This window comes from Antechinus flavipes, chromosome 3 (assembly GCF_016432865.1).
Source record: "Antechinus flavipes isolate AdamAnt ecotype Samford, QLD, Australia chromosome 3, AdamAnt_v2, whole genome shotgun sequence".
NCBI lineage: Eukaryota > Metazoa > Chordata > Mammalia > Dasyuromorphia > Dasyuridae > Antechinus > Antechinus flavipes.
Genome location: NC_067400.1, coordinates 133488349 through 133560437, shown reverse-complemented (window position 1 = coordinate 133560437; position 72089 = coordinate 133488349).

The following is a 72089-nucleotide window of genomic DNA, read 5'->3' as shown; positions in this document are numbered from 1 at the left end:
TCTGTAGAAAAGAAAATTCAAATTTGATGTCAAAAGAAAAAAAAAAAGAACTTCCAGACAATTATATCTTTCTCAAAGTGGAATTGGCTGCATCCAGACTAGTGAATTCTCTGTCACTAAAAGTATTCAAACAAAGCTTGAATTAAGAACTTGTCATGTGTGTTGTATCTGGAACTCATTCATCTGGAGATTGAATTAGATGATCTCTGAGATCTCTTCCAACTATAATATTCCCTGATTCTGTGATCTTGTGAAGACTAGTTTACATTTCATTTACTTCAAATATTTTGTAGGAAAACTATGATATTAAATCTGGTTAAGTCTATATAACATGCATAATCATAACAATATATAGGGCAGAGGAATGAAGCAGAACAATGAAACAATCTACATTTTTAGGTAGTTTCATTGATCCCATTGTGTTTTTGGTGTGTTTTTAAGGAATTTGTTATATAAAGCCATGTATGATTATAGTCAAGGATTCTTAATTGACTATACAGTATACTATTAAATTTTAGAAAATACATAATCAGTTGCACACATTATTTTGGCATCAGGATAAAGCCTGATTTCCAAAACAAACAATCAGGGTGATCTTAGAAATTAAATCCCTATGAAGAATACACTAAGCTACTTGTATACCATCCAATGATTTTGTGAAAATGTAGTGGGATTCCGTGGTGTGCCATCTTTTTCAATACAACATGTATGATAAATAACAGACTTGTCCCAACACAAGAATGCCAAATAAAATAGCTTAGGGAACTGAATTAATTTGAATATTGAATTCACTTACAACAACAAAAATAACTAAAACAATCAGCTCATTTTTTTTTACATTCAGAAAATGATTATGAAGTATCCTCACAAAGGGAAAAATGTAGAAACATCTTAATTGTGTGATTCCCCTTCCTATACAATCTCCTATGACTAAAATTATGTTTGATGAAAGAGTAGAGTTGTAATGGGAGGACCCGAAATTAAATAGTGATCTGTCAGTATATGTTCTAAGGCAAGTTACTCAACTTTTCTGATCTTTAACTTTTTCATTTACAAAGTGGAAGCAAAAATACCTAACATAAAGATCAACTGAAGGAATCTAAGTGAACTGTTTAATAAACACTAAGACAATATAAATATGATAAATGGAAGTCTGCCATCATTCTATGCAGCTGACAACATCTCTGCTTTGATTTCATAGTTTAAGAAATGTGAGAGAACAGCCTTTCCCTGGGAATGCAATAATAAGTTCTTTTCTAGGGGAGAATTTATTCCTATGGAAGAGTGATTGGCATCCACTCCAAAATAATTTCCCAGATAGAATGAGATGCCAGTAAGAAATATTTCAAGAAATTAGTCATATCTCTGCATTTTAGAGATAGTCGATCTCAGATATAGAAAATATAAATAAGTGTGCTAACATAAGTGAGGATATAAATTTCAGGAAACTTAATTTGGTATTCCTTCTGGGAAGAGAGACAGAGAGACAGAGACAGAGATGGAGACAAAGACACAGAGAGAAAGAAGGGGGATAGGGAAGAAGGGAAAGAGGGAGGGAGTGAGAGAGAAATGGAGAAAAAGAGTGAGAAGAATTAAGGATAAGAATTAATCAGCAAACATCTACAAATATTAAGATGTTAATTAAATATTATTTTTCTATTTGCATACTCAGAACCTAGCCTCTTGCTTAGGACATAAAAGATTTTTAATGTGTTTGTTTATTGTCTTATTAATTAACAAAAACAATGGTCTTGGTCTATAATGCAGGCAATGTCTTTTAACAGAAAGAATGTAATATGGTAGACAAGAAAATTATGCAACTTCAGAAAGACAATTCTCTATGATTGATGCTTTCCAAATGACTAGGATGAAAGTAACACTATTTTACTTACCTCTGATCTGATCATATCTGCATGTCACATTTTATGAAGAACATTAATAAGGTAGAAAATGTTCAGAAGAAGGTTTTTGCAATAATTACATAAGCTGCAAAGACATGGATGAGGCTGCATGATGCCCTAATGGATGTAACATCCACAATAGTGAGATCAAAGATTTACTGAAATACTGAAATCTGTTTTTAAAAGTAAACAAAGCTCAAATTTCTGTCCAAAGAAATTTGATCATCAATATATTTAATTTACAAAATTAAACTACACATGCCAAGAAAAACAAGAAACAGAACAAACAATTGAAATGTCATTATATTCATCACCTGTGTGGTGTAAGCTGCGAGTATAAATGGGTTTCCTTCACTCTCAGTTCCCACATAACTCATTTTGTAAATATTCCATCTAATCAGTGAGATTCTAGAATCTCTTCTTCATCATGTTCAAGAATAAAATGATTCTGCTTATTCTGGTAGAGTTGATGTCCCTTACTTGAACTTCCAAATTTTCATTGTATATTAAAAGAAGCAAAAATGTTCTGACGCTAGTTCAGACTAGGTCAAAAAAGCAAATTGTTAATTTTTTAGGATGAACATTTACACCTTTGAAAGTGGGAAGTGTAAAAGTTAAGGTTTAATTTACTGTTTCATTAGATGTTTTTTGTTGCCAAAAATGTTAGTAATGATGTTAAACATTAAAATGTGTTATGCATTTTTAGGGAGCTGATTAGTAAATATAAATATATTTTATTTATATAAAATTTATAGATTTTATATAATTCATATATTAAATTTATATTTCATATAAATATAAACAGCACGCCACTAATTAGGAGGCTCTTGTATTCCTTTATGACAATTTTTAAATATATCTATTACATGAAACAAGTATAGTAGGAAAAGGAAGGACAATCCAAAATCTGATTCTGTCATTATCACTGAAGCTACTGCAGTACTCTAATACTCACTTTCATCACTTGTAATATAAATTATTTATAGGATTATAATGAGGATAGTGCTTTATAACCCTTAACTTAAACCCTTAACTAAATGGGATGGTGTACTATTTTACAATGGATTAATTTATAAAAATTAAATACCTATGCAATGAAAATTATATATATTAAGGTCTTGATGGCATCCAATAAAACCAAGTTATACATTTATATTATTTGAACTACACACAGTGCATTAAAAAACTTTAAACCATTTGAATCTGACAACAACCATGAAAATTGATTATTAAATATTCCCACTATAAAGATATAAAGATTGAGGTTAAGAAAGATAAAGTGACTTGCTTGCTTATAGTTTTATTACTAATAAATATCAAAGCATGACTAATGCATAGGTGGCTACAACTCTACACATACTGTTTACACTATATTATACAAGATTTCAACAGCAAAAATGTTTACTTGTGACAAACAGAAATGCAATAATTGATTATAAATAGTATTGTAACCAGCCAAAATTTTGTCTGGGAAAAAAATCAGCTGGTGTCAGTGATGGTAAGGATTTTGATGGTGTTTTAGTGTTATAGTACTTAGGGGAGGGGATGACAAATATGGCAAATCTAGGATAGTAAGGACAATGCCACAGAAAATATGGTCAGTTCCCTACAGGTCTAATCTTAGGCCCTGAAGATTTCAGAGCAGACTGACCTATACTTTCTGAAAACAATAAAGGCAACTACAGGATCTGGAACACTGGTGATTATACCACAAAGAGGGAATGTGTTCCCTGAAAAACAGGTGTGCTCCTTAGATGTGTTAAGGGGATCCTAGTGCAAATTTGAAGTGGTTCGCAATCAGTAATTGTCAATTATTCAATGTGAGAATTTAGAATTTAGAAATATTTAATAACTACAAATCAGGATTTGAATTATTGTTTCACTGAATGTCTAGTCTTAAGAAAGTTTAAAAAATTTAATAATTTTAAACTGGATATACATACATATATCTATATCTATATCTATATATATATAGAGAGAGATACATACACACATTATATACATATGTGTATATACATACATACATACATACTTTCTCCCCACTGAGGAAAGCCATAGTTGTTAACCATTTACAACCACATACTCCTATGGAAATATAATCATATCTTGAACTCAGGAGGAGTGCAGTAGAAAGCTGAAGGAACCAAGTCATCACTAGACTAGAGTCCCATTGACTTAAAATAACAAAAAAAATTATAATAAAAACAGAGAGCAATAAGTGACAATAACTAACAATTATATAATTGTGTAAATTTTGCAAAATTCTTTATCTCCATTATCTTATTTGAGCTCCTGTACGATTGTCATGGAACAAAATCAATACATTAGCTTTGGTGATAATTCTATTTTTTTTCTCATTGGATAACAGATATTTTAGATTGAAATAACTATAAATAAATATTGTCCATTAAAATCTTAGCAAATGATGGGGGACAAAATTTTGAAGATTATTTCTGTGAAGATATATTTTAATCTCAAAGACATTAGAGTTGCCACATATTAGTAAAGTTGTAGGGAAAAAATGGAAGAAAGATCAAGAATGATGGAAGAAAAAGCAAATGTAGATTTATAAAGTATATTTTATGAGATTTTAATATAGGAAATGCAATAAAGAATGAGATTACAAATAAATTGGAAGAGCATAGGATAGTTTACCTCTCAGACCTGTGGAAGAGGAAGGAATTTATGACCAAAGAAGAACTAGAGATCACTATTGACCACAAAATAGAAAATTTTGATTATATCAAATTGAAAAGTTTTTTTTTTTTATTGGAACTTCTTTTTTTTTAAATAACTTTTTATTGATAGAACCCATAACGGTAATTTTTTATATCATTATCCCTTGCATTCACTTCTGTTCCAATTTTTCCCCTCCCTCCCTCTACCCCCTTCCCCAGATGGCAAGCAGTCCTTTACATGTTTACAGGTTACAGTATATCCTAGATACAATATATGTATGCAGAACCGAACAGTTTTCTTGTTGCACAGGAGAATTGAATTCAGAAGGTATAAATAACCAAGGAAGAAAAACAAAAATGCAAGCAGTTTATATTCATTTCCCAGTGTTCTTTCTTTGGGTGTAGCTGTTTCTGTCCATCTTTGATCTATTGAAACTGAATTAGCTCTCTTTATCGAGGAGATCCACTTCCATCAGAATACATCCTCAAACAGTATCATTGTTGAGGTACATAATGATCTCCTGGTTCTACTCATTTCACTTAGCATCAGTTCATGTAGGTCTCGCCAGTCCTCTCTGTATTCATCCTGCTGGTCATTCCTTACAGAACAATAATATTCCATAACATTCATATACCACAATTTACTCAACCATTCTCCAATTGATGGGCATCCATTCATTTTCCAGCTTCTAGCCACTACAAACAGGGCTGCCACAAACATTTTGGCACATACAGGTCCCTTTCCCTTCTTTAGTATCTCTTTGTGGTATAAGCCCAGTAGAAACATTGCTGGATCAACGGGTATGCACAGTTTGATAACTTTTTGAGCATAGTTCCAAATTGCTCTCCAGAATGGCTGGATGTGATCACAATTCCACCAACAATGTATCAGTGTCCCTGTTTTCCCACATCCCCTCCAACATTCCACCTTATCTTTCCCTGTCACTCTAGCCAATCTCACAGAATTGTCTGTTCATGAAAAGTTTTTGTACAAACAAAACAAATTCAGACAAGATTAGAAGGGAAACAATAAACTGGGAAAACATTTTTACAATCAAAGGTTCTGATAAAGGCCTCATTTCCAAAATATATAGAGAATTGACTCTAATTTATAATTTATAAGAAATCAAACCATTCTCCAATTGATAAATGGTCAAAGGATATGAACAGATAATTCTCAGACGAAGAAATTGAAAATATTTATAGACATATGAAAATATGCTCCAAATCATTATTAATCAGAGATGCAAATTAAGACAACTCTGAGATACCACTACACACCTGTCAGATTGGCTAGAGAGACAGGGAAAGATAATGGGGAGTGTTGGAGGGGATGTGGGAAAACAGGGACACTGATACATTGTTGATGGAATTGTGAACACATCCAGCCATTCTGGAGAGCAATTTGGAATTATGCTCAAAAAGTTATCAAACTGTGCATACTCTTTGATCCAGCAGTGTTTCTACTGGGTTTATACCCCAAAGAGATACTAAAGAAGGGAAAGGGACCTGTATGTACCAAAATGTTTGTGGCAGCCCTGTTTGTAGTGGCTAGAAGCTGGAAAATGAATGGATGGCCATCAATTGGAGAATGGTTAAGTAAATTGTGGTATATGAATGTTATGGAATATTATTGTTCTATAAGGAATGACCAGCGGGATGAATACAGAGAGGACTGGCGAGACTTACATGAACTGATGCTAAGTGAAATGAGCAGAACCAGAAGATCATTATATACCTTAACAACGATACTGTTTGAGGATGTATTCTGATGGAGGTGGATCTCGTAGATAAAGAGAGCTAATTCACTTTCAATTGATCAAGGATGGACAGAAGCAGCTACACCCAAAGAAAGAACACTGGGAAATGAATATAAACTACTTATATTTTTGTTTTTCTTCCTGGGTTATTTATACATTCTGAATCCAATTCTCCCTGTGCAACAAGAAAACTGTTAGGTTCTGGAAACATATCTTGTATCTAGGATATACTGTATCCTATTCAACATGTAAAGGGCTGCTTGCCATCTGGGGGAGGAGGTGGAGGGAGGGAGGGGAAAAATTGGAACAGAAGTGAGTGCAAGGGATAATGATGTAAAAAATTACTCTGGCATGGGTTCTATCAATAAAAAGTAATTTAAAAAAAATAAGGGAAATGCAAGACAGTTTTTGATATTTTTTTGGTTTTGCTTTAGCTAAGATAATTACAAAATTAGATTCTCTACCCACACATTTAAAACAAAGACAACAACAATCATGATATCATATAGTAAAAGTCAAAAAGAGTCTTTGATATCTTGTGCACTACATTTAATGTGTGTGTATCAGGAGTGGTCACTAGAATTAGATATCCTCATCAGATTCTTGCTGAGAGATCTCTTATCATGCTTTCAATTTTTCAATTCCCCATAACTGAGATTTGCATCAGAAAAAATTGACCCTTGAACATCATAAGAAGTAGACTCTTATGAAGGAACCATCCCCCACAGTAGATTAGAAATTGTGCTTTTAAAGTTCCCAACACTCTTTTTAACATGCCATCTTTCACATTGAATAACAGTGAAGGACTAATTTTCTCCTTCTCTCTTAGGCAAAAGTCTCCTAAAATATGAGCATATCAAAGTGAGAACACATGTAAAATTAAGTTGAGATTAGACTTCATTTCTCTTGCTGCCCTCTGCCATTATGTTTTCCCCCTCAAATATAGGTCTATAGTTATCAATTTATAATTCTATGAAATGGATGTTACCATAGTTTTGGGAGTTATGAGTTGGAGAAGTTGGGAATCCCTGAGTTGGTACCAGTTTCCTAGCAGGAGGTCATTGTAAAATCTGTATTTTTGATTGATTTTGAACATCAGAATTATCCTAAAATCAACAGAAATAGTGAGAAATAGAACTACTTTATTCTGGAATAGAGTAGTCACAAAATAAAGACTTGCTGATTGACAAATTATGTCTTTCTAGCTAGTGCATCTGGATTTCTGAAGTATTGAAGGTAGAGTCTATAGTAAATGTGAAATGCTTTTTCAGTTATCCCATAAAGTACCTTTTCTTTTGAGGAAATTATAAAGATGGCAATGTGCTATTGTTTTATTTTTTATTTTAGGTACTTGTTAAAATGAAGTGATTAAGGTCAGTTTCAATAGATCTGATGAGGAAAGCCATCTGAATCCAGAAAGAGGACCACATGGACTGAATGTGAATCACAATACAATATTTTCACCTTTTGTGTTGTTGTCTGCTTGCTTTTTTTCTTTCTCAATTTTTTTTTTTTTTTTACTTTTTGATCAGAATTCTCTTGTGCAGCATGATAATTGTGGAAATATGTGTAGAATTGCACATACTTTATATATTGGATTACTTGCTGTCTAGGGGAAGGGTTTGGGGGGGAAAGGAGGAAAAAAGTTTAGAATACAAGATTTTGCACATATTTTGAAAATAAAAAGCTATTGTTAAAAAGAAAAGTATAACAACTGAATACAGAGGGATGGCATATCTCTATGATAAAGAGACCATTGTGGTATAAAGAAGTATATGATTTCAACAGCTTTTCTATTTATTTATTTAATTCAAATTTGTCATAGTTGAATGCTACAAAATTGTCTTTTGGGTTGTGAGTTTATGTGTTAAAGTAAAATCATATAAAATGAAAAACTTTAAGTATTTATTAACATGAACTTATGATCTTTCAATGTATTAGATATTTCTTTTGTGATAGAGATCATAAGTAGTTGTCCTATATTTGAATGCCTTGTTTGTAAATTGAGCACTTTTCCCAGAAGAGTTCTTGTTAATCATTTCTGAGGAAATCTTATATGTGAATTCTAAGCTTTATTTTCTTTTATTCCGTATGAAAAGAATATAGTAAGCCATGTAGTTCAAGAAAATACTAACTTAAGACCAGACTATCCAAAAAATTAATGTGAATTCCCTAAGATACTAGAACAGAATTCCTGCAAATCACTGAAAACCAAAAATTAGATTTGCAAAAATTCTGTAGTCACATATCATTGCGATTAAACTTCAAACAAACAAATAAACTACAAATGAATTGTTTTGTTTGGCCTAATAGCCTAGTCCAATTACTTGTTTTTAGATTTCTTTGGCCACATACTCTGATCTATGTACAGCATATTAAATTTTGTAATGATAAAATAAAGAGATAATTATTGTATATGTTAAGCCTAGTTACCATTTGACTAATTGGAGTTTTCTTAGACACTGCCATTGTTTAAATAAAAATTATCATAGTGATTAAAGAGAAGATAAGAAACCAACCATAATAAAATGATTACCTGATATATCATAATCCAATTATATTTTGCTTTATACCTATTAAATATATTTTGTAAAGAGATTTTATCATCATAAGTTTGTTTTGCATTGTTAATTTCACTTCAGAATAATTGCATATTCATTCATTGCATTCCTTGTTCGTCCTTTTATGCTGCATTGCCTTTTTTTTTAACTGCTTCTTTTCCCTTAACTACTTTTCTTTTCCACATCCAATAATAATTGCTTCATAATAATAATGAGTGGATTCCTAGCACTTTTGTAGTTTAGACTAATTTGTATCCCTAAATTAATATAGTAAATCCTGATGTTTAGATGCTAAACTTGGGACTAAGTTCAAATCTCATTTTACACACAGAAATAGACTTAAGTAGTTATCAAACCAAATTTTTCAAAAAAACTTTTCCAAATGATCTTTGATTTTATGGAGTATTCTAATACATTTCATATTTTTTTCCTCTAAAACTCTGTGATAACAGAAATAGAGACATAACTTCCTTTCTTAATAAATACAAAGGCACCTATTGAAATATTTGACTCCATGTTATACATAAATTCTCATTATATTTTAATAAAATTTTGTTTATATAGATGTTTCTACTAAATGTATCTTACATGAATTGGCTAATTTATTATTATTATTGTTATTATTATTATTATTATTATTATTATTATTAGGTTTATCATTTGTTCTATTGTTAGAATTACTTTTCACAATTACAGATGTAGAATATGTCCTCCATAAAATCATTTTTAATAAGTTCTCCATTCAAAATGTCTTTATCCTAAATGAATGGATTTTTGTTGTGTTAATCATGTTTTTCTCTTAACTTTTAGTGAGTAATTATAAAGGCATTTGTGGTTTTGCTTGAGAAAGCAAAGAAAATTAAAAGAGAATATTTGAGATTGGATTCCCCAAAATAGATTGTGAATACATAGCAGAACAATTTTCTTTCATCATTCAGATCATTTTCCCCTATTCTTTATATCCAGAGATTGAGGAAAAAAAATCAACAAGAATTGAAAGTAATCAGGTATTAGACATAAAGTATAAAAGCAGTTTAAAATTAGATATATCACATTCTTACTGTTACTGAATCTTAATAGAATTGTCAATAATAAATATCAATAAAATTAACTTATTTTATTAGAATTATGATTTATATCATTAAATAATTAATTTCTAGTACACACATGTATAATGAATGTCACTTCTTCCAAATAAAATTTACTTTCAGACTTGAAAAACAGGCAAATGTCAGTACCACATAATAGAAAAAGTATTGATTTTGGAGGTAGCTTGTGTTCAAATTTAATGTCTGTGTAGCTGTAGGACACATTGTTTAAAATATATTTTAATAACTCAAAATTATGGATAAATATGTTGGCTATATTGTACATCTTAAAGGATTTGTATGATAGGAAAATACTGGCACCTTAATTTCTATATAAATGTCAATTCTAATTTACTGCAGTTTCAGCATTTTCTTTATCTTCCAGTATATATGTAACTATATTTACTAAAAAAGTAAATCGTTTTCCTGTCTGCTTTTAGATTAGTAATACAGATCTTCCATACATATTTTTGCATACACACATACACATACACACACACACATACACACACATGATATATTTATGTACTGGAAATTCATGATTTAATAATAGCAATAATAAGTTTACCTTATACTGTGACAGTAACATGGCAATATTTGGCTATTTAAATTAGCTTTAGCTTTGTTTATCAATGACATATTCTTCCTACTATTAATAGTCTTATAGTTTTTCATATTCCTTTGTGTGTTTTTTTTTATCCTGGAACTTTATATTTATCATTACTAAATTGATTCTAATTAATTTACCCAATTATGCTTGCTTGTTGAAATATTTGCTTGCAAATTCTGTCACTAAATGCATCATAACTCTTACTGTATCACTTTTAACAAGGATGTCATCCATATTATTATTTAAGCTATTGATAAAAATATTTACCAGAAAAATGAAGGCAAAATTCTGAAGCTCTCAACACTCTCAACCACAAAACTGTATGTTGATACTGACCCACTCAAATGATTAATTTGAGGATCTGGCCATTTAAAAACTTCTGTACTACTTAACAGTATTTTAATATAGCTAATATTGCTTCATTTTATTCAAAAGGATGTGTTACATAAGGTAGTTTCAAATGATTTACAAAAATTTAAATATATTACTTTGTAGTGTGCTTTCTGGAACACCCAAGTTGGGGTGCTGAAATGTACTATGCTTTCTAGAGCCCCCATGCTGGGATGCCAAAATATACCATCTGGACTAGTTCTCTGGAGGATCTTGGCACCAGCCCAAGTCCTTGGTCTTAGTGGAGGAGTGAAGAAGGCAGGAGACCCACGAGGATGGTCAAAAAAAGGGATCCATTTATTTCAAGTCCTCTCAACCCCTACTTATGTTAATATGATTACATCACTACAGCACACTGAGCATATGCCAGCTATAGAACCATTACTTTACCACAGCACACTGCACAAGTGCTAACTATAAGCACTCTGCTATTGAAATGTAAATGCATCTTTACTGTATGTATCCCTTGTTTTAAGTAGAACACAGGTGGTCATGCCCTCCTTGACTTCTCAGAAAGGGTGAGAGGCAACAAAGGAAGATGGGGAGCCAAACCAGACATTGTCAGCAGGCTCCCACTGGGCTGAAGGGTTTTATACCTTACCCAGAGTTCCCCCACTATCTACAGCCTTCTTCATTACTTCTATAACATTCTCCTAATATGTCAGTATAAGTCATTTTCTACCAAAAAAAAAAAAGTTACTTAGAGTGAAATGACATGTTTTAAGAAATACTATGCTGATTTTTAGTGATCACCACTTCCTTCTTATTGTACTCTTCACTATATATATACTTTGTTGACTTCCTGAAATACAGTCTGAATATCAGCTCTAACTCTCATCTCTTCCCTACTCACTCATAAGACATATTGTAATTCTTCTTCATGAATGGAACATTTTCCATGAGGCTATTCTCTTGAGAACTTTATTCTAAATATCATGAGATACAGAGATGACCAAAACAGTCTCTTCTCTTTGCTAGAGGGAACCTACAGGGGGGGGCAGGGAGGAGGAGAGAGTTTAGGACCCTTACAGAAAATCTATCCACACAGACAACTCATGGGATAGTGAATTGTAAAACCATGCTACCAAAGCATTCTAGAATTTTGAAATAATTAAAGTTTAAGTTCTCTTAATTTGGAGATTCGATCCACTTCCTTTTCTAAAGAATTGGAAAAGTATTTGTCTTCTTTATAATCTAGTGGCACAATTGACGTTTTTATGTCTTCTTTTCTTTTATCAACATAATTTATAAAATTTTGTTGTCACACAGCAATACAATTAATTAAACATGTTTTATAAATTTTACAGTGAAATAAAATAAACATATGCATGTATATATATTCAAAAGGCAATCGATATTTCTTCTCTTATTTGATTTTCCTTGAATAGATTTCCTTAAAAGTAGGCATTTTTCAAAAGTGCTAAGCCAAAATAGCTTTTGTATAGTTTTAAAATATTGATTTTTTTTTCTGTAGTTGTCACAATCCACCAAATGGAGTCCATCTCTCCCCATATTAAAACAAAAACAAAACAAAATAAACAAAAGCAACCTTCTTTTATAACAAATATTTATAGTGAAGCAAGACTAAATAGATATATTACCATATCTAAAGCAAAACTGTTTCATTCTATACTTCTAGCCTATTGCCTATTTTGCCAGAAGCAATGTATTTCTTCATGAGTCTACTTTATTCAAAGTTCTTATGACTTTCAACATAGCTATCACTCTTTATTGCAATCATTTCACATAGTGTTCTTCTGATTCTCTTCTACTCTTTATAGGCTTTTCTAAATTTCTCGGAATCCTACATAATTTTTATCATGCAATAAATCCCCTTTGCCTTTACAATTTTTCTAATGGATGGGAGAGTTTTCCTTTTTTCAGGTTCTTTATTGCAACCAAAAGTTCTGCTTTAAATATTATTTTACATTTAGGACCCTTTGCTCTACCCAATTAGGCCAATCATTTTCTCTGGGTGAGAATGATTTCCTTCAGGTACATTTTATTTGGCTCCTTTAAGATTTCTAAAACTGAAAGTCACATTTATTAAATAACTATTGTAGGACATTAAAGGTTAGATGAAACCATGTCATCAAGCATGTATCTTGAAAGTGCCAAGTTTGTCTGGAAAACAATGATGCCTGACAAGTAAATGAAAAAGACTGAATATGATGTTGAGTTAAAAAATATTCATAAGATCATTTAATTTGATCATTTAATTTACAGTTAAGGAAAAATGAAATGCAGAGAATTTCATTCATTAAATTCTCAAAGATTCCATTCCTAATTTTAAATAAAACTACCTACCTTTAACCAAGAAAATAATAAGTGATTTCTTTTATCCCTGAAAATGAGATAACCATAACAGTTTTAGTATTGAATAATGGTATCTATAGATTTAAGATTTAATAGAATTTTAGCTGTCTCCTATCAATAGTGAACTAATTTTGAATTCTTCAAATTATAGGAGGCATTTTTCTTAAAAATGAGATTCTTAACTGATTATCTCCCACATCTGATATGTCTTTCCTCTTCACCACCAATTCTCAGTTTCCAGGGTTTTTTTTTTTTCTTTCAGTACTTTGTCCAAGTGCCAACTTTTATATGAAATCTTTCCCAATTCCCAAAGCTACTAGTGTTTTTTCTAATAAATCACTTTGGACATATATTTAAGTCTATCATCTATCTATTTATCTATCTATATCTAAATATCTATCTCTCTACACATATTGTCTTCCACAAGTAGACTCTAAGATAATTAGAAGATTTTGAATTTTAGCTAAGTTAAGCAAACCCTAAATAATTTCTAAAATAACCAGTCAACTGAAGATTACAAGAACTATGAAATGTACAAATAAAATGATAAAACTCAAAATAGGTGTCTCACTTATTTTCCTAAACCTTCCTAAATCCAGTTAGAGACATTACTTATTTCACTAGTTGTTTTAGTAGGCTTAGAAAAAAAATTCTAGACACTCTGTGTTCGACAAGCCTCAAATTCATATAGTAAAAGATTTTTTTTTCTTTTTTCTTTTAGTTGATTTAGTTGATTTGAAAAAAATTCAGAAACCAGAAACTCTAACATGCCAAGGAATAGCTACCCAGAGGAGAAGCAGTCTAGGCAAATAAAAACATTTAAGAAAGTTTGAGAAACAGGAGTTAGTGGGTCCAATCAAATCCAACCACCACCACCATCATCTTGATGACTACCTCCTCTAAACACTGATGGATGTGGAGCTCAAGAGTTTTGGAAATAGCTAAGATTCTAAAACTGCCAGGACTCCTATCAATCCAAACACTAAAGCCATGATTAAGAGAAGAAATCTTCAACAGCTCCTAATCAATTACTAGGAACAGTCAAATAATGTGAGCACAAACAATTCAGTACCCCAAAACAACTGGTCTGAGTTCAGTTCAATCCTCATAACCATTTTTAGGAAAATAATTCTTGTAGAAAAGAGTTTGGTCATCCTTATTAACCTCAAACTAATTTTCACTCACAAGGCAGGTAATCTTGCAAGCCCTCGGACTCAGACAGATGCATTCCATCTCACACCACCTTAGTGACAGGCTCTCCTCCTTCACTTCTCTGATGAAACCAAAACTCCAGAAGATCTCCAGAAAACTAGCATAGCCCCAAGTAAAGGAGATAAGATTTTGAAGGAGACAATTAAGGATCTGGACTTTAACACTTGGCTGTTCTTGTGGTGATTACTGAACTGAAATGAAGGCTGCTCCCAGAGACCCCCCAAAAAACTCAACAGAGAACATTATATTTTAGAGACAACATTACATTTTGATGCCTAAACATAGGACCAAGAACCTTCATCTGTGACCCAGAAATTAGGATGAGTATAAAAATAGAAAAGGAAACTTTTTTTTAAGAGTGAAAGTAGTATTCCAGCTAAAAGGGGACAGATGTTTACAAAACAGCCTTTTTTTTCCAAATCAAGGAAAATGTGTAGAGAACATTGTCAGACTTATGAAAAGCCAAGGTTTGATTCTAACTTGGGAGCAGATCATTGAACTTTTAGAAACAGAACAGTACACATCTCCTTGGTTCTCTAAGGAAAAAGAATTGAATCCAGACAAGTGGAAATTAGTAGAAGTTCAACTATATCAATACTACAGTGATAACGGACCTGACTCAATTTCCAAAGAAACATTTTATACATATAATTTAATACAACTGACTTTAAGAAATTATATAGGTATTAGAATAAGAAAAAAGAAGAAAGAGCAGAAGGGGGAGGATCCTAATAAACTAGGTGAAAAGGATGAAGAATCAGATAAGAATGGAGTTAAGTACAATTTTAAGTGTAGTACTTCACAGCAGAAGCCATTAGGGCATTCCCCATCTCATGACCCTCCTCTCTCAATTAACTCTTCATGGATGGAGGGAGAAGGAGAAGGGGGGGGGGAGGCAGTAACACAATCAGCACCGCCTATGAAGCAACTTATGACAAAATTACAAAACGTACTGGTTAAGGCTAAGAAAGAAGGACAGGATATATCTGATTTCATAAATTCATACCCTGTGATTGAAGAGCTTGACTCTTCAGGTTAATAATGGAGAAGATACATTCCTTTTAATCTGGAAAAAAAATTAAGGATTTGAAAAAGGGTTGTACTCTTTATGGGGCTACATCATCTTTTGTTAAGATGTTACTAGAGAATTTGGCTTATGAAATTTTAACCCCTAGTGACTGGAAATCCATAGCAAGGACATGTTTAGAACCTGGACAAAACTTGTTGTGGTTTTCAGAATATAAATTATGTAGGACTCAAGCCCAATGCAATAAGCAAACTCGAGTTAATACTCCAATCACCTTTGACCAACTAGCAGGTAAAGGTCAGAATGAAGACAATTCAGCACAGACTAATTACCTTATAGCAGCTTATGAACAAATTGCTATTGCTTCAGTAAAAGCTTGGGGCATCCTCCCAGGGAAAGATCAAGGGGGAGCCTTCACAAAAATAGAGCAAGGTCCCAACGAACCTTTTGATGATTGTGGAATGTTTGCAGACAGCTGTAGCAAGAACTATTAGAGAAAATGCAGGTATAAGAATTATGATAAGACAACTGGCTAAGGAAAATGCTAATGAGGTTTGCAGAAGAATTATATGAGCACTACACAAAGATGCTCCTTTAGAGGAGATCATAAGATGCTGTGCCACAGTGGGCACAAGTGCTTATTATATACAGACTATGATGAACATGGGAAGACGGGGTCCCTCTTGGCAAGGGATTTCTAGAGAAACTCATCGATGTTTTCAGTGTGGAAAAATTGGACATCTGAGAGCTCAATGTAGGCAAAGATATAGAGTGAGAGGACAGGGTGAGAGAAGACCTAAAACCCTATGTCCAAAATATAACCAAGGTTTCCACTGGACCTCAGAATGTAGATCGAATCAGAGAAATGAGAGGCAGGGTCCAGCTCCAAGATATCAAACAAAAGACAGATCTTAGCAGAATAGTGATGTAAAAGTACTACACTGAAGGAATGTCAGTGAGTAACAGTTACACATATATAAGAATTACTAAAGAGCATAATTATCTCAAAATAATAATGAATATATCAAATAAGGTAAAAGAAAAATAAGAAATGAAACAAATAAATCAAAAGTTTAAATAATATGGTAAATAAAATTTCTATCATCATAGCCAACTACTTATTCAACTATATTAAGAAAAGTCTAGCTTGAGAATCATTTCTAAAAACCATTGAACTAATAAATGATTAGATAACTTACCAAGACAATCCCAGGAAACTAACTAAAAACCTAGTTTAAACAATTTTAAAAATCAGTAAAATGGCAGGTGTAAAACAAACCCATATAAGTTATCAATCTTTTTATATTTTACCAACAGAGTACAGCATCAAGAGTAGAAAGAAAAATTCAATTTAAAATACCTGCACACAATACAAAATACTAGGGTATTTACAAGGCAATACATACACAGGAACTAAAAGAACACAATTACAAAGCATTTCCTAAAAACACCATCAAATCTAAATGGAGAAACATTAGTTTTGGGGGTCTAAATTAATTTACTCATTCAGTGTCCTTCCAATCAAACCATGAAAGTATTATTTTCATTTTTCTTTTTCTTCCTGAGGCATTTGGAGTGAAATGACTTGCCCAAGGTCACACAGGTAGGCAGTGTTAAGTGTCTGAGTCAAACTTGAACTCAGATCATCCTGAGTTCAGGACTAGTGCTCTAGCCACTGTGCCACTTAGCTATCCCTAGTCAAAGTATTGTTTTATATAATTAGACAAAAAAAATTCATCTGGAAGACTAAAAGATAAAGAAAATTAAGAGAATCAATGAAAAATGTTTAGATCTCATGTTTTATTACAAAGAATTCATTATCAAAACAATCTGATAATATTTAAGAAATAAAATACCAAAATTTATGAGATGCAGTCAAAGCAGTTCTTAGGGGAAATTTTATTTCTCTAGATGCTTACTTGCATAAAATGGAGAAAGAGAAGATCCAAAAAAAAAAAGATCAAAGTCATGCAACTGAAAAAGCTAGAAGAACAAATTAAAATTAAAATTCCCAAATTTGAAATTTTGAAGATAAAAAGGGAGATTAAAAACATTGATTAAAAGCACTGACCCACACCTAACATCCTATAACAAGATAAGCTCAAAATGGGTCCATGATGTAGACATAAAGAGTGATATTATAAACAATTTAGAAGAACAAAGGATAGTCTACTTCTCAGATCTGTGGAGAAGGAAGGAATTTGTGGCCAAAGAAAAAGTGGAGCACATTGTAAATGCAAAATAGATAATTTTGATTATATTAAATTTAAAAAATTGCACAATGTGGCCTAGCTGTACCAGATCTAAAATTATATTATAAAGCAGCAGTTACTAAAACCATCTGGTATTGGCTAAGAAATAGACTAGTTGATCAATGGAATAGGTTAGGTTCAAAGGACAAAACAGCCAATAACTTTAATAATATAGTGTTTGACAAACCCAAAGACACCAATTTCTGGGATAAGAATGCATTATTTGACAAAAATTGCTGGGAAAATTGGAAATCAGTATGGCAGAAACTAGGCATTGACCCACACTTAACACCGTACACCAAGATAAGGTCAAAATGGGTTCATGACCTAGGCATAAAGAATGAGTTTATAAATAAATTGGAAGAGCATAGGATAGTTTACCTCGCAGACCTGTGGAAGAGGGAAGAATTTATGACCAAAGAAGAACTAGAGATCACTATTGACCACAACATAGAAAATTTTGATTATATCAAATTGAAAAGTTTTTGTACAAACAAAACAAATGCAAACAAGATTAGAAGAGAAACAATAAACTGGGAAAATATTTTTACAATCAAAGGTTCTGATAAAGGCCTCATTTCCAAAATATATAGAGAATTGACTCTAATCTATTAGAAATCAAACCATTCTCCAATTGATAAATGGTCAAAGGATATGAACAGACAATTCTCAGAGGAATAAATTGAAACTATTTATAGACATATGAAAATATGCTTCAAATCATTATTAATCATAGAAATGCAAATTAAGACAATTCTGAGATACCACTACACACCTGTCAGATTGGCTAGAATGACAGGGAAAGATAATGGGGAATGTTGGAGGGGATGTGAGAAAACAGGGACACTGATACATTGTTGGTGGAATTGTGAACACATCCAGCCATTCTGGAGAGCAATTTGGAACTATGCTCAAAAAGTTATCAAACTGTGCATACCCTTTGATCCAGCAGTGTTTCTACTGGGTTTATACCCCAAAGAGATACTAAAGAAGGGAAAGGGACCTGTATGTGCCAAAATGTTTGTGGCAGCCCTGTTTGTAGTGGCTAGAAGCTGGAAAATGAATGGATGCCCATCAATTGGAGAATGGTTGAGTAAATTGTGGTATATGAATGTTATGGAATATTATTGTTCTGTAAGGAATGACCAGCAGGATGAATACAGAGAGGACTGGTGAGATTTACATGAACTGATGCTGAGTGAAATGAGCAGAACCAGGAGATCATTATGTACCTCAACAATGATACTGTTTGAGGATGTATTCTAATGGAAGAGGATCTCTTCAATAAAGAGAGCCTTAATTGATCAAAGATGGACAGAAGCAGCTACAACCAGAGAAAGAACACTGGAAAATGAATATAAACTGCTTGCATTTTTGTTTTTCTTCCTGGGTTATTTATACCTTCTGAATTCAATTCTCCCTGTGCAACAAGAAAACTGTTCAGTTCTGCACACATATATTATATCTAGGATATACTGCAACCCATTCAACATGTAAAGGACTGCTTGCCATCTAGAGGAAGGGGTGGAGGGAGGGAGGGGAAAAATAGGAACAGAAGTGAATTCAAGGGATAATGCTGTAAAAAAATTACCCTGGCATGCGTTCTATCAATACAAAGTTATTTTTAAAAAATTGCACAAACAAAATCAATGCAGACAAGATTAAAATGAAAGCAATAAACAGGGGAGATTTTTACATTCAAAAATCCTGATAAAGGCCTCATTTCCAAAATATGTACAAAATTGACTCATTTTAAGAATTCAAGCCATTCTCCAGTTTATAAATGGTTAAAGGATATGAACCTGACAATTTTCTGATGAAGAAATGGAAACCATTTCTAGTCATATAAAAAAAAAGTTCCCTAAAGTACTATTGATCAGAGAAATGCAAATTAAGACAATTATGAGGTATCACTACCCAACTCTCAGATTGACTAAAATGACAGGAAAAGATAATGATAAATGTTGGAGGGGATGTGGGAAAACTGGGACACAAATATGTTGTTGGTGGGGTTGTTGCTTCTACAGAGCAATTTGGAACTATGCACAAAGGGCTATCAAACTGTGCCTGTATTTCAAAGAAATCATAAAAGAGAGAAAGGGAGCCATATGCACAAAAATGCTTGTGACAGCCCTTTTTGTAGTGGCAAGAAACTGGAAACTGAGTGGCTGCCCATCAATTGGAGAATGGCTGAATAAATTGTGCTATATGAATGTTATGGAATATTATTATTCAGTAAGAAACAATCACCAAGATGATTTCAGAGACGTCTGGAGAGACTTACATGAACTGACTCTGTGTGAAGTGAGCAGAGCCAGGACATCATTGTATACAGAAATAGCAAGATTATATGATGGTCAATTCTGGTGGATATGGCTCTTTTCAACAGTGAAATGATTCAGGCCACCTTCAATGGTCTTGTGATAAAGAGAGCCATCTGCACTCAGAGAGAGGACTATGGGGATTGAGTGTAGATCACAACCTATTATTTTCATGCTTTTTGTTGTTGTTTGCTTGAATCTTTTTTCTTTCTCATTTTTTCCCTATTTGACCTGATTTTTCTTGTGCAGCATGATATTTATGGAAATATGTAAAGAAGAATTTTCGGGTTTAACATATATTAGATTACTTGCTGTATAGGGGAGGGAATGAGGGAAAAGAAGGGGAAATTTTGAAAAAAGAAAAACAAGGTTTTGCAAAGGTAAATATTGAAAATTATCTGTGCATATGTTTTGAAAATAAAAATCTAAATAATAATATAAAACCAGGAAAAATCTTTGAAAAATGATTCATTTCCAAAATATTCTGAAAACTGAGTCAATTTTATGAAAGTAAAAGTCATCCCCAAATTGATTAATCATCAAAGGAACTGAATAAGCTATTTTCTGATTAAAAAAAAAATCAAAGCTATCTATATTCACATAAAATTATCTAAATCATCATTGATTAGAGGAATCCAAAAGAAAATAACACCAAAGAATCGTGCCACACCTATCAGCTTGGCCAATATGACAGAAAAGGGAAATGACACATAGTAGAGAGAGGAAAAAAAATGGAACTTTCTTGAACTGTTGATGGAATTTTGAATGGGTCTAATAATTCTGGTGAGCAATTTGTAATCAAGATCAAAGGGCTGTAAAACTATACATATTCTTTGACCCAGTACTATGTCCATTTTCCAAAGAAACAGGAAAGAAAATATATGTGAAATATACATACACACATATGTATAATATATACATATGTATATTTATGCAAACACATGACTATTTTCTACTCTCTATTTCCCAAAGAAACATGAAAAGGATGCACACATATCCATACATAGACACATACATACATATGCATATATAGTTTCATGTATATGTATACACACGTATACATATGCATATATGTCTGTATTATACTATGGATATGTGTAGGTGTTTGCATAGATTGATTATAGATAGAAAAATAGCTCTTATTATGGTGGCAAAGAATTGGAAATTGAGAGGATCTCCATCAGTTAGGTACTGCTTGAGCAAGTATGATACATGAAATTAATGGAATTGTGCTTTTAGTATTGTGTTTTAAGAAATGAAGAGTTGAATTATTTCAAAAAATAACTTAGAAAGACATTAAATTTTGCAAAATGAATTGAGCAGAAAGAAAGTCATATACATAGTAACAATTTTATAAGATGATCAATTGTGAATGACTTAGTTCTTCTTAGCAATACAATGATTTCAGACAATTCTAAAAAACTTATGATGAAAAGAGATATCCACTTCCAAAAAATCAATTATCTATTGGAGACTGAATAGAGATTAAAACAATTTTTTCACTTCATTTTTCTTGTTTTTAATTATTGTTACATGGCTAATATGAAAATATATTTCATATAATTTTACATGTAATATTTATAACTTGTTCATTTCTTTCACAATAGGTCAGGGGGGGAGTGGCAGGAAGAAGGAAGAGAATTCGGACCTAAAAATTTTTTAAGTAAATATTAAGAAAAAAAATTTTTTTGGAAAATTATTCAGAGTTGCCTGACTTCAAGTTGTGCTTGCTTGGTGCTTAAATTTATTTAGTCCTGAACAAAAACTAAGTAATACTCAGCTAAATATTTATAATGCTTGCACTAGAAAGAAAGTATGGACACCATCACATCTAATTCCCTCAGTTTATTGAGAAGGAAACATACTGGAAAAATATTCTTTAGATTTCTAGTGCTAACCCCAATAGATGTATTGAAGTAAAGAAATAGTTTTTCCTACTTTTGGAAACCACTTCTAAATTCCTGATCGCATAATTTGTTTCCCAAATAAGTATTCTAATATGAATCACTTGTCATCTTGAAGATCAAGACTAGCCAATATAAAATTCCCTGAAATATTTTTGCTACTTTATGAGAATTAAATGAGCCCATCTCCTTAATTTTCCTTCTCAGGACAAATGTAAATGATCAAAGTAGAGAAACTTCCCTAAAATTCCAATGTGACCATGAGAATAGTGAAATTTAGGTAGCTGCTCATCAAGTTCAGGGATGTCAATGCTGATGATTTCCCACAGAATACTGAGACATCACTTAGTGGCTTCAAGCTGAGATCTCTCCACTCACCTCCCGGCTGGCTGTCATCAAAATACTATAAATAACATTTGACTTTTTAAATTTAATGTCTTCTAGTATAAGGGAGAGCGAGTCAAAGGAAGAAACTATCTGCCTGACTGTGAATGGTGGTAGCTTTTTCAAATCAATATCATTTCTTGCTAAAGATTATTATTCTTATTCCAAAATTTAGAAAATTTCATAAGCCCTTCAGCTGCTTAGGTCAGGAATCCATTTCTTTTTGTCCCCCTTCCCTTTTCCATATCCCTCAGCATCATGCAACTTTGTTACTTTAAGAAAATGCTAAGGGCATTTGCACATACCTGTGTGTGTGTGTGTGTGTGTGTGTGTGTGTGTGTATGTGTATACACACACACACACACACACACACACACATATATATATATATATATATATGTAGTTAGTGGTCCTTTGACTAAACTGTTGGGATACTAGAATAACACAAAATTCAGTGCCCCCCCAAAGCATCAATATGACAAGGCCAGAACTTCCCATAAATGAATTTATATTTAAAAGGATATGGGGGGGGGAGTGTGAGAGTGGAGGTGCAGCTAGGTGGTACAGTGGATTGAAAACCAGCCCTGAAGTCAGGAGAACCTGAGTGCAAATCTGATCTCAGATGTTTAACACTTCCTAGCTGTGTGACCCTGAACAAGTCACTTAACCCCAATTGCCTCAGCAGCAACAACAACAAAGGATACTGGACGCACAAACCTGAAACAAAAGAATTCCAAAATATCTGCAAAGAACAACAAACCTTTAGCAAAATTTAACATGAATTCCTGGAAGAGATAAAGCAAAATATTTTTAATTTTTTTAGATGAAATAAGAGATTCAAAGGAAAAAGAAAATAAAAAAAATTGAAGTGACAGAAACAAGAATTGGAAAGCGAACTGATAGCTAGCTAGGCATTAGAAGATAAAACCATGATGAAGGAGTAATTCTGAAAACATTCATACACACAACTGTGCGTAGACATGCATATATTTATATATGTATGTTCAAATAGGTAGATTGCATGGATCTCGATTTGTACACATATTCATATACCTATGTATATGTGTGCATATGTATATATGATCAGCTAGGCAGTAAAGTGAATAGAATAACCAGCCCCAACCTGGACAGTAAGGAAGATCTGAGTTCAAACCTGGCCTTATTTACTAGGGTCTATAATCTTGGGCAAGTCACCTAAGCCCTATTTGCCTCAGTTCCTCATTTCTAAAAATGAGGACACACAAGGGAAGGAAATAGCAAACCACTCCAGTGTCTTTGCCAAGAAAACCCTATAGACAAAAATGATACACACACATACATACACACATACACACATACATAAATATATATATATATACACACACACACACATACACACCTAAATGCTAAATGTGTATGTATATACATACATAGATATTTAGACTTTATATATATATATATATATATATATATATATTATATATATATATATATATATATATATGTTTAAATGCATAAACTAAATCATTTTCTCCCAGGTTGACAGATCTCTCTCCCTATAAAATATTTCTAATATTTTTTTGACTGAATGGTTTCTGGGCCCTTTTGGTGTCCTTATTTTGATGATTTATTTTATACTCATTAAATTACATTATGAGAATTATATTAGTTTATATCTATTCTTTTATCTGGTTTTCATTATTAATGCTAACTTCATATTTAAATGCTTTAGATTATAATTAACTAAAGTATAATTTATCTTCTCATTTTTAAATTTATTCTATCACACAATTTTATTAAATTAAGACAATCAATTCAGCTAATTAAAAATTAATTTAATTTGAACAAGTTTAGTTAAATTTGTGAGTTTACTTAGTTATACTCTGTGTATAATGAACCCCATGACTGAAGAAAAAGAGAGCATGCTACATTGCCTTTGAAAAATTGTGCCATGCTTTTATCATACCTAGAAGTTTTTTTTAATAATATAATATTATATAATAAGATCAAGTTTTTATTTAGTGTTCTAACATTAATACATGTTAATATCTGCAAGTGAGGTGGAACTCTACATTTTTCAAAGAAATAGTTTTGTTTCATCAACGTTCAAAGAAGAGAAGAATTATGGTCATAATTAGACTCTAGCATATCACCACCATCTAATTCTTAAAGAGAAAAAATGTAGATTATATTTTCATGGAGCTATGGCTATGTTACTAGAAATGGGGATGGGAGAGTCATGTGGATTTCTTCTGATATAGGTGTAATATTATGAGATAATAAGGGCTAACATTTATTTATATGGTACTTTAAAATTTTGAAAAACTTTATAAATATTGTGGCATTGAATATTCACAACACACCTGTGAGGTAGATACTATTATTATTCCATTTTACAAAGGAGGAAACTGAGGCTAAATTTTAATAAGTTCCTTAAGGTCATCCAGCCGGTAAGTTCCTGAGAAAATAATTGCAACCAGGTCTTCTTGTGTAATGTCTGAACTTGCTCTCTGGAGTTCCTCGCAATCAGCCCAAGTTCTTGGTCTTAGAGAAGGAATGAAGGAGGTAGGAAAGCTATCACGAGGCTAGTCAAAGATGGAGTCTGGTGTCTGAAGTCTGGAGCCTGAAGTCTTCTCTGTGTCTGTGGCTGAGAGAGTCTTCTGGGTCTGAGACTCCCTTAAATACCTCAGTATGATTACATCACTACAACACACTGAGCATGCACAGCCATTACATCACCTTAGAGAATCATTATCTCACACTAAATAGGTGCTCAACCACAAGTACCATGCTGTCCTTGATTCAAGTATACCTCTTCAGAGTTCCAGTCCTATACATTCTTGAGTACAGGTTCCTGTCTCTGAATGTTGAAAAGATTTATGGAATTTTAAAAAAGAAATCATGCATAGATGATACATTTATCATTGAAGTCAGTAATCACAAAATCACAGAAATATCAAAACAAAGAAATGGATATTTACCAATACTATTATTTTTTTTCAGTTATGAAGAATAACTGGAAAATGTAACATTCAAAGAGTTTGATGAGTAACATAGAATATCTGATATATAAATTATGTATATATACATATATTTATATACATATAATTGATTTATTGTTAGGAATCTTAGTAATTAATTTGTGGAAATCTTGGGAGGAATCATAAGGCAGAAACAAATTTCCATCAGAAATAATTGATTACACTTGATGTTGCAGTAACTTTCTATTAACCAGTGGGATGAAAAATATATCAAATGAACTATCCCCAGAAATCTCATCACTATTGCTGACCACTCCTATATGACTATGAAGGAAAGCATATTTGTTATAGATGAAAAGACACTAAACACACACACACACACACACACACACACACACACACCATATGCATACAAACACATCATATGTGCACACACATATACACACACACTAGGCACACATACTCACATACCATATGCACACACAGACATATAAACGCACATACACCCATTTCCATAATAAAGATGTAAGCTGAATAATTATTCTTATTCTTATTATTGAATTATTACCAAATGAGAATTTGCTTTAAGATATATTCCCATTTCTTATTTCCAGTGATGTCACTCGATGATTGAACTTTCAATTAGAAGCAGATAAAATGTGGGTGGCTTTAATTGGTAGCTAAATGATTCCTGCCCAGCCTAAAGCTGTTTGAAAGCCTAAAAAAATCAGTGGTAGAGAATATAGAAATACTGTCTGCTGAATTCATCCCCTGCTGTTTCAGTGGAAAAATTCTGTCTGTTGCCACTTTTCTAATAATTCTGTAGTAACAGCAGACATTATTATATTATCTGAAAGACTGTGGCTTGTCTTTTTTGCTCCTTAACAAAAGAGTATGTGAATGGGGGTTGGAAATGAATTCTTCCATCTGGGGCCCAGGTGTTCTTAAATGGGATAATGTCACCAAATATCTCAATGTCGTTTATAGTTCTCATTTCAATTGAAATCAACATTGTTAGGCCTTGGAATGTGACTTTAGAAGTAATGTTAAAAAACACAAATTCAATGAAGTTATTCATATTTATATTTATATTCATCCTGTGTGATTTAGATATGATACAGGGAACACATTCATTATTCTAGGGGTCTCGTGCAGGTCTCTTGGCATTGTGCATAACTGATTACCATCTTTCTCTCTTCACACATCCTTTTGAGTATGTTTATGATACTTTTGTAATTGATTATTATTAAAATAAAACAACCTTTTTAAAAATAATGATTCTCTTCACTGTACTGCCAAAATGAAGAACAGAATATGTTTCCCAAATTCTATAAAATGCATTCTAATTAATTATATAAACACATAAGAAATGTGTAGGCTTTCCAAAATCATACTTATATATTTCTTTGAAAATAAATATAAAGTCATTCCAAAATTCAACATAATTTCACACTCTATACACTGGGAAACAATCATTTCTTTTGGACATAATGAAGATACAAGTGGCACTTGCAAGCTATTTTCTTATTATCTGTATTCTCATCCTATGATCAGTCTTCATTTGTTTATTCTTTTTACTGATAATATCCTTTATTCTATTTCTTCTTTTAAATTCATTTTATTATGCTTAAATCATATCCTCCTTGTGACTTTACTTTGTCTAATGTACTCTCCTCATCATTCAGAAACTTTTATGTTCTATACATCAAAGTTAAATTTAAAAAGTAGAATATTGATTTTTTTCTTCCAGGAGAATTCTGATACAAAAAAGAAGCTATGAGATTTCCAGAAGGTAATGCAAAACCATATCTCCATCTGTTTAATTCTGAGTCTACTTCATTTCCAATTTGTACTGTCTGGCTCTAAATAGAAACTGATGAATAAACTCAATAGTCTGTCCATTTAACTTTGTCACAATCTGCAGTAGTCATTTATCAGTAATTAAGGTTTTTTTTTTTTTTTTTTTTTTTTTAGTTTTAGTTTAAATTTTAGTTTTAGTTTACTTACTTTTTGCTTCTGTGAAGAACTAGGTTAAAATCTATGATTATAGTTTTAAATTTCAGTTCAAAATCTTGTGAATTTCTGTCTCTTTGATCACAGTTTTGAATTATTTCTCTTGAGATTGTAGACCTTCGGTTTACAGCAACCTTATATGGTAGGGGCTATTATCTCTGTTTCATAGTTGAGGAAATTCAGGCAGATTGCGATTTGCACAGTCATACAACTGATAAGTGCTGATTTTGCATTTGAACTTTCTGACTCCAGATCTTTCTCACTCTAGGCTTAGGCCTCTATCTGCTACCTCTCCTGGATGCCATTATTTGTCTCCAAACAGCCCCAGAGACTTAAATAATTCTTCAAGGTTTACATGTTTTTGGTTATTGAAATGTACTAGTACTCAGGACTTCCAGACTGTAGTCAAGACAAGTCTGTATATTATTTTTGAGAGTATCATAATTTTAATTGTTTTGATTTGGATAAACAAAGAACATAAAATATCTTTGCAATTAATTTTCAAAAGTTTGGTGTAATGTATTGTTATCATTTTCTTTAGAATCTGTATCTTGGTTTCATGGCTTTTTTAATTCATTTGTTTCAAATATCATTATTTTATCTCCATTTAAGTTTTTAACTTTTATTAAAGTTTATTTTATTTTGTTCAGGTGTTTTATTATGATATAAAAGTGTGCTTATTATTTATTCTTTTTAATTAATTGTTATGTTGTAATAGATGAGTGTTGAAAATACACATGTGATATTGATAAATAGTATTTTTGATATTTATATTCAGATAATAATGATTTTCACATTTAATTTTGTCATCATTTGTTCATCCCTATTTTCACAATTCTTTCTAAAATATTTATCTTATTCAGAAGGGAAAACATTGAAGTTTTCAATAATTGTTGTGACAGTATCAATTCCTTTTTTCAATTCTTTTGGCATTTTCTTTAGGAAATATGAATATTTTTTTCAAGTTTGTAGATTTTTATTCTATGTATTAAATTATTGGATATTGTTTTCTTATTCATTAATTTATTTTCTTTCCTTTTTTGGATATTTCAATCAATTTATTTTTATCATTTAAATTTTTATATTTGCATTTCTTTCTTCTAATTTATTTTTAAATCATTTTTCTAGAGGCAGTTAGGTGGTGCAGTGGATAGAGCACCAGCACTGAAGTCAGGAGGACCTGAGTTCAAATCTGGTCTCAGACACTTAATACTTCCTAGGTGTATGATCCTGGGCAAGTCACTTAACTCCAATTGCCTCAGCAAAAATAAATAAATACAAGTAAAATAAAATAAAATCATTTTCTTATATGGTATTAACATGAAATAGAATTGTTCCTCCCTAAGATCTATACACAGTCCCTAAGTTTAAATATTTATAGTGCCCCTTTTTGAATATCATTTTCCTTTTTTTTTTTTTTTTTGGTCTCTTTTCCTATTCTGACCTCCTCTAGAATAGATTAGGATACATTGATTGTCCAGTTGATGGAGTTTGATGGTACACATTTTGTTTTTGTTTTTTTTCTATGCCTTATATGCACAGTGTGATTTCTAATTAACTAAAACTGATTCTCCTATTATTTTGACTATAGGATGTCTCCAATGTTCTTATTTCCCATCTCTGACTTTTTTCAAAATTATGATCATTATTCTTTAATAATTTTATTTTGAGGAGTCTCTGTAAGGTTACTTTCTATGATGTTGTGCACATGGCAGAGCAATGAAACATGAATAATTTCCTAACTATATCTCCATGGTAGAATTGGTCATTTGTTTTCCTTAAAAAATACCAAAACATTCCTTGGGACAATTGGGTTAGGTGACTAAAGGCTCAGACTTTTAAGATATTTCTGGATCTGAGTACAAAGAAACCAGAAGAATATGAAGAGACTTTCAAATGTTTAGCTGGTATAATATGAAAAAGCCTTGCTAAACTAGATCATCTCAAAGTGTTCTACAATGACTATATGTGTTGATTAGCCTTCTCTTGTTAGAGATAATTAAATCCCCTTTCAATTGTGAGCAATCATCTTAGTTTTTGAATGCTATATACATAATATTTCTTTTAAAAATATAAAATTATTTTTTGTTGAAGTGCCTTTTTAAAAAATGATTTAAGCTCAGCTTTTAGGAGATATTTTATTGGGATATTATATTGTATAATTTCTAATGGTTAAGAATTATATTTATATGTTCATGTTTTATCCCCACCCCCTTGGCAAGTGAAGTTTTTTGTGTGTGCAAGAAAAGGAAGAAAGCTAAGCTAGATTAGTTCTGTGGGTGAAAGGGGTGTAAATAATGAGCTTGAGATAAAACTGGGAATAGGTCCAGAACATTGCTAAAGAGCAAGAGTTTGGCAAAGGAAAAGCTAGTGCAAGGCTTATTATGCTGGTAAGACAGGTGAGAAGCAGGGATGTGAACTGGGTCAGGTCTATATTAACATAGTTACAAATCTAGTATTTATTGTTCTTGAGGTAAGAATATACAATTATTTCTTACTTCCCTTTGACTTTTTTTTTTTTTTGGTAAAGTTTACTTTCTGGTGAACTATTGTCTCTTTTGTAGCTTCCTTCCCTTACCCCCTTTTTTATATTAAAATTTGTTGTTGCTGTTGCTATTGCTGTTGATAATTTCTGATACTAGGATACAGACAACTTCAAGGAAATCACTGTCTTCTCTCTTTGGACATTCTTTTTAAATCCCAATATCATTCTCTTAATGTTATGTGGCTATGAATGATGGAACAGTATAACACCGATGAACTGAAGTTTCAAAGTCCTGAAAGAACAACAAGGAGATATATGACCCCCCCCAAAAAAAAAAATAAAAAGAATTCCTCAGGAGATAAAAAATGGTGTGTAAGGGATTTCAAAGATATGCAATTGGTAGAAAGGCCAGTGAGTTGGTGCTTATAAAAGAAAAAATGAACAAAGCATGCAGTAAGAGCAAAGGATAACTGATGGACCAATCATTTGTTTTACTGGTACCCACATAATGAGAGGAATGCACCAACATGTTCAGAGAAGTAGATTGAACCCTAGAGGCCACTGAGTTTAACATTAGTGTTTTACAAGGAAGGAATCTGAGACTGAAATTTTAAACTTCAGTATGAAACAATTATTATTTTTTAAAAAGGAAGTCTTAAGGGGATACATTCCAATGTTGCTATGGAGTCAGCGGCTTCACCAAAGAAGACTTGTGTCCAAGCCTAGCCTTGAGGACTGATTGATTTAAGATATATGACTAACACTAGTAAAGGGGAGGATATTGTATTTGAATTTGAGTCTTCTTTTCTTCAAGGCTTGTACTCTGTCCAATGTAGTTACTAGATGATCTGACTTTTTGAGGCAAACTCAGAGGAGCATATGGATGAGAGCTGCACAATGTGGACAGTCATGAATGGGTTATAACCTTCTTTGTTGTAGGGAATATTCACATAAATGAGATGACAGATCTTTTGGATTATTAATGCAATCAAGAGTTTAGAAATATTGGTTAAACATCCTGAAAATCTAAATAATGCATTTGAATCTCTTAGTATTGCCTATGAATTGAAGAATTATATAAGAATTATATATAAATAAGAATTTAATATTTCATGAATATGATTTTTTTAGTCTTCTCATTGATTAGCAACTAATCTGGTTGAGCTTCCCCACCTCTGTTTTTGTTTTTCGGGAGGTGAAGTGACTTGTCCAGGATTACACAGCTAGTAAGTGTTACATGTCTGAAGCTACATTTGGACTCAAGTCTTCCTGATTTCAGGGCTAGTGCTCTATCTACTCCACCATCTAGCTTATCTGCCCCCTTTGTTTTAATGAATTTCTATACTGTTGTATTAAACATCAAGTTCAGTACTGCAAATGAGACATTAAGAAATGATGTATCTCTGGTCTTTAGTTTATTCAAATGAAAAATGATAAGATTGAATTAAACAACTTCTAATATCTCTTACAGATCTATTTTTCTGATCTCATGATATGTATTGGGTATTATAATGGATAGATACTAGGTTTGGAATCAAGACAATCTGAGTTCAAATCTAATCTTAAAACCATACTAGCTGGGCTATCATGTTCAAATCACGATGTCTGACTGCCTTGGCTTTTTTCCGTATAAAATGGAAATGATAACAGTACCAAGCTCACATGGTCATTGTGAGAACCAAATAAAACACATTTGTAAAGTACTTCACACAATGTGTGGGGTGGGGAAGAGAAAAGGAGGAGAGAGAAAAACCATTACATGATAACTTCATTATATATATATATATTAAAAGGAATAGCAAATTGTAAGTAATAAAGTTACTGTTTATGCATTATTTAAAATTGTACTTTTTATGAAAATGTTTCTTTTATATAATAGATAATAAGTTATACATAATAAAATAAATAAAATTGCTTTAAAAAAGAAACCATTTTAAAGATAAACACAAGGTTTTGTTGTGTTTCTTTTCATCTTAATTTATTTAAAGAATGAATTAAATATTGGGGAAAATACAGTTAAGAAGGAACACATTTAACCTTTTCTTAAAACAAAAAAGTAGTCCTACAAATGTTATATTAACCTAATTGCCAGGAAACATCATAAAATATATATCCAGAACTGAGTCTCCAATATTTTCTTTTCCTGTGCTCTTTTCCCACTTTCTTTTCTGAAATCAAGTGACAGAATGATTTCTCTTCTGCACATTTAATTGTAAAAAGAGTTGATTTTCCTCTGCGTCACAGCAGTTAGGCACTTTGGGGGTTGTAATACATCCAAGGGTTTTTCTATGCTGGTGGCTACAGCTCTTCAACTAAAAGATACCACATTTACCAAATCCTGACGTCTACTGTTACATATGGCTCTTCAAAGAAGGTGCCTCAAATTCTTTTTTTTTTTTTTTTCCATTTTGAGTCTGACTTAGGATTTTTACTGCTGGTTACTACAGAGCTTCCTTTGAAGTGCCACATGTGGCAGCCAGGGAAGTCCTGGGATGCATCAGAACATAGCCATCCAGCTGGGAACTAGGTCTGTAATGCAGCTTGGAGGTTGGAAAACGGAGCACAATATGCCAGCCAGTTGTCAAACTAACAAAGATGCCGCTAAGTCAGGAAAAAGGAAACAAGAATTTCACTCTTAAGACAAAAACATTCAGAGTTGTGCATGGATAAGAAAGTGTTTCTCCACTGTCTAACCAACAACTCATATCTTTATTGATTATTATGAAAGTGATGCAGAAAAATTCAATTTGGATGGAAAAATGCCAGTTCATTATTGTCTTTTAGATTCTGTTTGAATGTTTGGATCCCATCCTTATTTTAAATTCTCTTTTACTCCTACTCTACTTAGACTGAATATTATGATTTAAAACACAAACACTATCTATTTGAAAGGAAGCAACATAATGTTACGAATCTCAAACACAGATTGACAGTTCCTTATCAAATAAGAACTCAGAATTTTGGGATTCAAGATACTGTAAAATTCTAGATGTGACACTGTCTTTTTTGTAAATCATTTAAAAAAATATTAACAGGAAGTGTTAAGAGTTCATATGTTCAGCTATCAAAAGCTGATCTCTAGATCAATTCCAGCACCTTGGATGATAACAGAAAGATCTTTAGCCCAAAATATTTTGAACACACACTAGTTGGTGGATATGCATTTAATATGTATAATAAACAGGCTTTCTCTGTTCTCTGTAGGTTTTAATTATAATTCAGTTCATTGCCTTTATCTGTTAGATTCTTTTTGTACAGCAAAATAACTATATGGACACATATACATATATTGTATCTAACTTATACTTTAACATTGGTCAATCTGCCATCTGGGGGAGAGGGTGGAGGGAAGGAAGGGAAAAATTGAAACAAAAGGTTTTGCAATTGTCAATGCTGAAAAATGACCCATGCATATATCTTGTAAATAAAAAGCTATAATAAAAGAGACAAAAAAAAAAGAAAAAAGTCAAATGACTCATCAAAGAACTATCAAATTATTTCAACTTCTTTTCAACTGTTTTCCCTATTTCAAGTGGGCTATGATTTTTTTTCCTTTTAGATGGCAAATGAATAGAAGCCATAAACAAAATTGTTACCTGAATTTTCTATAGTTCTCCTCATGTACTACCTGATTTCTCATGAAATCAGCTATTGTTAGTTACAGTATTTCCTGGTAGATGGATACTTAGCAATGTAAGCCCTATTCAACATTTTGCCTAGTGTGCACTATTTTCCCCATATCACTCTGATTAATGGGAAGCAGTCAACAAAAGTTGAAAAATATTATTTAAATAATATTTAAAATCTGCCACAGACTGCCCTTTTGAGACAATCAAAGTGGGAAAACTATATAATAATTAATCTCTTCTGAGATGAGGCTTTATGGAACTAATAGAAAGTTAATGCTTGAAATCATAGTGTAAGTCATAAAAAAGTTGTCCAGCATTACAGATAATTATATATACCAGAAGTAAGAATGGGAAATGGAAAATCCATAAAAAATTAATTTCACCTTATTATTTAGGCCAGAAGTAATGGCCAGTGCCTGCAAAAAACCCCTGTTTCTTTTGTATGGACTCTTTATACTCTGAGATACCACTCTCACACATTTCTGAGTATATGAAACACTTTAATAGAATCATGTGAGAGTCTAATAAAGAGTTTCTTAGAGCATACTATTCCTAGGTACACTAAAAAAATGTACCCTGAAGATTTATATCACTTCTTTTTGGTATTGGAGTGACTCATATATCTGCAGTCTTGGACATTATGTAATTCATAGCTATTCTTTTACATAGCAGAGGCAAATATACTCATACAAATAAAAGTATTAGGCTAAATCTATTTCTTCTAGCTCTTTTGTGACTATTGCTACAAGTCATTGTGTCTGCCAAAATATATTTCTCAATTAAACAATGAATGATTTTACAAATACCTATCAAGTACAATTGTTGCATAATGCATAATGTCTGGTCTTTCTGATTATACAACAAAATTCATTTATTATAATTGTACCAAGACATGATACCATGCCTCTTATCCTTGTTTTTAGGGAAGGGAATTCAGCAATATGTTATCTGCAAGAGTCACATATAAAAGAAAAAGGGATAAGAAATTAAAACAAAGGGTTGAAGCAAAGTATTGCTTCAACTAAAAACAAAAACTAACAAAAACACAGGGGGTGACTTCAGACAAAGAAAAAGCATAAATACATATAATTAAATCAAGAAAACCTAATTTTGATGTAAGATACCATAAATAATGAATATATATATATATAAAACAGAATGCTACCATGTGTTGTTTATAAGAAACACATTTGATACAGAGACACATATAAAGTAAAGGTAAAAAACTGGAGCAGAATTTATTATGCTTCAGCTGAAGCAAAAAAAAAAAGTAGGTTTAGCAATTTTGTTCTCAGATAAAGCAAAAGTTAAAAGGGATAAGAAAGGAAACATCTTGTTAAATACAATGATACAATGATACAAGATACAATGAAGTGTTATTGATACTACTTGGTGCATATATACCAAATAGTAGAGTTTCCAAATTCTTAGAGAAGATTTTAATTACTGGAAGAAATAAACATCAAAACTATATTAGTGGAGGACCTCAACCTTCCTCTCTCAGAATCAGACAAATGCAACCATAAAATAAACAAAGAAACTAGGGAGTTTAATAGAATCCTAGAAAAAATTAGACATGACACATCTCTGGAGACAATTGAATAAGGACAAAAAGGAATACATATTTTCTCAACAGTTCATGGTACCTACACAAAAACTGAGCCTGTATTAGGGCATAAAAACCTCACAATCAAATGCAGAAAGGCAGAAATAGTAAATGTTTCCTTTTCAGATGACACAATAAAAATTATATTAAATAAAGAACCAGGGAAAGATAGACTAAAAACCAATTGGAAATAAAACAATCTAATTCTAAATAATAAATTGGCCAAAGAGCAGATCACAGAAACAATCCATAATTTCATCCAAGGGAATGACAATAATGAGATAACATACCAAAATCTATAAGATGCAACCAAAACAATTCTTAGGGAAAATTTTATATATCTATGTCGCAACATGAATAAAATAGAGAAAGAGATCAGTGAGTTGGACATGAAACTAAAAAAAAAAAAAAAAAAAAAAAAACCTAGAAAAAGAACAAATTAAAAACCTCCAATTAAATATCAAATTAGAAATTCTAGACCTCAAGAGAGATATTAATAAAACTGAAAATAAGAAAAACTATTGAACTAATTAATAAAAGTAAGGGTTAGTTTTATGAAAAAACCAACAAAATGATAAACCTTTGGTTATTTGATTTGAAAAAGGAAAGAAAAAAAAATTACCCACATCAAAAATGACCAGGTCTCATCAGTGAAAAAAAAAATGAAACTGGTGAATTTATTCCCAATGAAAAAGAAATTAAAGCAATAATTAGAAACTATTTCCCACAAATGTATGCCAGAAAATCTGACAATCTCACTGAAATGAATTAATATTTACAAAAATATAAATTTCCCAGATTAATAAAAGAGGAAATAAATTTCTTAGTCACATTAAAAAAAAATTGAAAATTTTTCATGTAAATTTCTGATCACTATTCCTGGAGGAAAGTCTTTTTCATTTTTTCCCCCGAAATTATTCATTTCATCATTTTTGTGGCACAATAACATTGCATTATATTTACATATCACTAACCAATAAGCTATTCCTCAATAGGACATCAGTATAATTTACAATTTTTGATTATTATGAAAAGATACTCTTAAAATTTTTTTGTGAATATGATTCATGCTTCTTTCGTGAGCCTGGTTCCAACTTCCTTTCCAGAATTTCTCACTCAATTCATTGCCTTTTTCAATAGGAGAATTGTACTTGTAATTTTTTTTCCTTTTTTATTACCTGTACTTGTCTGATAGATGTGAAGTAGAAACTTGAAAGTTTCTTTAATTAGCCTTTCTCTGAGTAGTAGTGATTAGAAGTATTTTTTTCACGATTGTTGATAACTTTGAGTCTTTATCAATTATAGAAAGCATCCAGGTGTATTTCAATAATTATGGGAGACCTTCTTTTTATTGACTATTGACTATTTATATAGATATGACTAAAACTCAAGGGACTGAAATGAGTATATACTCTAAATAGTATTATCTTATTCCTTTGTATAGTAGAACCAAAAATATAAAGGTACATTTTTTAAAAAATTAAAATTTAAAAGCTTTAATTTACATGAAATCAAAATATTTAACTGTATGTTAACTGAATACTTATCTGACCATGGGCAAGTCACCTAATTCCTTAGTGCTGGAATTAATTCTCTAAGACTACACAATATAGAAAAATTGGTAATTTGCCAGATTAGAGGAAATTATTGATATGAGATTACTTATATTCATGAAATGACATGTCTAATTAAAAAGAGGATGGGTAGAATAGCAATCATAGTTATACTCCTACAAATTTATTATTTTGTGGAAATTTAAAAAGAAATCTTACTCTGCCTTAACAGTGAAGTGAGGCTATCTACAACACTATCTTTTTGTTTTTGTTTTCTGTAATATTCTTCTCTAAAATAAAATGTTCTTTGACAACAGCTTTCTTGGGGGGCTTCTGGAGGCAGCCTTGGTTTTAATTCAAAGTAATCTCCCCAAATGCAACCAGGTATTAAAAGTCCAAATCCTTTATTGTCTACTTCAAAGTTTTATCTTTTTCACTTGGGGCTCCACTAGTTTTTCTTAGAGGCCTTCTGTACTTTGGTTCCAAGAGCTTAAGCTGCCTTCTCTGGCTTGTAAATCTCCTCCACTGAATCCTGGCTGAGACTCTGAGAGCTTCTAGTGAGCTTCTGTCCTCTAGTGGGATTGTCCTTTAGTGGGTGTGTCTTTTAGTGGGTTTGTCCTTCTGGCACTGACAACTGCTCCTTATATGTGCTCTCTTAAAGGTGTGAACCTTGTGGAATTATAGCAAGTACTAAGTACATGTAAATTAGAGAATCATTATCTCATCAATTCCACTGACTTGGCACCTTATAAGAATCCTAACAGTTTTCCTATTCAAAAAAAAAAAAAAATCAAGTGTTTCTAAAATATAGAATGTTGAAATATTTCAACAAGAGTTATTCTCATTCAACAACAATAATAACCAAGAAATGAAATTAGACAAATTTATAGGCAACAAACATTGTGTTACATATGATAATTGCCTAATTTTTAAAAAATGCTTCCCATTGCTTCTTTTGGGAAACACAGTGTATACTGTTTGCTTCTGTAATAATACAGAATAACTCATACTATATGGCTTTTTTTGTTTCATCAATAATATTAATGGCTTCTACTGTTCTTGAGTTTTTAATCTTATCTTCTTGATCTTTCAAGAGATATTTCATAATGTTCAGGAGTTTTTTTCTCTTCATTTTCAGTAATTTAATCAACCAAATAGCATGAATTATGTCATACTATATGCTAAGCATTGTAGTAGGTATATTGAATCTTTCTGGATATTTCTATAGTTATACTTTATTATACCATAGAATTGTATAAGTAATCAAATTACATTTAAATCATTTTTATCCTACTGGCCTAACAAAATGAATCTAGATTTGTAAAGTCCATTAAAATGTTATCATGTAGTTCTCTCCCTTCCCTGTCTCCCAAGATTTTTTTACTTTTCCATTTCTCAAACACATTCTATGATCATATTTCCCAAACATTTTCTCTTTCTAAATTTAACATTTCCACCATTCAAATTTTTGTGCAACATAAACTACCAGTAGTTAAAAATAAATGGATAAAGTCAGTATGTCAAATAGAATATGACTTTAAAAGGGCATAGACTTTGTCCAGGTGGATGACATCTGTGGGTTTCAAATGACAGGAAAACCACTCCCTACCTTCAAAGAAGTATTTTATTTTCATTTAACAAAACAAGCTAATGCCAATAGGATATCACTTGGGAAGATGATATATCACTATTGTTCCACCTTTTCATCTTCAATCCCCGAAGTTAAAAAAAAAAAAAAAAAAACAGATGTTAGTTGGTGATTTTCTTTTTACAAAGTTATTTCAATCTAAAGGCAGGTCTCTCTCCAAATTATTGTTTTGAATTTTTTAAAACTTTTTTTGTATGTTTATGTCAGGATTTTGAATTCTTGTTAAGACTTTATAATTTAAATAATTATGGTTCTTGGGTTTCCTTTACCCAATTCAAATCAGTGACAGATGTAAGACATCTTGCTAATTCATTAAAAAATCCTTTCCATAGACTTCCTTTTTTATCACCTCAGGGTCTAGCACTTCCATCTGGGGTTTGGAACAAAATAATACCAGTAGGACATTATTTTGCTTTGATTGATATTTGAACAGGTAGCTGCATGCTTTCAATCTGACCTTTTCTGCACAGCATGAGGATGAAGAGAAGGTAAAAGTTAGATCAAATCAAATCATGTAGCTCTGGTAATATTCTCTGTGATAATGTAGCATAAAAAGGTAAAAAGGTCAATTGAATATTTCTTTTTGTTCAATACTAAACTTTATAAGAGGCATCAACTCCAGATACAACATGTCATTGCATAGGTCTTTTGATAATTCAATTTAATGAATCATATAATAATATATCTATACTCCAATATGAATATATAAAAATTATCAGATATTATTCAAATCTGAAGGCTAATAGACGAAAAGGATTCTATAATGGATGGGAGAAAGAAAATGAAGCTTGCAGGTAGATTATCTTGTTAATGAAAAAAAAAAGTTCGGTCTTGAATTTCTTTAATTTCATTAATTCATGAAATCTCAAAATTGGAAGGGACCTCAGAAAATGAATTCACTTGATTTCTGAATAAAATTCCCTATTCAGTATTTCCAATAGATAGTTACTCATTAATCAACAGAATAAGGGAAAATCCATGAAAATTTGAGACAACCTATTATTTTGTCAGACTGCTGTAATTATCAAGAAGTGACTCCTACGATCACCACTTTCATCAAGCTGAAATATCATTCTTTGTAACTTCTATCCATTTCTTCTTGTTCAAACATCTTGTGTCATGCAAAACAGATCCTATATCTCATTCATGTGATAGCTTTTCAAATACCTAAATACAGTGATCATTACCTTGTTATGCCCTCCCAAAATCCTTGTTTTTTTTTCTTTGATGGTCTCAATATTCCCAATTTTTTTTAAGATGTGGCTTCATCTGAAAAGTACTTAAGGCTATTTGATATCCTGCTTGTCATTTTCTGAATGCCTACCAGCTAATCAATGTCAATAAAATATTACACCCAAAAGTTAATGTAGTATTCTAGATAGTGATGTCTTTGACCTCCCTAAGCCTCTACTCCAAATCTCTTCTTGTTGTTCAGTACTTTCAGTAGGGTCCAACTTTTTGTGACCTCATTTGTAGTTTTCTTGATTTGTAGTTTTCTTGACAGATATACTGAAATGTTTGGCTATTTCCTTTTCCATTTCATTTTTCAGGTGAGGAACTGAAGCAAAGTGGATTAAATGGCTTGCTCAAGGTTACAAAGACAGTATGTTCCTGAAGTCAGGTTTTCTGATTTCAAGACACAGGATTCTATAGTCTATACCAACTAGATGCCCACAAAACCACAAAGCTTTTTTTTCATACAAACTGTTTTCATACAAAATGCTTCACTCATTTCATGGTTTTAAAGTTGATTTTTGTTTTTAGAACAAAAAAAAAGTTGATTTTTGTTTTTAGAAAAAAAAAGTTGATTTTTTAAAAAATCATATTAATTTCATTTTATTAGATTTAATTCAGAATTCTAGCCTTTCAGGATAATTTTGCATACTGAGGTCATGCTATGTATTATTTATCTCCATTGCTTTTTTTTTGCATTTCCAATTTTTATAAGTATTTAATCTATAAATTTATCTGTATTGATTTTTTTAATATCAAAAAAGAGGCAATTGAGAATGTCATATATAGATCCTCTGGATTCTCCTTTAATTTAGCACTTAACCATTAATGACTCTTTGGGTCCAGCCAAATTTAATTTATTTCAAATCCACCTAAAGACAAATTAGCCCTTACCCTTCCATAGGTACAGATAGATGCATACATTTACATATATACATATTTATGTTATATGCCACACATACACCATATATCCACACACACACATATATGTGTGTGTGTGTGTGTGTATACATATACTTATACATATACATACAAGTATATATACATATATACTTATAAAGTTTTAAATGCTTTAATAAATCTAGTGAAATATATTTATAGTATTCCCAGAATCAGATGATTTAGGACTTAATGTAGCCATCTAGTCCAACTCATATATAAAAGAATTTTCATCATAACATACCTGACAAATTGTTTTCAAAATTTTGCTGTAAGTATCCCCAAAAGATAAACCTATCATTTCTCAATGCAAGAGTATTCTACTTTTATAAAAGCTTTTTTTGTCAGTCAGATTTTTTTGCTTGATTTTTTTTCTGACAATTATCAGTGTATTCTTTGTAACTTCCCCTCAGAATTTGTGGTTCTGCTCACTGTGGTCAAATAGAATAAATCTAACTCCTCAACAAACCTTTAAATACCTGAACACAATTATCATGTAGAAAAATCATGCACAATTCCTTCAATAATAATATGATATCCTCACAAGTCATGAACTCAAAGCTTCTCATCATCATGGTTACTCTTGGCTGTTCTAGAATTTGTTGGCTATTTTCTCTTCATTTTTTAAAAGATATTTTTATTCAATTTCTAGTATTCAATTTTATTTAGTCTCTTTCAAAAGTCAAGTACTCAACAATCATATTAATTAATTAATTTAATCATATTAATCATATTCTGTAAGCACATCACTTTATATTTATAAATGTTAATTTTAGAGTGCAAACTATTAATTAGCTTGTCTAGAATAAAAAAAAAATAATGTCATGATAGTATTAAAATAAGCATATAAATAAAATCCAGGACCTTTAGCTATGGGACTTAAAAAAAAAAAAAGAGCTGGTTTCAATATCTAGCAATTCTTTAATATTCATTATAAATGAAAAAGTTCCTCAACCCCCAACCCCATGAGAACAAGGTCATAATTATAGGTGGCTATTGAAACCAACATCTTATATAATTTTATTTTGCTAAAATATAAACATAGCATGAAGATCCTACTATTCTCAATACCAGATAATTGGTATTTTGATAAATTTTGTATGTTTTATAAAATTTAACATTATCCTAAGAAAAAGCCTAAGCTTAAAAAAAATGTACAATCAGAAAGCCATTTTAAGTAATGTAAGGTAATGTATTTGAAAAAAGACTTCTAGAATTTACACTTAATCAAAAGCAGTCCCATTCAATGTTGATGTTGATAACATATTACTCTATTTCTGCTTTTTGTCTTATATGCAGTGTGAATTTCTTGTTATTCCTCACACCCAATTCACTATTTCCAATTTCTGGTCCTTTATATGGGTTATACCCACACCTGAAATACATTCTGTACTCATCTCTTCATATTAGGATTTCATGTTTATATATACTCAGCTGAAGCACCCTTCTAAGAGATGCCTCTTATTGAGCTACTTCCCCAAATTACTTGTGTTTGTGTACACACACACACACACACACACACACATACACACATACATACACACGTATTTGTGTATGTATATTTTCTTTTCTCAATAATAATGCTAATTTTGTTAGGCCACTATTTCATTTTTTATATTTGTATTTCTAGTGACTAAAAGTGTCTTGTACATGATATTCTTTTAAAAACTGAATTAATCAATTCTTCATTTCAAATTGAGCAGTGTGTCTTTTATGCAAAACTTCCTTAAAAACAATAAACAAATGTACAAGAATAAAAAAAATTATATATTTCATTGGAAAATAAATAATCTAGAAAATAGATCAAGAAAATTTCATAATCATTAAAGTACTTGAAAATCATGGTAAAAAATTTTTCCCTGATATGCTACGGTTAGATAGAAACTGATAGAATTTTCCTGAAAGATCCTAAAATGAAAAAAGTCAGTAACATTGTAGTTAAATTCCAGGATCTCCCAGGAAAAATGTTATAAGTAAACAAAAAAAATCATTATTCAAGTGTAGTCTTGTAATGTGACATTTTGGAGGGAAAAAGAGACAGAATTACAACCAAAAATAACTTTTCTAGTAAAATAATATATTTCCTCAAGGAAAAAAATGCATATTTAATTTTATAGAGGACTTTCAAGAATTTCTGATGAAAAGAATAAAGATTTATGGAAATCTGGCACTCAAACACAAGATTGAAGGGAAGCATTATATGATAAACATGAAAGACAAATCATAAGGGACTCAATAAACTTAGATTTCCACATGGGAAGATGATACATGTAGCTTCTAAGAATTTCATTATTAATTAAAGTAGTTAGAAGTAAGCTACACAGAAAAAAAACATGAGTGTATGAGTTAAGTGTAACTGAATGATAAGAAAGAAAGAAAGAAAGAAAAAGGCATAGAAAGATTATACTAAGATAAGGGGAAAGAGAGAGGTAAACTGGAGAAATTTTCCCACATAAAAGAGAAACATAACAAAGAGTTTTGATACTGGCAAAGAAAAATGGGAAAAGCAGAGCTGACAGGTAATGTTTGAACTTCACTTTCATCAGAATTGATTCAAAGGGGAAAGAATACACACGCGCATATACACACACATACCCTGCTGGGTATAGAAATCTAATTTCTTAATAGAGAGATAGAAGGGAAAAGAGTTAAGAAATATGGGCAGGAGAGAAATAAAATGTAAGACATTAAGAGAGGCAGTGGTCAAAAAAAATGGACTTTTCTTGAAGCATATGATTAAAATAAAAAATAAATAGAAGAAAGTAAGAGGGAGAGAAATAAATAGTAATCATAACTGTGAATAGGAATGGGAATAAGATCACCCATAAAGCAGAAATAGAATGGAATATGAAACCAGAATTCAACAATATGTTACCTGCAAAAGACAAACTTAAAAGAAAAAGACAGTTAAAATAAAGGCCTGAAGCAGACTATTACTTCAACTAAAAACAAAATCAAACAAAAAAAAATGGGTAGCAATCATGATCTCAAACAAAGGAAAAGCATAAATACACATAATTAAAAGAAATAATCACTTCTCATTTTGATAAAAGGTACCACAAACAATAAAACAATATAAAAAAAAAACAAAAAAACAGCAGGTTTCTCTAATAAAGACCTCATTTTTCAAATATAGAGAACTGAATCAAATTTAGAATACAAGTCATTCCTCAATGGATAAATGGTGAAAATTATAATACTTCACAAATGACGATTGCTGAAGGAAATGAATAAAAATGTGCACTATAATGTTGTGCCTATTTACCCTCCTCCTGTGCCTCTGACACATAAGAACTATGTAGTGATAAGAAAATATCTTAATCTCTCAAAGCCTTCATTATATTAATTGTAAAATTGGGCTAATAATTAATGAAGTTTAAAATATATTAATTATAATGGGCTAAGTACTATGCTAAATTATAGAGATAAAAATACAAAAATATGATAGTCCCTGAATTTAAATATTCTACATTCTAAAAGAGAGTGATAACATATTTGAGAGAGTGAGAACCAAGGAGGGGTATTTTGGTTGGGAAATGACCAAGGTGGTAAGTAGAACTATAAGAAGGCTGACTGACGTGTCCTTTCCAATATCAGTAATAGAAGTGACTTGATCATAGCTTCCAAGATAGTATATTATGAGCAGATCAAAATGGTTATCATTCAAAGTATTAAAAAAAAAAAAAGTCTAAGCGTGTGTGTATGTGTGTGTGTGTGTGTGTGTGTGTGTGTGTATGGCATAATTTTGCATATATTGTTCTTAATGCTATAAGTCAAATTTTATGTTCTTTAGAAAGTTTCTACTGCTTCCCTTAACTGCCAGTGTCTTCTATGAGCCTACTCTTTACATATCTTTCATGTACCTGGCTATTTGTATGTGTAATTTTCTATTAGACTATATACTTGTTAAGGTCAGAGATTATTTTTCCTTTTTTTCTCTAGAGCTTCAGAGAATGTTGAAACAGAAGAGGCTCAATAAATATTTATTGGAAATGCATAATACTAAATAAAATGCTTGACTGCAATGTACTGTCCTGACATTTTGGAATAATTTAAAAGAGTCTTTCCCTGGAGTTTCCATTTTGGGTGAATATATATAAAATGTACATGATAACTTCCGGACCCACTTAAGACGATATACATAGCTAGTGAATTAAAGCTATATAGATGATAAACTCACTACAAATGAAAGGTGACATCAGAGTAGGCTAGCATTAGTAATAACCATTAATGTCTGGGGGAGGAGTGGGGAGAGTGGAGCCAAGATGGAAGAGATGACACACATTTCTCATTGACCTTCTTTACAACTCTCACAATAATTATGAAATCTAGTCTCTGAATTAGCTCTGGACCAGCAGAATCCACAAATATTGGAAGTTCAACAAATTATTAGCAGAAGGTAATTTCAAAGATCACCAGAAAAGGTCTGTTTCAAATGGAAATGGGAGGGAGGCAGACAGCGCAACCAGATGAGTATAAACACTAACCCAGAGAGCTCAGAGTCCCAGGACAGTACAGACTCCCTGTAGCAGATGGAAACACATCAGAAAAGGTCTGTTTCAATCTGAAATGGGAGGGAGGCAGCCTAACACAACAGCTGACCACAAATGCCAGCACAGACAGCACAGAGCCCCGGGGCAGAGCACTCTCAGTGAGGCAGTAGAACTGTGTGGGGCTGAGAATTTATGGGAGGAAACAGACCAGAAAAGGTCTGTTTCAATCTGAAACAGGAGGAAGGCAGACTAACAGAAACAGCTGGCCACAAACACCAGCACAGAGTCCTGGGGCATTGCTAACTCTGCCAGCATTGCAGACTCCACTTGGCAGAGAATATCCATGGGGAGGAATCTACAGCAGTGTAGCGCACTCTGCCCTGGTTACAAGCCAGTACATCAGCAGAAAAGTTATCAAATATCCAACACAAACACAAAAGATCAATAGTGAACTCCCAAAATGCCAGGATCTCAGGGGATCTGGCCATGCCCACCCAGCACCAGTAGTGAATCAGCACTGACCCAGTGCAAATGCAGTGGATTGGAAAACATCTCCCCCTCTAAAGGCAGAACTTAACTTTTAAAAAAATAAGTAAAAAAGAAAAGAGGGCTGTAACAATTGACAGCTTTTATGGTAAAAAAGAAGAATAGATTTCAAACCCTGAGGAGAATGAAGGCAAATTGTCTCTAGATGAAGCCCCAAAAGGTCATATAATCTGGTCCCCATCACACAAGGATTTCCTACAAGAAATTAAAAAGGATCTTAAAAGATATCTAGAAGAAAAATGGTGACTGGAAATGAAAGCTTTGTAAGACAGTTTGGAAAAGGCAAAACAAAATAGACTTAGTGAAATGGAAAAAAGCATAGCATATAACTCATTAAAAGATAGATTTGATAAAATGGAAAAATAAAACAACTCCCAGAAAAACAGAATTTGTGAAACAGAAAAAAAAAATTCCATAGAACAAACAACTCATTTAAAAATCCAATTGGACAAATACAAAAAGAAGTAAAATAAATAAATAAATGAAGAAAATCGCACACTAAAATTCATAATTGAACAAATGGAAATGAATGACTGAATAAAATAACAAGAATCAGTTAAGCAAAACTAAAGAATTGAAAAAAATAGAAAAAAATGTAAAACATCTAATTGTGAAAACAACCAACCTGGAAAATAGATGTATGAGAGACAATCTAAAAATTATTGGACTTCCTGAAATACATGATGAAAAAAAGAGCATAGACACCATCTTTCAGGAAATCATCAAAGAGAACTGCCTGGATATCATACAAAGAGAAGGTAAAATGACCATTGAAAGAATTCATCAAACCTCGTGAAAGAAACCCCAAAATCAAAACCCCAAGGAATATTGTGGCTAAATTTGAGAACTATGCAATCAAGGAAAAAAAAATCACAAGCATCCAGAAAGAAACAATTCAAATATTGAGGAGCCACAATAAGGATTACTCAGGATCTAGCAGTTTCCACTTAAAAGGACTGAAGAGCCTGGAATCTGATATTCCAAAAGGTGAAAGATCTTGAAATGCAGCCAAGAATAAATTACCCTACTAAAATGAGCATTTTCTTTTAGGGAAAAAGATGGACATTCAGTGAAACTGGTGAATTCCATGTATTTTTGATGAAAAAAAAACAGAGCTCAACAAAAAATTTGACCTACAAATATAGAATTCAAGAGAAGCATAAAAAGGTAAAAGGGAAAAAAAAAACACTCCAGAATTTCTTTTATGTGTATACATTGAGAATACATGTACAGTCTGATTTTACTGTTATAATATCAAAAAGAAACTAGAGATGGAAAGGGGATTGTAATAGAAAAAAAAAAAGGGAAAGTGGAGGTAAAATGAGGGAAATTACATCTTATTATAATTGAGGGAAAGAAGGGACAGTGACAAATATTGTGTGAATCTTAATCTCCTAAGATTTGGCCCAAAGAAAGACTATTAGATATATTTGGTTTCACTGAGAAACATCTCTCATCTTTTAGAAAAGTGGGATGAGAAAGGGGAGAAGGGAAAGGGTAAGCTAAATAGAAGGGAAAAGAGAAATAGTAGGGGAGAGGTATAAGAAAGGGTGAGGGTCTGTAAAGGGGAAGGACTGCTTGAGGCAAGTAGTGCTCATAAGTAAAATACTGGGGAGGAGGGAAAGAGGAAAAGGAAAGAGAAAAGTATAATTTGGGGCTAATAAGATGGCAAGAAATACAGAATTAGTAATTTTAATTGTAAACATGAATGGGGTGAACTGTCCCATAAAACATAAGTGGATAGCATACTGGATTAAAAGCCAGAATCCTACAATATGTTGTTTACAAGAAACACATTTAAAGCAGAGTGATACACACAGAGTAAAGGTAAAAGACTGGAGCACAATCTATTATGCTTCAGATGAAGTTAAAAAAAAATCTCAGATCAAGCAAAAGCAAAAATCTATCTGTTTAAAAGAGATAAGGAAGGAAACTATATTTTGCTAAAGAGTACCATAGATAATGAAGCAATATCAATATTAAACATATATGCACCAAGTAGAGTAGCATGTAAATTCCTAAAGGAGAAGTTAAGAGAGTTGCAAAAAGAAATAGAAAGCAAAATTATAATAGTGAGAGATCTCAACCTTGCTCTTGCAGAACTAGATAAATCAAATCACAAAATAAATAAGAAAGGAGTTAAAAAGATACTAGAAAAAACTAGATATGATAGATCTTTGGAGAAAACTGAATGAAGACAGAAAGGAGTACACTTTCTTCTCGGGAGTTCATGGAACCTATATAAAAATTGACCATCTATTAGGACATAAAGACTTCAAAATTAAATGCAGAAAGGCAGAAATAGTAAATGAATTCTTTTCAGATCACAATGCAATAAAAATTACATTTAACTAAAAGCTAGGGATAAATAGACCAGAAAGTAATTGGAAACTAAATAATCTCATGTATGAGTGAATGAATGGGTGAAACAGCAAATCATAGACACAATCAATAATCACATCCAAGAGAATGACAATAATGAGGCAACATATCAAAATTTGTGGGATTCAGTCACAGCAGTAATAAGGAGAAATTTTATATGTCTAGAGGTGCGTGCAAAAAATAAAGAGAAGATTAATAAATTGGGCTTGCAACTAAAAAAGCTAGAAAAAGAGCAAATTAAAAACCCCAAATCAAATACCAAACTTGAAATTCTAAAAATGAAAGGAGAGATCAATAAAATTGAAACTTAAAAATCTATTGAATTAATAAATAAAATTAAGAGTTGGTTTTATGAAAAACCAAACTGTGATGACCACATATTTAAAATCAGCCAGAGTCAGGAATTCAGGTTAAGGGAAAAATCTTTAATCTTTATTCTCAGTAGAGGTGAAGGAGGATTGCAATAGTAATATGGGTAGCTATGACAGGAAGCCAACTAGCAGAGGGGGATCGGAGATGAAGGGCAGTCACGATAGCAATGTGAGCAGCTGTGACAAGACACCAGCCAGCAGTCTCTCCCTCTGCCTCCCTTTCCACTCCCCTGCCTCCACTCACCCAAAATGTCATTTCCTATACAACACATCAGAACTTGCACAAAGAGTGGGTGGGGGCATTCTTTCTCCAAGCATATATATTAATAGTATGGTCCAATTACTATTTAGCCTCACGGGCTTGGGACCTCAGTGCATCAACTCAAGCCTCAGCCCATTACAACAAACAAAATAGATAAACCTTTAGTTAACTTGATTAAAAAAGGAAAGTAAAAACTTTAGTTTCAAAAATGAAAAGGAAGAACTATCCAACAATGAAGAAGAAGCTAGAGCGATTATCAGGCGTAACTTTTCCCAACTTTATGCCAATAAATTTGACAACCTAAGTGAAATGGAGGAATAACTACAAAAATATATAGTACCCAAATTAATAGAAGAGGAAAAAAATTACTTAAATAGTTCAATTTTAGAAAAAGATTTATATTATATATATAATTCTCACATGTAAATTCTACCAAATATTTAAAGAACAATTAACACCAATAATATAAACTATTTGAAAAAATAGGGAATGAAGGACTCTTACCAAATTCTTTTCATGACACAGACATGTAGGCAGATCAAAAACAGGGAAAGAAAATTATAGACCAATCTTTCTAATGAATATTAATGCAAAAATCTTAAGTAAAATATTAGCAAAGAGATTACAGATAATCATCTCCAGGATAATACACCATGACCAAGTAGTATTTATGCCAGGAATGCAGGGCTGGTTCAATATTAGGAAAACTATTTGCATAAATGACAATATCAATAACCAAATTAACAAAAAAATATGATTATCTTAATAGATGCATAAAAAGCATTTGATAAAATCCAACACACATTCCTATTAAAAACACTTTTCCTTAAAGTAGACAGTAGCATCTATTTTTTTTTTTTTTAATCAGCAAGCATCATATGTAATGGAGATAAACTAGAACTATTCCCAATAAGATCAGGGGTGAAATAAGGTTGTCCAATAACACCACTGCAATTCAATATTGTATTAGAAATGCTAGCCTTGGCAATAAGAGAAGAAAAAGAGATTAAAGGAATTAGAGTAGGTAATGAGGAAACCAAATTATCATTCTTTGCAGATGATATGATGGTATACTTAGAGAACCCCAGATAATCAACTAAAAAGCTATTAGAAATAATCTACAATTTTAGTGAAGTTGCAGGATACAACATAAATCCACATAAATGATCAACATTCTTATACATCACTAACAAAGTCCAAGAGCAAGAGATACAAAGAGAAATTACGTTTAAAATAACTGTTGATAATATTAAATATTTGGGGATTTATCTGCCAAAGGAAAGTCAGGAACTATATAAACAAAAGTATAAAATGCTGTCCACACAACTAAAGTCAGATCTAAACAATTGGAACAATATGAAGTGCTCATGGATAGATTGAGTAAACATAATAAAGATGGCAATACTCCCTAAATTAATCTATTTATTTATTGCTATACCAGTCAAACTCCCAAGAAACTATTTTACTGAACTAGAAAAAAGAAAAAAAAAAGAAAAAAAGAAAAAAAATTCATCTGGAAGAACAAAACATCAAAAATTTTGAAGGAATTAATGAAGAGAAAATCAAATGAAGGTGGCTTAGCTGTACAACATCTAAAACTACATTATAAAGCAGCGGTCATCAAAACCATTTGATACTGGATAAGAAATAGACTTGTTGATCAGTGGAATAGGTTAAGCTTATAGAACAAAATAGCCAATGACTATAACAATCTAGTATTTGACAAAACAAAAAGCCCCCACCTTTTGGGATAAGAAGTCACTATTTGACAAAAACTATTGGGAAAATTGGAAACTAGTAAACAGAAAAAAGGCATAGACCCACACCTAACATCCTATACCAAGATAAGGTCGAAATGGGTTCATGATCTAGACATAAAGAATGATATCATAAATAAATTAGAAGAACATAGGATAGTTTATCTCTCAGATTTGTGGAGGAGGAAGGAATTTATGAGCAAAGAAGAACTAGAGATCATATGATCATAAAATATATAATTTTGACTATATTGATATATTAAGTTTAAAAAGCTTTTGTACAAACAAAACTAATGTAGACAAGATTGGAAGGAAAGCAATAAACTGGAAAAAATATTTTTATATCCAAAGGATCTGATAAAGGCCTCATTTCTAAAATATATAATTGACTCAAATTTATAATAGTTTATGACATTCTCCAATTGATAAATGGCCAAGGATATGAACAAACAATTTTCAGATGAAGAAATTGAAACTATTTGTAGCCAAGTGAAAAGATGCTCCAAACCATTATTGATCAGAGGAATGAAAATTAAGATAACTCTGAGGTACCACTACACACCTGTCAGATTGACTAAAATGACAACTGTTGGAGGAGATGTGGAAAAACTGATACATTGTTGGTATAATTGTGAATGGAGCCAACCATTCTGGATAGCAGTTTGGAACTATGCTCAAAAATTTATCAAACTGTGCATACCCTTTAATATAGCAGTGTTTCTATTGGGATTATATCCCAAAGAGATCTTAAAAGAGGAAAAGGGACTACATGTGCAAAAATGTTTGTGGCAGCCCTCTTTGTAGTGGCTGTAAATTGTAAACTGAGTGGATTCCTATCAATTGGAGAATGGCTGAATAAATTATGGTATATGAATGCTCTGGAATACTGTTGTTTTGTAAGAAATTACTAGCAAGATGATTTCAGAGAGGCTTGGAGAGACCTACATGAACTGATGCAAAATGAAAAAAGCAGAACCAGGAGATCATTATACACTTCAACAACAAGACCATATGGTTATCAATTCTGATGGACATAGCTCCCTTCAACATTGAGATGATTCAAACCAGTTCCACTTGTGCAGTGAAGAAGAGAACCATCTACACATAGAAAGAAAACTATGGGAACAGAGGGTGGAACACAGAATAGCATTCTCCCTCTCTTTGTTGTTATTTGCTTGCATTTTTTTTCTCAGTTTTTCTTTTTCTTCCTTCTTGATTTGATTTTTCTAGTACAATCAGATAACTGTATAAATATGTATACACGTATTGGATCTAACATGTATTTCCACATATTTAACATGTATTGGACTACCTGCCAGATGGGAGAGGGGATGGGGGAAGACGGAGAAATTTTGCAACAAAAGCTTACTACAAGGGTCAATGTTGGAAAAATTACTCACGCATATGCTTTGTAAATAAAAAGCTTTAATTAAAAAAAAAAATCTAGTATGTGCCTTTCAGATTTTTAAAAGAAATTGATAAATTTTAGAAACTATGTGAGAAAACTGAAACACCAAAGAACTTTTTGCGATATTGTGAACTGATCTAATCATTTCATAGAGCAATTTGAAACTATGACCAAAGGGCAATCAAATTATGCATGCCTTTTGACATGGCAACACCACTGCTAGGACTATATCCCAAAGAAATAATATTTAAAAGAGAAAATGATCTCCATGTACAAAAATATAATATTTTTGTGTTGGGGAGAATGACTGAACAAGTTGTGATAACATGCTGTAATGGAATATATTGTGCTATAAGAAATGACAAGCAGGTGGATTTCAGAAAAAAACCTGGAAAGACTTATATGAACGATGCAAGATGAGTTAAGAAGAAATAGGACATTGTGCAGGCATACTGTTTTCATTTTCTTTATCTTTTTTATATTTTCTTTTTCACCTCTTTGAATATGCATCTTTTCCTCTATGACTAAAATGAAAGTATATTTTACATGTTGCACAGAGAGAACATATATTTTAGGAAAGAGGAAGGGAGGGAGGAGAAATTTGGAATGTAAAATTCTTTATAAATGATTATTAAAAGTTGTCTTTACATAAAATTAGGAAAAAAACATTACTTAGACATGGGAAAAATGTCCAGGATAGAATATAAAGCATGGGTGAGGTTGGATAGAGATAAAGGATCATATAATTTACTAAAAAGATAGCTGGTGGCATACTGGATACAATGCAGGACCTCAAGTCAGGAAGATTCAACACCCTGAGTTCTAATCTGATCTCAGACACTTACTCAGATGCTTACTAGTTCTTCTGGGTAAGTGATTTAACTGTTTGACAATTTGACAAAATTTGACAAAACTATAAAATAAACTGGAGAAGGAAATGCAAATCTCAATATCTTTATCAAGAAAATTCCAACTTGAGGTCACAAAGGTCACATCTGAAAAATGTCTGAACAACAGCAACAAATAATGGAAATTATATGCAATGTCAGAAATGAGGGCCCTAATTAGGAAATTCTGGAGCTCTGAGAAATCATTGCCTCAGGGTGTCATCTGTTTCTGGCTTGTCAGGTCCATAACCACATGTTGCAAATTGAGATGTCTCACATGTATGCTTGGGCCTCTTCCTGTAAGGACTAAATAAATGCTTTCTCTTTGTACCTGAAGATGTCTCTGATTAATTAATTTGGGAAAGGGGCTCTAGCATTTCTACACAGAATAATATCTAATATTTATGCTATTTATTCACAGAGTTGTGCTAATAGTTTAATGAAAAATTTTATTTAAATCAATTTGCAAATTTTCTGATTAAAAATCTTACTTTCTGGCTAGAGTATGATGTTTCCTTGTCCCTCTGTTTCCTCATCTTAAAAATTTGGGAATTGAATTAGTTTCTAATGTTTCTTCTAGGTTTAAATTACAAGGATACTCATCTTAAGACAAAGCATAACATTATAAAAATGCAAGGCACACTCAGAGAAAAATAAGTTGGAGTAGAGGATATGGGAATTCAACAATTATCAAGGATTTGTAAAAATTCTATGATGTGACAATCTCTGTGCTAGGCCTTGGAAAAATCAAATACAAAAGTGAAACAATCACCATGCTAAAAGGAATTGAACTCTATGGAAACTATTAGAATGAACGCCATAGGCCAGTGTGGATCACATTTAAGCATTCTTAATCCATTGCTAAAATGTTTATAGTTTTCCATAGGCAATAGAAGCCTTTGAAAATCGATCAATAAGCAAATATTAAGAACTTACTATATCCCAGGCATTATGTAGCTTCTGGGAACACAAAAAGAGACAAAAAACGATCCCTGTCTTCAAGGAGCTTACTGCCTAATGAGAACAGCAACATATAAACAAGTGTGTGAGTGCCAGCATGTGTGTGTATGTGCCTGCGAGTATGTTCTCTAACTATACACTAGTTAAACAAGGAATAATTAAGAGCAATTGAGAAAGACTTTCTTTAAAAGATGGGGATTTTAGTTAAGACCCAAAAGAAGTCAGGGAAGTTAATAAGTGGAGTTGAGAAAGTGTAGCATTTCAGGCATTGAATATAGTAAGAGGAAATGTCAAGAGTCAATTGCTCATGGAACATCCAGGAGATTAATGTTATTTGGTGAAAAATAAATATTGGGAAGTAATACAAAGTGCAAGGTTAAATAGGGTTTTGCCAGATAAAGAATTTTGCATTTGATTTTGGGATTAATGAAAAGCTAATGAAGCTTATTCATGGAGGTATGGATATATGGAGGTGTATGTGATCTGATCTGATCTGTGCTTTAAGAAGATCACTTTCTTGGTTGAACAGAGGATATGTTGGAGTGGAGAGAAACTACAGGTAGGCAGATTCACAAATAATTTATTGCAAAAATCCAGATATTAAGTAATAAAAGCCTGCACTGGAGTGATGATAGTGTCAGAGGAGAGATATTGTAGAAATGAAATCAACAAACTTCAGTAATAGATTGGCTATGAAAGTCTTTCAACTCAAATACCAGTAGTCTTATTACTACACATTGCTGTCAATTACAATTTCTTGGAGCTTTCCAATATCTTACTATGTGCCCAAAACTGACTTAGTCATTGAGATAGAAATACAGGAACAAAACAGTGTCTTCACTTATATTCTTTTGGAGAACAAACACCATGTATATAATTATATAGAGAAATCCATTTTAAAAATTATATATACATATCCATTATATACATGCATGTGTGTGTATACACATATATGAAGAAAGTATCAGAGTTAGGAACAGTATCAGTAAAGGTTTTATGAAGTAGAATATCAAATAAACTTTGAAGGAAATTAAGGGAGCTGAGATACAAAATTTAAAAATACTAAAATTTCTAACTACAGTTCTGCTCTAGGAAAAAGTATCATATAAAAATGTAATTCAAAATATTTGAGTGAGGACACCCAGCAGTTTCAGTTAATTTTGAGTGGGGTTGTTAAAAGGAAGCAAAGGTTAACATACAAGGAATAAAAAAAAAAAAACATGAAAAAATAATATAAAGAAAGGAGAACTGAGGGGCAAGGAGATGGTTATAGTCAAATCAAAAAGTTTTTATTAATGACATTCTATTCTAGTACTTAAACACTGTAGATCCACATACAATATGAAAACACTTTCTTTCCTTAAGGGATTAATATTCACCTTATGGAAGGAAATGATATGTACAACAAATTGATTGTTTTGACTAGAACACAAATTATACGAAGGGCATTTATTTGCATCATGTCTAGAAAGATAGGCTAGAATTAGATTGTGAAGGCTTTAAATGACCAAAAAATAAAGTGTTGATTTTTTTTCTTTATCCTAGTAGTCAATCAGGGAAAGTTTTCAAGTGATAGATTAATTAGTCAGACTTATGCTTTAAAATGTTCCTTTGTTAGCTGTCTGAAGAATGAAGTGGAATTGTAAGGATGTGGAGGGAGTGATATTACTTAGTAGATTATTGAAATATTACAGATGAGAGGTGATATGGGCCTTAAGTGTGTGTGGAGGAGACTGCCTTAGTGAAGGAAAGGAAAAAGGTATCTTGAACATGAAAAAATATAACTCTAACTCAGTGTTACAGAGAGAGAAAAAGGTGAAAGAAAAAGAGGGAGAATAGAGGGAGGGCAGGAAGAAGAAGAAAAAAAGGAGAGAAAGAAGGAAACATGATAGATCTAATGGAAGTGTTTATTGCTTTAAGAGTTGTAATGATTATAATATGCCATTAGAATTAAGTAATTCTGAATTAGTTCAGTGTAGGAAGAGGAAGGATTTTTTAAATTGATGAAATAGTTCAAGAAAGACACATTCAGGTCAAAGACTAGCTTATCATACTGATGATAAAAAGAAAAGCCTGAGCTTTTTTTGGGGGGGGGGCGGGGAGGAGGGGAAGCAATAGGGTGTAAAAGAACATATAACATGAAAAGGCTGAAGACTTGATGTTGGGAAAATTAAAGAGGGAATATTCTGAGCTATTAAGTCTGGATGATAAGAAAGATAAGGTTGTTAAAATAATGTGCTGGGATAAACCTTCAAGGATAAATATCATATAAATTATAGCCCTAAATCACACAGGTCTCTTGTTTATGAAGCCAAAAAAATGTATTTAAATAATCCCTTCATTCTTAAACAAAGTAATTCCATTATCTCAAGTATAGCAAAGTATAAAGTGCATTTTCTGCCTCACTGCAATTCACTGCAAATGGCGCAGATCAACATTCTGAAAAGTCAAGTAGATTCTTTAGCCCTCTAATAGGATTTAGCTGTGTGACTCCAGTACCCAAATACATGCCTCAGTGAGCCACAGCTCACTTTTTAAAATCTTTAATGGACTAAATATTAAACATGTAGCTTCTCCAAGGACATATCACAATTCAGAATACTTTGAAAGTGATGATGAAAAGCACTTTTTTTATGCTTGGCCTGTACTACCAACATTAGTTTCTAACTTCAGTATATGCAAAGACATTCAAGATTTATTAAAACATTTCTTATCAGCAAGTACTACTACATATCTTTTTTTTTTTTCTTCTGATGACTTCAGAATAAGATTATAGAGCAGGAAATAAAAGTTAAGCTTTTTTTCTTCTCCCTCCCTCTTTCCTTCCATTTTCCTTCCTTTTTATCTTCCCTCCTTCCTTCCCTCCTTCCTTCTTTCTTTCCCTCCTTCCTCCTTTTCCTCCCTCCTTTTTCCTTCAGTTCTTCTTTCTTTCCTTCTTTCCTTTCTTCTTTCTATCTCTCCTTTCTTCCTTCTTCCTTCTTTCCTTCCTCCTTTCCTCTTCCCTTTCTTTTCCTTCTCTATTTACATCATTTCCTTTTTAACTGGATCTCATTTTGCCTATACATGATACATACAGATATTATAATGTGTGCTTTAATGGAAATGAACTATTAAATTGAAGGAGTGTGGGTAAACAAATGAAAGATTGGTTTCTAAATGGAGAGAAAAAATCTTCATGGATAAAGAAGGAAAAAATCATTACAAAGTATATCATGCATCAAAGCAATTTCATATAGAGGAGAAATTTATTTAATATATTCTAAAGGAAAGTGGGTTGTAAGAGAGATGAGTGTTGTTTTTTGTTTTTTTAAGGGAGTCAAGAAAATATTGAGAAAGATTCTTACTAGTGAAAGATATAACTAATAATCATCAAGAGAAAAGGTACTGTGGATAGTAGGGAGAAGATAATGTATAAAAGGTTATGCACATACACACACACACACACACACACACAACCACATACACATACACACATATTATGTATGATGTATAAAAGGAACTTAGAGATTTTGGCGAATTTAAAAATGCGATAGTGGAAAAGCAAGGAAATAGAGATGTATTTATTGATGTAAAACCTCCAGTGTTATCTCTTTAAAAGCTCTTCTGATATATGCAAAAATAAAAATACATTTTACACAAATAAAAACATACCATTATTCTAAATGCAACTACATCTTTGACAAGTATCAAAAAGAGTAAAACCTACTTGCCATCAGAATATGTTAAATGGACAAAACAGGTTATATAAGTATGATTTATGACTATAACAAAAGAGTTAGCAGTCTACAAATTAAAGTTCTGACTAGAACTTGGTAGATGTCAAAATATGTTTGTTCTACAATGGAAGTATGGAAATTTGGATATTTGTCTTCTCATTTTCAGAATAAAATATGTGTCACATGGTCAGATCAACACTTTACGAAGAATAATTGGACCCTCAATGGAAGATGAACTGGATTTGAGTAGAGATTTGAAGGAAAATGGCAAACTAGCACATTAATAAGATAATCAAGGTATAAGCTAATGAGTGTCTGCATTAAACTGATGATAATCTCAAAAAAGAAAGGATAATATTTACTCTTAATTAGAGAAATACAAATTTAAGAAAAATCTGAGGTACTACTTCACAACTCTCAAATTGATTAAGATGACAGGAATATAATGATAAAAAGATAAAAGGGATGTGGAAAAGCTGGGACACAAATGTATTTTTGATGGAGGTGTGAAGTGATTCAAACATTCTGAAGAGCAATTTGGAATATGTCCAAATAGCTATAAAACTGTATTCTCTTTGATCCAGCAGAGTCACTACTAAGTCTGTATTCCAAAGTGATCACAAAAGAGAGAAAAGGATCCACACGTCCAAAAATGTTTGTAGCAGTTCTTTTTGTAGTGGCAAGAAATTGTAAATTGAGTAGATGTTCCTCAATTGGGGAATGGCTGAATATATGGTATGTGAAAGTAATAAAATATTATTGTTCTATAAAAGCTAACAAGCAAACTAATTTTAGAAAAGCCTGGAAAGACTTACGTGAACTTATGCTGAGTGAAGTGAGCAGAACCAAAAGGACTTGATTCTTACCAACCATGTGGTGACCAAACAATCCCAATATTCATAGGATGGAAAATGCCCTCCACATCTAGAAAGAGAACTATGGAAACTGAAAGGGAATCGAAACATAGTATTTTTGAGTCTTTTTTTGTTTGTTTGCTTTTTCTTTCCCATATTGTTCCCCTTTTGGTTTGATTTTTCCAAATATGGAAATGTTTCAAAGGTTTGTACATTTAACCTACATAAGATTGTTTGCTCTCTTGGAGATGGGGTAGGTGAGGGAGGAAAGGAAAAAAAAAATAGAATACAAAGTCTTACAAAAGTGAATACTGAAAAATATCTTTACTTGTATTGAAAACATAAAATTCTATTAAGGAAAAAAAAGAGGAAATAAGGGTATATAGGAGATGTTAGGAGAGAAGAGTAGTATTTCAAAGATGTTACAAACGCAAAATCTACAGGCCTTGGAAGGAATGATATGGGACATGAGATACAATGAGGAGTCTAATGTAATATATAGGTTGTGAACTTTGTAGCATTGTATAATGTTTATTGTAATTAGCAATTTCATCAAAGGAAAAGGTATAGTAGAAATTCAGTTTGGGATGTGTTGAGTTATATATATATATATGGGAGTTTTGTTCAAGATTTCTAATAAACAATCAGACATGTAAATCTTGAAGTTAGGAAAAATATTAGAACTGAAAAAGTAGACTTGAAAATCATCAGAACAGAGATGATTATTGAAACCTTTGAAGAAAATGAGATCACCAATTGAAATAGTCTAGAGAAAAAGAGGACTTGGCTCACATTGCCATAAAAGGACAAAGTCTTGGCCTGATTTATTTAATGAGGTGACTGCAAATGGAACTTACTATCTATCTTCTTCCCAATTTCATTCATCATCAGTTTATGGTAATTTCTTGAGATTGCTCCATATGGACAGCCTCCCCATAATCCTTCCTAGAACATATAACATTTGGGTTTTATTTGTTTCCTTGTCTTTCTGGACATTTTCAACCATCTTGTTTCCATGGAGTCTGGACTCTGGCTCTGGAACTCTGGACTACCATAGCTGAATTTCTACCCTATCTTCTCTTATCTAGAAAAAGAATATTTTATATCTTCTTACTAATTTCCAAACACAAAGTGAGTATCTCCTTACCTTTATAAATAAATAAATGAATACACACACACACACACACACACACACACACATATATGTATGTATGTATGTAAGTATGTATATCCCTTACCATTAGAATGTAACCTCATTTGATTTGCCTAATTTTATTCATTCATTATAATACTTCCACCTTTTGATACTTTTAGCTTCTGACTCAGACCTTGGGCTGATTTATATATTTAAAAGATTTTTATTCCTTCTCTTTAGGATGATTAATCACCAAAATTTTCCTAATATTCCTGATCCTTTATTATGTTCTTTCTATTAATAGTGAATAGAGTAAGGAAAAGTTGGAATATTCCCATTATCCATAATATCTAGCCAAGTGGAAGATGTCGATACATAGGGCACAACATATATATGTAAGTGTGTTTATATAATGAGTCAAAATATGTCCTTTTGTGCATGGAAGATTTTGTATTATATGGCTTCCTACATGTACCAGTAATTTGTACTAGAGATGTTTTGATATTATTTAAGGGAGAGAAAATATGAAATGATTGAGCAGTTTAATTTTTGTTTAAGTAGTTGCAAGAAAGAACTTTATTAATAAACAATTCCACTTTTAGCCTCAATTAAAGAACATAGCAAAATAGTTCAGTATGTAACTGAAAACTTTATGTACCAACATTACCATACACAAATTTTGAATATCTTTGTCATTAAGATCCTCAATTGATTAAAGGGGCAAAAAAAAAAAAATAACAACTTAAGAGTTGCATGCAAGAACCAAAATATGAAGAAGTCAAGGGAAAAGAATTGAAGTTTATATATGATACTTAAACATAACATGATAGTTTTGACAAGATGAAGTAAGTTTTCTGTCTCCAATCTTTATTACTAGTCAATCATCAGAAAATATATTCATTATAATATGAATGTTTTTAATCCTAAAATATTCATTAGCATTTGGATGAGGTTTAGTTGACCATGTGGGTAGAAATATACATTTCCAATTCTCTAAGTCACAAAACAGATGTCATATATTGCACCTTAAATTTCAGAAATATCAAAATGATTTACTGTAAAGCTTCATAGTCAGATTTATCCCAATACTTAGCAAACTAAAAACTTTTAAAATTTAAATAATTATGGTACATTTCTGACATACTGATTTTGGGCCTGTATTTATTTCCTTAAAAAAAAAAAAAACATCAAGAAAATGAAAAAAACAAATTACTTTGATTTTGAATTTTGAATTTTTGATTTTGTAGCCGATTTAAGTTTCTACTTGATTGTTTCCCTTATTGTGAGAACAAATAAATAAAGTGCCAAATTTGATGGGGATTTACATCACAGAAGTATATACTTGACAACAACAATTAGTGAAACATGTTAAAATCTTGTTCCACTAAAAATCTATTTTTATAACTCTGTCATGGTGGAATATATGTATCGTCATTTGGTATAGAAGCAGAATACTATAAAGTCTTTCTTGCCTGGATGAAAAGGTTTCTAACAAAATGTTTGAATCAATATTCCTGAGATTCATTAAATTCAGGGAGACTCATTACTAAATGATGGAATTTTTTAGCCATGGTAATTCATGGGATAGTTTATTGACATGAAACAGCCCCTGGATTACATCAATGGCCAAAGCATCACAATAAATGGAATATAAATTCTGTGAAGTGATGAAGGAACATAAGAATATTCAATTATCCTCATAGATCTGATAATACTTTATCAACTGTTTTCAAATATACTATTCATGAATAAATTAAAGCTGTTAAAGTTTGATTTTCATTTTATTGGCATAATTACTAGTTCAGATTGCAAAGCTTCATCTTTATTTGGGAGAAGTAATGTAAACTTAAGTAGTTAATAAGTATACACTGTAAATACAAAGCAATGTTTTCTAAATATTTGTCAGTGACACATGCATTTGGAATTTAAGTTGTTCTACCACCTACATAGAGGGAGAAAACATAAAAGGAAAAACCTTTTTCTTCAAAAAGTCTTCAAAAGGAAACATTATGTTTCATTTGAAAAGAAATAATCCAGGCAGTGCCTAAAATCCTATACTGTTACATAATAATAATTAAAATTGTATTCCATTTCTAAAGGAACAAAAGAAGGATTATATGCAAAGAAATAAATGTTTAAACCTCACCATTTCAAAACATCAAGGATTTGTAATTATTTAGATGTTGGTACATGTACATAAATAATGACCCCTTTATAATATAGTAGATGACTTTTTACAATTGTAACGAAGATTCATCATGATTGATAGGTGCAGTCTTTGTCCTACTGCAATTGCAATCGATTGCTCAAACAGTGCTGTTATTCATTTTACTCATAATATTAATGTGACTAAGTAGTACTGTTGAGCATGATGAGTTATTAGAATATTGAAATACATGATATATATCCATTCAGTATACAATAATAAGGTAATTTAAAATCACTATCAATATGTGGTAAATAATGACCTTATGGAAACCTGATCAAGGGAACTCTGGGTTATGAATAGATTTTTATTGTATCGCAGTATTATGTTCAAAAAGGGACATATACAAAATATACTTCCTCCATACAATGAACCAATTTTAGTCATTTGTATATACTTAACTTATAAATAGTTTATCATTTTACCTTCACTTTATTTTCTGAATTTTTATATGTAACAGAACAGAACAGAATGGAAGCATTCCATTTATATAGAACTATAAAAAAAGAATCTGTCTTTAATTGTACTAAAGCTAAAAAATAGAATGGAACAACATTCTTTTAAAGGAACCATAATGTAGAAAATAAATGTAATTGGCTAAACTATGTAAATCTAAATCTACTGTCATGCTATTAGATTTAAAAGGCTTTGATCTCTCTTCAGCAGGAACAGACTTCCTGAAACAATGGAATTGCCTTAAAGATACCAACATATAATCTGCCAACACTCCATGCCCATGCAACACTAATGTATATTCTTATAAGGTTACTTTATTATCACTACTACAAACACATCTATTCAAAGGTATATACTGTATAGTTGTTGCCTTTTAAATATACATACATATATATAGATGATAGATAGATAGATATAGATATAGATATAGATATATCTACATCTATATATAGATATGATATATAGATATATATAATGTATATAGTACTATTCAACAGGATATACATATGAAACAGCTGCAAAATTATCTTGGTTTTCTCAGACATTCAGACATGCCATCAAACAGATTGTACATGGCCCCAGTCTTCAAGGATTTCTAGTCACTTACAATGTTTCATAATTAACTGACCTTTAATGAGCTACCAAATGTTTTAAGATATTTTTCCAACCCAAACATGTTCTGAAAAAAAAATAAATCAGTGTCATTTTCAGTGTTTTTTTAAATAGGGGTTTGTTGCAAAAATCATATTGCTATGAATAAGAAGAAAGTTTGAAAACAGGCTGATAAGAAGTAAAAATCAAAAAAAAACTTACTTTTTCAACACACAGCACATACTGACATGCCCAGAACTGGAATTCCTTTCAATTATGTTACTGTCGGTCAAATCAAAACCTGTACTTATTTCATTTGTTAAACATGGCTTCCTTAAGTGAGTTATGGTTTATATGATTTCATATGTAACAGATAAGAAAAACAGATTACCTATATCATTTGTAAATCTATAAGCTAGTCACTATGGAGATTTGTAATGTATGACATTTTCTCTCCTCACTAAATGAAACTGAGAATTAAAATTCAAAAGTGACATTTATCTGATTTATATGTTCTATCTTTTCAGACAAAATAACAAGCTCTGAATTTTTCAAATAGAAGTATTTCATGGGTGTTTCTCTTAGGTGGATCAATTTCTCTTAAACCCCAAATAAAACAGTATATATATATATATATATATATATATATATATAGTGTTTTGTAATATCTTCTATTACAAGGGATGGAAAATCAGAATAAGCAAATTTTAGGAATAACAAAACCTGATATATAAAAAGATATAAAATGAACTGAAGGCATCAATGAAAATAGTCAATATTTTTATGGCGTTTTTAAAGTTTGCAAAACATTTTCCCACATAGATCTATAAATTAAATCATTCAAATATCAATATCTACATTTTGTTTATGAAGAAACTGAGGCTGAAAGAAGGTAAAACAGTCTTAATTATCAAAATGTTCAGTTTCCATGCTGGACAGAGATTAAATCTGCATCCTATTAATTAATTTTTATATTTAATCTAGATAAACCAGGTAAATGGTTGCTATTTGTAGAATTGCCCAGATTGTCTTTGAAAACAGTTTGAATAAATCAAGAAATTCTTTTTTACTGGAGTGTAAATATTTATAACAACATAGAATTCATCTCGATCTTGGCATTAGATGTTGTGAACTGTGTATTGAATTCAATTAAACTAAATTCAACATAATTCAATTCAGTTCGAAACAATATGGGTGAAGTGCTCACTTCATTCCTGAACACTGAAGTGTTCAATCCTCATTCCCTGTAAGTGCACTTTTTGAATCCTACTGATGAGTTCCTAAATGATATGTTGGACAGAAAGACTAAAAAATTGATCCCTGAGGCAAACAAGGAGAAGGCATTGATAGAGATCAGTTTAGGTGCACATTCCCACCTTCTGGGGAAATCATCCAGTCTGAAATCTAACTTATATCAAACTCCTCAGAACTACTTTGTAGACATCTTGAGCAATCTCAATTTGCCATGCTCTGTCAGAAATCCCAGTCATGTCCCTGAGGTTTTATTTTTCCCTATAAAATCTACTAATGGGCCATTCCAAGACTGCTGCCCTACTTTGGATCAATCCACCATGGCATTCTGCTTCATAGTGTCTTTCTTTTATCCTGCTCCCCCAAACATGCCACATAGTATCTCCCTTAACTCTTACTATGCTTCTCAATTCTACTTCTCCCTTATAGGTAATTAATTCTTTAGGGTGGTAAATCCTTTTTTTCTGGATTTAGCCTGCCAGAAAGACATGTCCCAACCTCATGGGCTGCTCCATTTGTACTGGGTAATTATGAGTTCCACTGAAACACTTGTCTTTCACATGCTCTCCCAAATCCATTTCATATATATACATATATATATATATATTTATACATATATTTATATAGAACTATTTATATATTAAAATATAGAGGACCGCAGATATTGGGGAACTCTGAGAAAAGCATACTTGAAGCAAAGATACTTACAGCAGGGTGTTAACTCAGTGTGGTTGATGAGATAATGGTTCTCTACTTCACATATACTTAGTACTTAGTAAGGTGATATAATGGTTGTACAGTTGGCATATACTCAGTATGCTATAATAATGTAATAGGGTATTTAAGGGCTGAGAGAACTGGGGACATGGTCAGTCAAAGTGAACAGACTATGAAGGAGACAGACTGAGGCAGACACAGACTGTGAAGGAGACAATAAAGATTTTAGACTCTATTCCTGACTATCCTCGTGCTGACTATTCTGTTGAGACCAAAGGTCCATCTGGAGGACTTCCAGAAAGCTAGCCTAGACATTACATGAAATAATTGAGGGAAGTGTAATTTTTGACTATGATAACAGGGAAGATTCCATAGGTAACATATGAGCTGAATATTTATTTATTTATTTATATTTTTTTTACTGAGGCAATTGGGGTTAAGTAACTTGCCCAGGGTCACACAGCTAAGAAGTGTTAAGTGTCTGAGACCAGATTTTTTGAACTCAGGTCCTCCTGACTTCAGGGCTGGTACTCTATCCACTGCACCACCTAGCTGCCCCATGAGCTGAATATTTTTAAAAGTAAGAGATTTTTGTAGATAAAAGCTGGAAACTGCAGTGTTAAATTTCACTGCAATATAAAACACAGGAAGAGAAATGTTGAAAAGTAAGACTCGGGAGAGAAATTAGCGATAGATGGCTGAAGTCTTTAAATGTTAGGATATGGAGTTTATAGTTTATTTTATAAGCAGTGAGAGGCCTCTAGAGGATCTAAGAGCAGAAATTATCACAATGGTGTTTTAGAAAGACTAATAGGAACATTAAAAATAATTTTACTAAAGCCATAAACATATTGAGGTATCTAAACGTATTTTCATCTTTGAATCAATCTTTTACCTGGAACATTTCTTAACTTCCTAGAACTTAATATATTTCTTGTTAACACCCCATTGGTGAGATTAAAAAAAAAAAAGATAGATAAATGATTGATAATGACAAATAAAATACCTTGTGTTATTTGCTTGTTCCACATTGTATGACTATATTCACATAATCAAATATCAATATTATGATTTAGTTTAATAAATAGATTTGTAGCCAGAAGGAAATTTAGAAGCAAACTAATCTAATCCCCTTACTTTAGGTATGAATAAATTCAAACCCAGAGGTTTTAAATCCAAAATTGGATATGCAATAAAAGCATCAGAATTGCTTCAAAACAAACCAAAGTGGATGAATCACCCACTTAAAAGTGCAGCTGAGATCAGTGCCTGACTCTGGAGCCAAATTCCAATTCAAGAACTAAAACTATAGGGGAAGATTTTGGGTTGATGGCAAAGTAAGTTGGTAAATTTCAAGTTGTCTAGATTTCTCCTCCAAATAGAACAAATTTGTATCTCAGGATGAAGATTGACTGGTAAAAAATCAAGAAGACTTGGGGCAGGACAGGGATCCTCCTGGTACAATGGGAGAAGATCTGAAGATCTGAAGAGAGATCCTAGCCTTGGATTAATCCATGTGCAATGAAAACACTTCTGAAGTTCTGCAGAAACACCAAGTGGAAACCTCTTGGGCTAGCTGGATGGGGCTGAAGCTTCAGCAGAAAAGAGACTTTCACCTCATTTCCTTGATTATTTGTGGAGTTGAGGGACAGAGTCAGGGAAGACTGAGTGAATCTTAGTTAATTGTTAACACTAGGCCTACCTGTGCTGCTGAAATGCCACCCTGAGCAAGAAGAAACAAGCATCCAGGTGACAGCAAAAGCTGTAGAGACATGAACATTTCTAGCTGTGGGCACTTGCTGGAGGGAGGAATCTCCTGGTCTGGGGTTCCCAGCCATAGGGGATAGCTGAAGGGAAGCTTGAGGTATCATCTTCCTACCCCAAAATTAGAAGTGCTGACACTAAACACCTCTTATTAAAAAAAATAATAATAATCAGAAAAGAAGAAAGAACCCACCATAGAACCTACTATGGGAACAGGGAAGACCAGGGTTTAATCTTCAGAGGATGACATTAAGCAAAATAAATCTTCTCCAATGAGTAGCATGAAATGGCTCCCTTCCCAGAAAGAATGTATAAAAGAACCCAAAAAAGAATTTAAAAATCAAATGAGAAACATTGAGGAAAAAATAAAAATTAAAAATAAAAAACATCCAAGAAAAACAAGAAGATTATGAAAAAAATGTGAAACAAGAAAAGCAGGTACAGAATCTCATTCTTTCCTTTTCTTTTGGTATTTCCCCTCCCCCCCCATTTTTTTTTTTTTTTTACTTTTATGTTTGAATTCTGCTCCTGAAGTAAAGGGGGTGCTGCCCCAAAGTTCCTTTGTATCTCTGAGCCTTGACTTTGAGCTCAGGATCCCCTTGTGTTTTCAATGGGTAGCTTGACTGCTCTTTCCAGGAAAAACCTAATTTCCCAGAGTTTGCCTTCTGAACTAGGACTGGAGGCTGCCTCAGTGATCTGCTTCTCTTCTGAAAGAACTGAAGATCTTAGATGCTGATTTGCTATGAAAAGTCCCTCTTACCCGCTTTCCCAGTCTCTCTGAGCTGGGCTAAATACCCTTTTCATCCCAATGAGACTGATCTTTCTTGAAATTTTTCAAGTCTATCTTGAGCTGGAGAATGGTTTTATTCAGTCAGACTCTGTTCAGAGGCTTAGCTTCATGTGATTTATGAGGGAAATGGAGAGCTCAAGTAGTTTTCTGACTTTACTCCACCATATTCTCAAAAGAAGAAAATCTTGAAAATTAGAATTGAGCAAAGCTATGTAAGACCAAGATATAACAAAACAGATTATAAAGAATAAGAAAATAGAACAGAATGTGAAACATCTTACAAGAAAATTGACAAATCTGTTGGTTGTACAGATCAAGAAGAGAAAATATAAAAATAATTGAACTGCTTGAAAGTTGTGACCAAAAAAAAAAAAAAAGAATCTTGACACAAAAATGCAGGAAATAATCCAAGAAAATTGTCCTGGAGTGATAGAACATGAAAGGAAAGTAAAAATAGAAACAATTCATCAATCAACTCAGAGAGGTCCTTTGTGAAAAACACATAGGAATATTATTACCAAATTTCTAAACCCCCAAATCAAAGAAAAAATTTCTCAAGAAACAAGAAAAAAAAATCAGATGTGCTGGAGCTACAATTATAATTGTACAGCACTTATCAGCAGCCACAATAAAAGACCACAAGTCCTGGAATCATATCTACTAATAATCAAAATAATTAGGCCTGTGGTCAAAATTTTCATATCCAGAAAAACTATCTGAAATACTGAATGAGAAAAAATGGGCATTCAATTAATTTGCAGATTTTCAGGCCTTTCTATATAAGACAATATCAAATAAAATCTTAAGGAATTTAACATGGGCAAATTGTTTATAGTGTGCTATTTTTTTTTTTTTACATGAAAAATGTATACTATATATTTAAAGTTCACATGAACAATAGGGTAGCTTAAAAAGATTGGGAAAAATTAGGTAAAAATAGAAATTATGTTGTACAAATGTGGTGGAAAAAAAGAATAGAGAGGCATAACAGAGGGAACGTGTTCAAAAAGTAAGACAACATATATATTGTAAAGAGTATAGCATCTTGAAAAATCTATAAAGAAATAAAGGGATGGGTGGATGGGAAAGCAAAGAGTGAGGGAAGAAAACAAGAGAGGGACTTTTGAGTGGGCAGAGGTTAAGTCAAAGCAAAGCAAGTTAAGGAGCAGAATTAAAGCAAAAAGCAGGGATAGGAAAGATATGTATATGGATTCTGTGTGTATGTATGTATATGTATATATATGTATGTATGTATGTATATACACATATAAATATATCTTTTCTTAACTATAGCTTGTTTAGGGGTGGCGGGGGAATGAAAAGGGGAAAAGAATAAAATAAATAAAGTACACAGCACATAACAAAAGCACAATTTACAAGGAAGTAAAGAAAAAAATGGACATTAATGAATATAATTTCTTCTATTAATGATGTGGTGTGAGAATTAAGGGCATTCCCTAACAGCAATGGGAACCTCTTGGCTGGTGGCAGGCTTTGTGAAAGAATTTACAAAATTCAAATATAGGCATGGGGTTTGTGGCAGAGATTGGGATTTATTTACACCAAGAAGGCAGCTTGCTAGGAAGATAGTCTTCTTGGTGGGCAGAGGTCCTGTTAGGAATATAACAAAGGTAAGTTTACACTGAGAAGAAAATATCTTCTGCAGTGGGCTTAATCCTATTAGGACTTCTGAAAAGATTCAGAGTTCAGAATTGTTTTTTATTGCTTGGGGCTTCAATTCAATTCAAAATTGAATGAGATTACTTAACTGAGAGTTTGAGCCACTGAGAGAAGTTCCAGGGACTAATCTCCAATTCAATAAAGGGTGGTGATTATGCTCCTGGTCAAGATCTCCAATTGAATAAGACCACTTAACTTAAGGGTGATGTCTGGAAAAGATGTGCTTTTCGAAGGGAAGAGCTTGAGACCGCCGAATCTCCTTTCACCCACAGATTAAAGGGGACACATTTTCAGGGCCCCTCCAAAAGGTTAAAGGAGACACAGTTTACATTACTAATATATATATATATATATATATATATATATATATATGTACTTTCTTGATGTTAATCTGTTATATATTTTGAATTCTCCCTTCTGTTGTGCACATATCAATTTTGTTTTGTTTTGTTTTGTATTCCTTTTCTTTCTTTTTTCTTTCTTATTCCTTTTTTTAATAAAATACATTTTTAAAAAATTTTAAAAGAATTAAAACTATACAAACAGGCAAACCAAAGATAGCAAACAGTATTGAAAATGATCAGAAGTATAGGGATTTTGAAGAAACAAAATAAAAAAGAAAGTATCATAATAATATTAGTTAAAAACTTAAGGTGGAAAAACTGATTTTCCCAAGGATTATATGAATGCCAAGAAGTCAAGAAAGTAGTTTTATTTTTCCTTTTAGTAAAACTTTTAGGGATAGAAAGTATGTATATGTGTGGAAGAATAACAACAAAATGAAAATGTTAAAATTTATCCAAGAAATATACTCTCAACAAATTAGACAAGACTAAATGGAAATCCATGAAAAAATAACAAATGGAACAAAAGTAAAAATTAGAAAAAATTAAAATTAAATGTAATACAATTTGCCTAAAAAAATTGTGGCCCTAAAAATCTACAAATTTGACTTGGAAGTGAAATCTAATTATGTAATTCACAATTCCTAAGTCAAAAGTTACTGTACCTTTTAGAAATGGAGTAAAAAAAAGTTAAAAATGATTGCTATTTTAAAAGAACCACAATAATAATAATAATAATAAATATTATAGCCAAAATCTAGAACTCTCATTTAAAAAAAAAAATGCTTTTACCATAAGCATCTGGGAAATAAAGAATTAAGCGATGATCAAAAACCAAAATCAGAATCCAAACCCAATAGTTCAACTTTTTAAAAATGAGATTTTGAAATCTGATAAGTAAGTATATATATACAACCAATAATAATATTTCCTGAAGTTCATTATAAGCCTTTATAAAGAGTGGATTGAAAGAATGAACCTTTAAAGGAATGTAGAACTTTTATAACTTCTAATGAAAAATGAAACCTAAAAAGGAATTCTGAAATTCAAACACTAAAGTCAATAGAAATGAAGAAATATGAATTTATTTCAACACTAGAAAGGTGGTATATGATAATGTAGTGCTAACATTTGAATAGAGGAAGGTAAAGAAAGAAGTATACCTTCAAAAAATTAATGTTCCTAACATTTCAAAAATGTTTATTAAGAGAAATAAACAAAAACAAAGCAAAACAAACAAAGGACTTAAAGACAATATTGGATTGGTTCTATTCTGAAGGACTAAAGGAAAGAAAAAAAAAAGAATAGACATGAAACTTCCTATTTCTCATACTTGGTTTATATAAAAAGACTTTAACTCTGAGAATGAGTAGTGGGAATGGCCTTCAAAAGAATCTCATTCTTACCTGAAATGAACAATGGAAAATGTTTCAGAGTTTGATGTACACATAAAACAAACGGAACAACAAAGTGGGAATGAGAGGGTGGTTAAGAGAGAAGAGAAGGAATAGTCACAAACAAAATACACTTCTTGATCCTGAAGGACCCCTGAAGGCCCCTGAAGGGGAGCCTTCAAAATTAAGAGGGAGTACTCATTTTGATGACAAGGCCCATCCACTGGGGAATGACTGAATAAATTATGATATAAATTAATTTAGGTGTACTAGAAGAGGTAGAGTTGATAATGCTTATGAAAAACAGAAAGAAAACATGACCATTTTAATATGTGTATATGCACATAAAGGAGAACAAAAGAAGCCTAGAGAGGCAGAATAACTTTGAAAACAATAGTTGGAATTTTTACATACTTAAAAATCAAGCAGAAATTATGAAATGGAGATTTATAATGTCATAAACTATCTCCTATTTTCGATTTGCTGCATTTATGTAAATGATATTTTAGAAGAAGTGGGGTTTAAAAAAAAAAAAAAACATGATAATTTATCTTCAAATATCCTACATATGGCTCTGTATAAAAGCAAAGACATTTTATGCTCTATCCACTAATGTATAAACCTCTTTGTTTAGTAATTATTTTATTCTTCATTTTTGGTACCCCAGCACCTACAACTGTGTCTGGCACATATTATTTGGTTATTAAAAACTTACTGTTGCTATATTGTACTATATTACTTCCCTTGTCAAATATCATTTGACAGCACTTATAAGACTTAGAGATGTTTATGATATGACAAAGAAAGATAAATTTTTCTCAATTATGTGCCTTGGTTTAAAAATTTAGAAGAATCCAAGCATGAATATACATGAAGAAAGCAGATATTCTAACAATGATTTGTAGCATCAAATTCCTATTTTAATAATTGTGCACATATATTGTAGTTCTTTTATAAAGTACTGCTTCTAATAGTCTCAGAATAAATACACTTCCAAAATGCAATAGTTTTTTTTTTTTTTCCCCTTAAGTAATACAGTGACATTTATTGAATAGGGTACTTTGTAAATAATTTAATATGGAAGCACTCAAATACTGATAAAGGGACATGAAGGCAAAAATGACATCTTCTGGGATGTCACAATCTAGTCAGGGAGAAAGGGGGAGGGATACTTAAACACAAGCCTAGATGCATAATCACTTTTACAGAAAATTAAAGATTTTCAAAAATGACAATTCATTCCATGTTGTATATTGATTTCATACTAGATACAGAACCTTATTCAAAATCCCATGCCAATACTTCATCAGGTCTTGGAGGGGACATTAGAATCTCAAAGATTATTCCAGTAGAGTATAAACTCAGATACTTTGTTCTTTGTAGGGAAAACTTTTGTTAAAAAGCAAGAATGAAAATCAATCTAGCTAAAACGTTTCAGATAGATGTTACTAGACAATGAATTCTTCAACTCCTTCAACCATGAAATTAAGAAAAAAAAGTTTTTTGTTGCTGTTTGGGCATGTTCAAGTCTTTTTGACCCTTTGAACCATATTATTCAAGATATTTTCATCAAAAAGGTACTAGTATGGTTTGTTATTTGCTTCTTCAGTAGGTTAAGGTGAACAAGAGTTAAGTGACTTGCATAGGGTCATATA